A 72,089-nucleotide genomic window follows, 5' to 3' on the forward strand; every position below is an offset into this window, starting at 1 on the left:
TGCCTTCTTTTGTGACTATTTGAGTTTATTATAGGTAAATCTCAACTATCTGATCAATACTATTTACTGATTTTTAATGATCTAACTGATCTAAATTTCAGGTATAAGAAATTTTTAAAAATTCTTAAAAAATCTAATAGGGGAAGACAACACACAAAAGGAAGCAAGAAAGCAAGGTAGAACATACACCAGTGGGAAGCTGGCTGGGGGCAGCATCTTGTTCTGTGGAGATGAAATCAGGCTATTGGAAGTTCCATTTCTCCCTTTGGGAAGGAGTTTAATACTCTACAATCCACACTTCCAATCACCGGCCAGAAGAGACAGAGGGAGATGGAGAGGTATTAAGTATCCAAGACTTCAGTTAGCAGCATGATGATGAGAGCTTGAGTTAGCAGTTGGGTGGCTGAGTGGATAAAGCTTTAGGCCTGGAGTCAGAAAGACATCTTCCTGGGTTCAAATCTGGCCTCAGACACTAATTTGCTGTGTGACCCTGGGAAAGTTACTGAATCCTGTATGCTTCAGTTTCCCCATCTGTAAAATGAGCTGGAGAAAAAAAAAATGGCACTCTAGTGTCTTTGCCAAGAAAATCTCAAATGGGGACATGAAGTTTTCAGAGTAACACTGAAATGACTGAACAACAACAATAACAATGAGATTAAAAATGATGAGCTTATCCTAGGAGGGGTATCATGTTTAGTGGGGTTGAAACCATGCAAAGATAGACATAAATCAAAGTAATATAAAATGAAGTAAAGAGAGACAGGGAGACAATAAGCTTAGTGACTAAAATAATATAAAGGGAATACATCAGCAATAACAACAACTATAAAATAATCTAAAATGAATGTAGCAAAATTATAATAACAACCTTGGACCTAGTGAAGAGATATGAAAAGACACTTCTCCCCTCCTTAGGAAGGGAGAGGTCCTTGGCTATGCAACATTCCCTACGAGATTTGGTTTTCTTGAATTACTTTGTCTCATCTCTCTCCCTACTCGAGGCCTTCTATATTATGCCTCATAAAACTCTTCTTTTCATCCTGGAAACTCACTCCAGCCCTGGGATTAACACTTTGGATATACCGCTTGCCTCTGTCTATTCCACCTCTGATACATTATTTCTTTTCTCAGCCTCCACTTAAGGAAAAAAAAAACAGGCCAGCTAAATCTTCAATTTTCTCCAGACTGTATTCCAAAATTCCTATATCATATCCCTCTTTTCCCTGGTACCTTTGCTTCTTTACCACCACCCCCTTTCAACTTTCTTCTTATGTGTTTCACATTATACATTTTTTTAAAAAGCAAAATAAAACACACACACACACACACAAACTAAAACCAGAACCCCACAGATTTTGCAAAGAGAGCACCAACTATAACTGCTTAAATGTGGAACAGTTTGTATTTGGTGCAAATATCAATGGCCTCTTGCCTCCATAAAATCTAGTTTGGTGGCCCTTATAGTTCACAACATAAAGCCCACATAAGCTTAAATTGGATTGTTTTCTCTTCCTTTATGTGCTTATATTCATAGTGTTTAGCATAGTCCTTGACACATAGTAAGTACTTGATAAATACTTGTTGACTTGACCTGACATGACTTGGAGAGATATTAGGGAAAGTCCAGCAAATGTAAAAAAGCAAAAGTTGTTAAAAATCTATTTAAAATAAAAATTTCTCAGGAAGACATGAGTTCAAATCTGACCTCAGACACATAACACTTACTTAGCTGTGTGACCCTGGGCAAGTCGCTTAACCCCAATTGCCTCACCAAAAAAAAGAACATAAAATAAAAATTTCCTTCTAGCTATAGTTCCCTCAATTTTTATATGACTTATTTTATGTTTGTGGTATATTTATCACCATAGTTATACTTGTTTTCTTCATATAGTTGAGAAAAGGTTAGAATCAATGTTCTCTGCCTTTTGGGGCAGAGAAAGTGAAGAATGAGTCAATATAACTGGAGAAGGATACTGGGGGGTACCTCAGCCAAACCCTCATACACAAACCTGTGAGATTCCTTGTGTAGAGAGTCCCTAGAGTTAAAGGGTAAATTTGGGCTGTGGAGAGTGAATGGAAATGTAATAATTTCAGTTTTCCAACATTATTCCATAATGTTTTTACTTTGTGAGCTCCTTCTGTCTTTTTAATAATTCTGCCTTAATTATTACAGATTGAATTCATCTTTCCTTATTTTGAGTTTGCTATGTTTAGATGTCCAGCAGAAAATAAGTACTAAAAAAATTAAGAAATCCACCATCTTGAGGGTAGAGCAACCCCTTAGTCTTTCATTATTTGGAGGTCTTTCTAGTTAATTTTCTTTATATATCTTATAAATATCCAACTCTCCTCCACCAGTACAATGCAAGCTATTTGAGATCACACAGTGTTTTGTTTCTATTTTGTTTCCTCCACGTTTAGCATAGGACTTTATACGTTATCAAATCTTAATAAATGTTTGTTATGGGTTATGAAAAATGATCTATTTGACTAGTTTAGTTCAATTGATTCAACAGTTACTCGATTAACATAGCATTCCTTAATTTAGTTGGCTGGTTTATCCCATAATATAAATCTGGGTCCAATTATGGCAAAAGATTAAATATAAGAAGCTTCAAGCAAGGTTTGTGAGTTTCTTTTTTTTTCTTTTTTCTTTTTTTATTTTATTTTTCAACATTCACTTCCACAAGATTTTGAGTTCTAAATTTTCTCCTCATCCTACCCCTCCCCCCACCCAAGACAGTATGCATTCTGAATACCACTTCCCCTAATCTACCCTACCTTCTAATAGTCACCCCTTCTCTTATCCCTTTCCCCTTCAATTCCTGTAGGGCAGGATAAATTTCTAAACTCCATTGCCTGTATATCTTATTTCTTTTTTTTTTCAGCCAAAGACAAGGTTTATTAAAACTTAGTCATATTGGGCAGACTCTTAAGGAGTCTGAACATTAGTGAGCTAGTGGGCAGTGGCTAGATTTTAAGAATCTAAGCATCTTAATGGAGACAAGATGGACTTCATATACAGAAACACTGTGGGAAGGATCTAGGAATGGCCAAGTAGTTTGGGGTGACTGGAGGAGGGGGTCTAAGGAAGATCTGAATGGGAGTGGTCAATAAACTGAGGTGAACAGGACTCCTGAGACCTGGACAATGTAGCCTAGCTAGGATTAAGTGTGGGAAATGGCCAGGGGCCATAGGGAGAGCTAGGCTAGGTTAAGGATAGCTGAATTGGGACATTGGTGTAGCCAGGAAGAAAGGCCAGTTGATGGGATTATAGCCTCAGGCAAATGACAGAGATTTGGCCAGGTAGGAAAGTCCAGGGTTTTTTCCTTTTTGAGATTTAGCTCCCATCCTCATCATTCCTCCTCAAAAAATGGAAACCAGATTCTTTTGGTGTAAGTGGCAAAGGTCTTGGCTTCTGAAACTGCTTCCTGCTGTCAAGGGGCATAGAGTTGTCCCTGCCTCGAGGGAGTCCCAAAGAGGAGGTTGACTGGAACCAAGCACAGGCTGCATCCAAGGAACAATGGGAGAACATTGGCTAGTACCCACTATTTGCTACCAACCATAGGTGAATGGCCTGTAGTCTGGAAGACACAAAGACTGCAGGGCCTAGATATAAAGCAAGAACTAGATTTAGGGCCCAAATATGAGAGTATAAAATATCCTTAGCTCTGTTTGGATTCAGATAATTCAGTTTTCCAACCATGCAATGTCAAATCCATCTCATAGCCAGATTCAGGAATAGCCAAGTGGGTAACATTCCCTTTCAAAGCAATATAATGGGGAAACTGAGCCAGGAATCTCCCATCTTAGACTGAGGCTAAAATTGTTGTCTCAGCTTTTCCTGATGCTGACTTCCCACTAGTATCACATTCTCTGAGTAGCTTGTGGCATTTCTCTCAAGATGGTGGATTATTGATTATTGATGGATTATGATCCATCAGACAACTCAAAATAAAATCCTATGAGCTTTTACCTCAAAAAGCAAGTTTCACCAATCACAGTTTAGGAAAATATTTTCCAGGATTTACATCTCAAACTTAAATTTGTCCTGGTGTAAAAAGCCAATCATTAGAAATTTCTATACACTTACAAATTCTTAACAACACAAAACCCAAACAAACTTTGTGGCAAATTTACACATTAAAACAATAACCATAAATAGCCAAATTATTTTAGTGGTAACCAAATTATGAAAAGTTGGTTGACATAACTAATACAAAAAGTTCACCAATTTGAAACTTGAAACAAACCCATTACCAATCAGGTAACTTCAATTTTGTTAAATGCATTTCCAAATTATTTTACACAGAGAATCGATATCTCATCATTAACAGTTAAAACTACAAATTTAAAAGAGTGTGCCTGCCTAAGTTCAGAAGCTAGCTTCATTACCTAGAGCAGGTTGTGCTGAACTGGGTGATGCTTGCAGGCAAAGGTTGCTCTAGGGCCAAAGGCCATTGGGGGGGGAGGGGCATGGTGTAGCTGCTGTTCCTCCCTCTCCTTCCTTTCCCAGGTGGGGGAGGGTAAAATCAAAGGTGAGGGGTAAAGAGTAAAACTCTCTTCTCCTATGAGAGGAATTAACAGATACCCTCTTGAGTTAGGGGAAGGGGGTGGGAGAAAGGAGTGACCAGGGTGGTAAAGAGGAGTTTCAAAACTCCTTAATGATCAATCACAAAGCCTCCAGAATCTGCCAAAATATTTTTAGCTGTTCTAACTTTTCCTTGTAACCTCCATAAAGGAGAATTCAGGACTATAGAGAAAAGGGAGTAAGTAAACCTCAGGGAACCAAAAAGCAACTGAAGTTTTCCCCAATTCTTTAGCGCCAAGAGAACTGACATAATTGGGCATAAACTTCCAGATAGGGCATCCATCCTTGTCCTCTATTCTGTGGAAATTGTACCCAGGTCCATGGTCTCAAAGTGACTCAGTAGACTAAGAGCCTGAGAGAGTCAGGCGGAGTGTGAGACAGTCTTATAACTGTCTGCCCAAAGAGCACCTCTAAGCCTTGGTGCTTGGAGAGCAACTCCAACTGCAGAGCAAGAAAGGAGAGGCAGGGGAGGGCTTACATACCTTCTAGTCTTGGCTGGAGAAGAACTTGGGCTTGTGCAATTTCCCTCTATGGGCCACCAAAATGATGAGGTTTAGGGGTGCTGGGACCCCAATATCACAACATGCTGATCCTGCCCAAAAGAATTCAACACAAGCCTTCCTTCAGTCAAAGACATGGTTTATTAGAACATAGTCATATTGGACCGACTCTTAAGGAGTCTGAATATTAGTGAGCTAGTGGCTAAATTATAAGAATCCAAGCAGTGGCTAGATTTTAAGAATCTTAGCCCTGTATGTTGCATTTCCCAGTTGCATGTGAAGACAATTTTTAACATTCATTTTTAAAATTTTGGGTTCCATATTCTCCCCTTTCCTCCCTCCCCACCTACCCTCATTGAGAAGGCAAGCAACTCAATACAGCTTATACTTATGTAGTCATGCACACTTCCATAGTAGTCACATTGTGAAAAACTAACTATATTTCTCTTCATCCTATGCCGCTCCCTGATTACTTTATTCTCTCTTTTGACCCTATTTCTCCTCAGAAGTGTTTGCTTCTGATTGCCCCCTCCCCCAATAGGCCCTCCCTTCTATCACTCCCCCCCCTTCTCTTATCCTCTTCCCCCCCCCCATTTTCCTGTAGGGTAAGATAGATTTCCATACCCAATTGAACGTATATGTTATTCCCTCCTTAAGCCAAATCTGATGAGAGTAAGACTCACTCATTCCCTCTCACCTTCCCCACTTCCTCTCCACTGTAAAAATTTTTTCTTGTCTGTTTTATGTGAGATAATTTACCCCATTTACCACTCCCTTTCTCCTCCCAATATATTCCTTTCTCACTCTTTAATTTTATTTTTTACATCTCACCCCATCATCTTCAACTCACCCTGTGTCCTCTATCTATCTATCTATATCCATCCATCTGTCTATCTATCTATCTATACACATATTTTTACCCTAATACAGAGAAAGGTCTTATTAGTAACTAATATCATCTTTCCATGTAGGAATGTAAAAAGTTCAACTTTCATAAGTCCCTTAGGATTGTTCTTTCCTGTTTATCTTTTCATGCTTCTCTTCAGTCTTGTATTGGAAACTCAAATTTTCTATTCAGCTTTGTTTTTTTTTTTTTTCAGCAAGAATGCTTGAAAGTCCTCTATTTCACTGAATGTCTATTTTTTGTCCTAGAAGGCTTATACTCAGTTTTGCTGGGTAGGTGATTCTTGGTTGTAATCCTATCTCCTTTCACCTCCAGAATATTATATTCCAAGTCCTGTGGTCCCTTAATATAGAAGCTGTAAATTTTGTGTTATCCTGATTGTGTTTCCACAATACTTGAATTGTTTCTTTCTGGCTGCTTTCAATATTTTCTCCTTGACCTAGGAACTCTGGAATTTGGTTATAATATTCCTAGGAGTTTTCCTTTGGGGATCTCTTTCAAGAGGTGATTGGTGGATTCTTTCATTACCATTTTACCCTCTGGCACTAGATTATCAGGGCAGTTTTCCTTAATAATTTCTTGAAAGATTATGTCTAGGCTCTTTTTTTTGATCATGGCTTTCAGATAGTCCAATAATTTTTAAATTATCTCTCCTGGATCTGTTTTCCAGGGCACTTGTTTTTTTCCAATGAGATGTTTCACATTGTCTTCTATTTTTTTTTCATCCTTTTGGTTTTGGTTTACAATGTCTTGACTTTTCATGAAATCATTAGCTTCTATTTTCTCCATTCTGATTTTTAAGGAAGTATTTCCTTCAGTGAGTTTTTAGACTTCCTTTTCCATTTGGCCAATTCTGCTTTTGATGGCATTCTTCTCCTCATTGGCTTTATGGACCTCTTTTGCAATTTGAGTTAGGTTTTTTTAAAGGTGCTATTTTCATTAGTATTTTTTGGGTCTCCTTTAGCAAGCTATATACTAGTTTTTCATGACTTGCTTGCATCACTCTCATTTCTCTTCCTAGTTTTTCCTCTACTTCTCTTACTTGCTTCTCAAAATCCTTTTTGAGCTCTTCCATGGCCTGGGACCAATTCATATTTTTCTTGGAGGCTTTGGATGTAGGAGCTTTGACTTTGTTGTCTTCTTCTGGTTGTATGTTTTGATCTTCTTTGCCACTAAAGTAAGTTTCTATGGTCTGACTCTTTTTGTGCTTTTTGCTCATGATCCCAGCCAATTACTTGACTTTTAAATTCATTTTTAAAGTAGGGTTCTGCTTTCAGTGTGGAGAATGTTGTGGAGCTATTTTCAGAGATACTTCTAAGGACCTGTAAATTTTCAGTTCTTCCAAGGTGGTACTATCAAAGGCAAGGTGTTTACTCTGTTCCTGGCCTGGACTCTGGTCTATGAGTAACCAGAAGCACTGTTTTCTACCTTGGTACTGTGAGGAGGATTTCCTCTCCACTAATACCATAAGTTCTACCACACCAGTGCTCCCCCTTGTCCCAGGACTGCCACCCAGCACTGTGACCCAGATCCAAGTACAGGCAAAGCAAGAGAATCCTGCCACAGCCCCAGCATAAATATCCCTGCAATCCTCCTCTGATCAGCCACTTGATTCCCCATCAGTTTGTGGGCCAATAGCTCTGGAAGCAGCTGCTGCCCTGGGGCTACAGAGGGACGGGGGCTGGGACCAAGCTTCTCTCTCTCCATAATCACAGACCTTTCCTATTGACCTTCTAAGTTAATTTTGGTGTTTGTAGGTTGAGAAACTACCATAGCTGCCCAGGGTTCAGTCCCCTAAGGCCTGTTCCAGGTTAACTGAGGCCTGGTCTTTGTGTGCATGGTCCACGCTGAACCGTGCTCCTCTCACAGCCTTGTGCAACAGAGCTTTTCAATCAACCATCCAGGTTGTCTTTGGCTGGAAATTTGTTTCACTGTATCTTTTTGAGGGTTCTGCTTCTTTTTTTTAACAGGTATCTGGAGGGGTTTAGGAGGGAGAGCTCAAGCCAGTCACTGCTTTTACTCCACCATCTTAGCTCCACCCTTTGTCCCTGATTTGTGAGTTTCTTAAGGATAAGGGTTGGATAGTGAGGAAGAGAAGATCAAGTCATTTTTCTCACCCATCTACCTGTCTTTGTCTTTCTTTCCTTATTTCTCTTTTCTACTTTCTTTCAATCTTGGATAGCAACTCAGCTCCATGATAATGGTGACTAAGCAGGTTTGACCAAGTTCAAAATAAGCATGTCTATTTCAAGCATTATTTCCAAGCTGTGACATTATCAAAACTACAAACAGATATTGGCATAGTGAATCTGATTGCAATAACTGCAGCAACTACTTTAGCTTTTTCCCTTGACTGGATCATGACAAAGAGATGCCCTGACTGAAGTAAAGATTTTCAATTTAGTAGAAAGTAAGTTAAAACAGTTAAAAAGATGACTACCAAAAAATCAATGATAAAAAACCTTTTAATCAATTTACTAGGTATTTGTTTTAATAAATTGAATATAGAGGAGTAATAGTTCATATGAACAAAACATTCTAAATGTTAGCACATTTTCCTCACAACAATCTTCAAGGTAATGCCAGAATTATTAGACTCACTCTAGAAATGAGAATATAAATTTCAAGAGAGGTAAAATACCTTGACTATGGTCAATAACTAATGTTCTGAGAGCCTGAATTTGCATCTAATTCTCTTCTGATATAGAACTTAGTGGTCTTCTTACTGTGCTACATCACTTTTCATTAATATTCGAACCTCTACTTTTACATATGGAAAACTGCAGTTTAAAGGTATAAATCGTTTTGTTGTTGTTGTTTTTGTCCAGACCAGTGATTTAATCAATGGAGAACTTGGCGTAGAATCTCTATCTATAGACGCAGATAAGTATCTAATTCATCTAGAATTAAAAATTTAAGAGTGGTGCCTTGGTGGCTTCCAGAGTTTAAAGGATTAGCTCATCACCAAACAAGTATATGCTTGAGATGTGACTTGAATCTGGACCTTATTTACTCCAGCTGACCCTCAGTCCACTATGTCATGCCACACTTCAAACAAGTATTATGAAAGAAAAATGTATTTTGTTTTCTATCATTATTGATGTATTTTAGTTTATATCTGTAGTCCCTGAGCCTATGGGACAGTGCTAGTTTGCAAGCTTGGTCTAAAGTATTTATATATGATGTAATTAGATGTAAATTATAAATAATGGTGCTAAACTAAACATTGAAGATATACCAATCATAACACATTATTTTATATTTTAGAAAATATTTTTGGCTTAAGTAGCACTTCAGTACCTTGCATCATGGTTATTGATACCATTGTTCTACTAAGAAACAATGATTGTTAAATAATTCTTGTTATAGAATACCTGAAGAGTGATTGTATTTTGTGTTTTATATTACAATATGTTTCATTGAACATCTATATATCTGTGCATGAAATAAAGATATCTATTAATTTTATGATCTTTACCTGCCACAATGCTCGGTTCTGGGAATAAAAAAGAGAATAAAATGGAATAGTCTGTTCTCTGAAGGAGCTTACATTATATCAGAGGATACAACACGTACCTTAGTAAATACAAATTAGTTTTTTTGGTGAGGGGAGAGAATATTAGCCAATAAGGGTATTAGGAATGGTTTCATATCTATAAGGATACTTGACCTAGTCTTTGAAAGAAAGATAGAGATGAGGGAGAAGCACATTTTAAGCCCATGCAAAGACCCAGAGATGAGAGCTGGAGTGTCAATTTGTGAGCCATACCTAGTTGGAGAAGGTGGCTAAATTATTGAGTACATGAATGAAAAAAATGCAAAATAACACTGGAAACATAGGTTAAAGCCAATTTACAAAGGACTTTAAATGATTTATTATTTCTAAAGTACTTAGCACAGTGCCAAAAACAGAAGTTGCTTAATACACTTCAATATATCCACTTCCCTATCTCCCCCAAAAAGGGAAGGTTATACATGGTAACATAATATATTTCATTTAGATATGAATATACACCAAATGATTCATTCTGTGCTAATACATAAACCCCATCCATCCTAAAGTGAAGATGATTCTCCTTTAAAGTAACTCTTGCATTTAAGTAACTGTATGTCAAACCACAGATAGAAATATCACATCATCAGCTTTTGCAATATATACTATGAAAGCAATGGCAAAGCTTTGGTAAAACTATGCTTAGCTTTTCTTTCCTTTTTTCTTTATTTTGTGTATTTATTTAGTATTTTATTTTCCCCAGTTACACATAAAAACAATTTTTAATACTTGCTCTTAAAACTTTGAGTTCCAAATTCTCTCCCCTCCTCCCTATCCCTACCCCCATTCATCAAGAAGGCAAGCAATTCAATATAAATTATACATATACAGTTATGCAAAACATTTTCATATTAGCCTTGTTGTGAAAGAAAACATGCACAAATAAAATCTCAAGAAAAATAAAATTAAAAAAAAGTATGTTTCAATCTGTATTCAGACACTGTCAGGTCTTTCTCTGGAGATGTATAGCATTTTTCATCATAAGTCCTCCAAAGTTGTCTTACACAGTTGTATTGCTGAGAATAGCTAAGTCATTCACAGCTGATCAGCTTGCAAAATTGTTGTCACTTTGTACATGGTAGATTTCACTTTGCATCAGTTCATGCAAGTCTTTTCAGGTTTTTCTGAGAGCACCCAGTTCAACGATTCTCCAACTGATGAGCATTCCCTCAATTTCTAATTATTTACCCCCAGAAAAGAGCTGCTATAAATATTTTTGTACATAGAGTTCCTTTTCCTTTTTTGTTTTTATCTTTAGGGATACAGACCTAGTAGTGGTATTACTAGTTCAGAGGATCTGCATGGTTTTATACCTTTTGGGCATAGTTCCAAATTGCTCTACAGAATGGTTGAATCAGTTCACAACTTCACCAACAGTTCATTAATGTCTCATTTTTACTGCATCCTCTCCAACATTTGTCATTGGCCTTTTATGTCCTATTAGACTATCTAATAGGTATGAAGTAGTACCTGAGAATTGTTTTAATTTCCATTTCTCCAATCAATAGTGAATTAGAACATTCATTTCATATTGCTATAGATAGTGTTGATTACTTAATCTGAAAACTGATTGTATCTCCTGATAATTTATCAATTGGGGAATGACTCTTATTTTTATAAATTTGACTTAGTTCTCTATGTGTTTGAGAAATGAGGTGTTTATTAGAGAAACTTGCTTCAATTTTTTTCACAGTTACTATTTCTAACTGTATTTCCCTCTAGCCCGTTACCACCACACCCATTTATTCTATTCTCTCTCTCCTTTTATCCTGTCCCTCGCCAAAGGTGTTTTGCTTCTGATCATCCCTTCCCCCAATCTGCCCTCCCTTCTATCAACCCCTCTGTTCTCTTGCCCCTTTCCCCTCTTACTTTCCTGTAAGGTAAGATAGATTTCTATACTCAATTGTGTGTGCATGTTATTCTTTCTTTGAGCAAATTCTGATGAGAGTAATGTTCACTCATTTCCCCTCCATCTTTCCTCCATCTTTCCTTCTACTGCAAAAAGCTTTTTCTTGCCTCTTTATGTGAAATAATTTACCCTATTCTGCCTCTTCCTTTCCTTTCTCCAAGTGCATTCCTCTCTCACCCCTTAATTTTATTTTTTTAGATATCATCCCTTCATATTCAACTCACATCTATGCCCTCTGTCCATATATACTCCTTCTAATTACACTAATATTGAGAAAGGTCTTATGTGTTACAAATGTTGTCTTCCCATGTAAGAATATAAATATTTTATTCTTATTATGTCCTTTGTGATTTCCCTTTCCTGTTTACCTTTTTATGCTTCACTTGAGTCTTAGATTTAAAGTCAAATTTTCTACTTAGCTCTGATCTTTTCATTAAGAATGCTTGAAAGTCCTCTATTTCATTTAATGCCCATTTCCCCCCTGAAGGATTATACTCAGTTTTGTGGGGTAGGTGGTTCTTGATTGTAATCCTAGCTCCTTTGCCCTCCAGAATATCATATTCCAAGGCCTTTGATACCTTTATGTAGAAGCTACTAAATCTTGTGTTATCTTGAATGTGGCTCCACTACACACAAATCGTTTCTTTCTGACCACTTGCCATATTTCCTCCTTTACTGGGAAATCTGGAATTTTACTATAGTATTCCTGGAGGTTTTAATTTTGGGATCTCTTTCAGGAGGTGATCAGTGGATTCTTTTAATTTTTATTTTACCCTCTGGTTCTATGCTTAGCTGTTCAATGGGCAAAGGAAAAATTGTCATTATTTGTTTTTTGCTATTCTCTCCCTTCTGTGGCTTCTTTTCAGGCTGTATTCTTTTGTGTTTTATACATCAATTCATCAATGATGAGTTTGAGTTTTGTGTGTGTGTGTGTGTGTTTAATAGCCTTATATCTTACTGTGCAACATACACTTTCTTAGGGGAAGCTTTTACCTGGGAGTTTGTAGAGACTATCCCTCTATTGCTACAGTACCAGACCCAACAAGATGATGAGCAGAGGGCAGAAGCAGCCTTGTACCCTTTTTAAAAAAATAACTCCAATGGTTCTTATAAAGTCATTTGTGGCCCAACCTCTACTTACCCCAAACTTGGCTGGTTCCTGTCTTATAGGAAGGAGTATATACTTATCCTGGTATAAAGTATTCAAGAGTTAGAAGATCTGTGTTGTATGTAAATACCTTGAGTCTATTTTCCTTACTTTTAAAATAAGGGGACTAAACTACATGATCTATAAGGTCTCTTCTAGTTTTAAACATATACATAGGATCCATTGACACCAAGAAAGATTTGCTCTCAATTTCCTGGAGTCCACAGTGACTGACTGCTGCGTTACTAAATGTTTCACAGAGAGACTCAATAGCACAAAGGATCTTTAACGGATTTTTCACTTTACTTAGTACCTAAAACATATAGTTATTGTTTAAAGAGCATAATTTTAACATTGTTGCAATGAATGTATTACTGAACTTAATAAAGCTTTATTGGTTGATTGTTTATTGAAGAAGCAAAGATATATAACAAAATCCCTTGCTTAGGAGTTTGGATGATTAGCATTATGGTTTGTTCATTATATGTAAACACACTTTTTAGTCCCTTGGGATCCTTAAAGGATAGTTTTAAAACATCACATTGCCCCTTCGGTTCACCAGGTGTTGTTACTCAGTGCTGAGCTAGTTATTCATCAGACACCTGTTTTCAGTTCACCTAAGGCATTTCTTGTTCACTCATTGGAACTAACCCATGACATTATTTAACAGTCATAGAAATGAGAGCAGTGGTGCAAGCTATATTTTGAAGGAAAAAAAATGAAAGATAAGTCATTAGTTTCCTGTGGTTACCCAGTATTACATCAAAAAAGCTAAGTTCCATGGTTCACACAGCAGTGAAAAAAATATGACTTTTGCAGTGTTCTTGTTAAAATATGATTTTACTCATAAGATCATTGGTTACTTTAAAGACTTATCTCCAGTGATGTCACTATATTCTTGTAGAATACTCTTGGCCCTTTGAGATGGTTAAGATGAGAGGTACATTGCAGGCATAAAATGCTATTACATCATTATATCTTTTTTATTAAAACTAATTATAAATGATCCTTGTGACCTCTGTTATTCTCTGTTTGAAAATAAAAAAATATTCCCCCTTTACAGATAGCATATGATTATATAAAAGTGGACTGACATGGTGCTTCTAAAATGGAAGATGTTAAAATAAACTCTAAAATGAAGGAGCCTTTTAAAAGAGGGTTAACAATACTTGCTCCTAACAAAGACTCACTAAAGAAAGACTGATCTATCTATCTATCTATCTATCTATCTATCTATCTATCTATCTATCTATCTATCTATCTATCTATCTATCTATCTATCTGTCTGTCTGTCTGTATATCTATCTATCTATTTATCTATCTATGTGAATATGTACATATGAAAATATATGTATGTGCATATATGTGTGTTCTTTGCATATATATGTATATTTATATGTGTACATATAAAAATCAACACCCACACCCACACACATACACACACACATACACACACATATCAACCAATCAATCAATAAGCAAATATTTATTCAAGAGCCCATAACTTTCCAGTCAAAAAACTTGGCACTCTGGATACAAATATAGTGAATGAAATAATATCTGCTAATAAGAAGCTTACATTATAGTGGGGAGACAACAAATACATGCATAAGTATATACAAAACAGATATAACTGCAAAGTAATTTCAGAGGGAGGGCATTATCTATGTTCAATGTAAACATCCATAGGGTTTTGACTTTCATTAGAATTACAATTCATTAGAATAAAATGGAAATAGTAGAATTCAATTTTCTCTAGGGCAAGGATTATTGTTATTTGTAGTCATAGCTGCAACACCTAGTGCAGAGTCTGGTACATAATAGGTACTTAATAAATGTTTGAGCTGAATTCAATTAAAAAAAACTAAATATTCTCATTTTGACTTGAACTGTTTCTACTCATGTTAGACAAAATTTGGATATACTGACAAATAGGCTCCCCCACCCCCTTATCACTTCCTTCTCCCTTAATACAGTTGAATAATTATGAATAATTGTTTGTTCAGTTAATGGAAACATCTAGTCTGACAATCCCATATTAGTGCAACATGAGAAATAACATTATCCTAGTGAAAGTTATGGTACACTTTATTGAAATTCATATAACAAGATGATATTTTAATATTAATATAATATATTCATGCTTTAAAATAGATAAAGTAGAAGACAGATAGATAAAAAGACCATTTCTTTTTCCAAAATATTAAGAGGCAAAAAGAGATGTCTGGATAGATAACAGTTATTTCCTCTTTATATGAATATAGTTTAATCATTAAACTTTTTAATTAATTAATTTAATTAAACTTTTTAAAACATTAAACTTTAATAGCAAATGGCTAGTTAATAAAGCTTTAGCATAAGAGCTCACATCCCCTTTAAATTAATTTCTATTTTTAAATTTAAATTTTAAATATTTTCCCTGTCACATAGAACAATGGAAAAGCATATGTTGGACATGAATAGGTTACAACACATCACACACTAGGAATTATTCAAGAGAAGTGATATAAAAAGAGTTATCAAGAAAGGAATTATTTGAAAAATATTATAATTTGGTCATCTGACAATAGTGAGAGATAATCTACATACCAAAATGATATTCTTGTAATTAAAGGAAGGCTCTGAGCATATTTTGTAATGAACTTATGGGAAAATATGGAAAAAATAATACAGGACTGACTGGCATAGATATGTTGTGATCTTCATCATTGGGTGAAATACACACTGAGCAACCTGTAAAATAGATTACAGAACCACATTTTTTTTTCCAGTTTTAAAGGACATCAATGGCCAGATAGCCCAAAAGCAAAAACAAAAGCACTATTAACTATATTAACTATAAAATGTGGTCATACTAACTTTGTTTGAAGACTTTCAAGAAGAGGAGCCCACAATCACTTGTGGCAGTCCACTTTCCTTTTAGGTAATGATAATTATTAGAAAATATTATTTATATCAAGCTTAAATGTCCTTCTTTGAAAAAGTCCACCCATTCCTTCTACCTCTGATATTGGGACCAAACAGATCATATTTAATCCTTCTTCATGAAACTTTTTGAATACATGAGTCACATGTTCAATCTTTTCTTCTCCAGTTTCTCCAACAGATCCTCAAATGACAATATTTAAATACATTCAGACTTGATCTGTCTTCCTACTAATTATAATCCATATATCCAAAGTTCATAGCACAAATAAAAATAAATAAAAAATAAAACAAATAAAAGGAATAAAAAAGTCTGAGACCCAAAGAGGTTAAGTGACTAGCTCCTCATCGTAGATAGTAAGTGTCAGAGGTGGGAATTATAACCATGTTCAGAAGCAATGTTTCATGAATTTTATTCATACATCAGTACCTGATTATTTTATTCATCAAGCAAATTCCTTATTCCATAATATTTCTGAGTTAATCTTTCTATTTTTTCTTGTTTTCTTTTTACCCATTATAAACATTTCTGTGAATCTAGCACCTACCATTTCAATATATATTAATGTTACATACTCATGTCTAATTGCATCCCAAGGTAAAAATACACTAACTCAGCAAGTACAAGTGTTAATATAACAATTTATTTTATTCCTAAAATTTTATTCTGTGTAGTCAGCATTTAAAAATCAAAGTGAGTAAATAAGATTTTCTGAATGATTCTTTTTTCATTTGTTACCCCAAGTAAATAAAGACAAATGATCTGGGGAACAAGCCACCAACTTTCTGTGCCACATAGAACCATTGACAGCCAGCAAACTTTCCCAGGCAGCATTAGTCCAGTACTAGGTTCTTTTAAATTCTCATGAAATCCAATTTTTCATGAACCAACACTGATGGACTGCCTTTATTTTTAGATCCTGCTCTGTAACAAGTCATGAATGTTAGAAGTGTACCCATCTAATATTTGGGTACTTTCAGGTTTGATTGAGATTACTCTTGACACAGGTCAGATGGTACCTGTGACATAACTCATGCTGCCCAAGCAGTTGCTGTCATTCTTGCCCCTATGCTGTAAAGAAACATGAATCCATTTGGACCATGCTATATTATGATGGTAATCATTTCTAATGTAGTAAAATTTCAAGATGTTGCAGAAATATATGCATCATTCAACTCTGGTAATACATCTTCTTTCCATGGAGCAAACAGTGCCCTATTTAACAAAAATGGTCCCATTCATCTTGATTGGCCTCAACTTTATACATCACATGACTACTATACTGATTTGCTATCAGGAAGCAGCAGAACATGGAGAAATGTAGTTTGAAAATGACCCTCCTTCCTCTAAAAAAAAATGGGTGCTCACAATCAAAAAAAGGACCAGATTTCATGGCCTGCTTTTTGCATTTAAATACCTCAATATAATCTATTGATTTATGCATGTGCATATGTGTATGAACTGAAGATGTTTAAAAAAAATAGCCTTTACAAACAGAATGCATAATTTAACAAAAGGTAGGTGAACTGTATCTCCTAAATTATTTTGGGGGCAATACCATTTTGAGCTTAGTCTCCCATTTGAACTTTAGTAGGTTTACCATATGACATGTTTCTTGACTCTTTTATGAAGGGGGAAATACTCCCCTTTCTCTTTCTGAGACTTAGTATTGTGTTTTGGGGGAAAAAGCAAAATCTGAATTTTTAATCAGTGGTCTGGGGTTTATATCATAGCTTTGACATTTATAACCTATGTTACCTATGGTAATTCACTTAACACATTGGGCCTCAGTTTCCCCATTTAGAAAATATGAGAATTGAACTTCTGGTCAACACAGATTCTTAATCAGAAGCAGGCAGTCTAACCTTCACACTTCTAGAGCAGCAAAAACTAAAAAGGAACACTAACTCAAATAATGATGAAAATACTTAATGAGCAACTAAAGTGGTTTCTTCTATACCATACTTGCACAAAAAGTCAGAAGATTGCTGGAAATTAAGAAAAAAGTGCCAGCCATAAAGACTAGCATTGATGCTCAGACAATCAAGCCTCTATCAGTTTATGAGAAACTGGTGGAGGAAAGGAGAGAGAATAAGCATTTATTAAGCACCTATTATGTGCCAGGAACTACACTAAGTGCTTTATGTATATTATCTTATTTGAGACAGGTATCCTGCAAAGTTCTGTATCCAAAAGTAATAATAAAAGAGTGTTCTGTCAAGAAAATGCTTGGATTCAAGAAAGTCACAGAGTAGACTTCAGAAACAATGGGAAGCAGGAGTATAAATGCCCAGTGTTACATACTTGTGGTAGTAACAGCACACAGAGTGGAACACCTCAGGCCTATGCATTCCATGGTCTCTAGCACTCTGAGGATCACAGACTCTACTATACATAGCAAATATAGTAAATAAAATAGACGATATAAAATACTTAATAAATTGATATAAAATAAGCAATGTATACTTAATATAAATACACCTAAGAAAAATATAATTAACATAAAACACACTGTGTATACTACATATGGCTTTTATATAGTTATTTGAATTGTCTGTCCCAACAGATTGTGATCTCCTGGATGAGAGGGACTGTCTTTTACCTTTCTTTATATCCACAGTACCTAGCACAATGCTTGGCTCATAGTGGGTACTTAAAAAATATTTATTGTCTACAACTATGGAAAATCCAGTACTCTGAACTTCAACAAGCCAGAAGAAACTAACCCAAAAAGGTTAAGAAACCCAGGTGAATCAGATGAAAACCAAACACAGCTGACCTTCTCACTGAAGTAGAGTCTGGCTCTGTCACAGTACTCCAATTTAAGAACTAAAGCTGGAAAGATGAGTAAACAACAAAAGGATACAGATAACTACAAGGAATTATGATAGAATCATAGGTTCTCCAAAATCCAATGTAAAAAGAAAAATTCACTGCATAACAATTGTTAATAGAGACTCAAAATAAAAAAAATGAAATACATTTTCCATAAGGACTACATGAATATAATGAAATATTATTATTTCATAGAATTGAAGAAAAACTGACTGGAAACAAATCAAATTCAACAGTTCTACAAACTCATATCAAAAAATGACCAACCACATCATCAGAGAAACTATATTGTTTTTTGTTTGTCCTTCATGCTTGAAGAGTACCAAACTGGTGTCACTATGTTGGGGTGAAGGCACAGGGTGTCCAATTGTGGATGATCAGGTTAATATGAGCTTGGAAAGCTTGATCACAAGTCAGGCACAAATAGTCCATCTGAACATTTAGAGTGAAGATGTCTCTAAATTGTAGCTTCTCACATTTCTTTTGAGTTACTGCAATTTCATTTTGGTCATAGAGCACACCTTCTTTGATGTTGGTATGCCATGTTGGGCAGTCCTGTGTTTTCCATGCCTCACAATCAATTGCAAAGTTTTTCAGAGAGATATTGAGTGTCCTTGTATTTTTTTTTCTGACCTCCATGTAAGTGCCAGCCTCATGTGAGTTCTCTATAAAATAGTCATTTAGGCAATTGTGTGTTTGGCATTCAAAAAATATGGTTAGGGCATTGGAGTTATGCTTTCTGCAATAGGCCTTGAATGCCTGGAAGTCCAGCTCAGCAAAGGACCTCAGTAGCCAGTATCTTATCTTGCCAGGCGATCCTCAGAATCTTCTAAGTTGTATTATCCTTCACATTCAAAGAGGACTAAAATAACATCACTATGTTTTGGGTCACTGTGTCTGACTGTGGCTGATCAAACCAATATGAACTTGGAAGGCTCTACAAAAGGCCAGGCACAAATATGCCATATGAGCATTTGGAATGGAAACATCTAAATTTGGACATCTCACATTTCTTTTGAGCTACTGCGATTCTGTTTTGCTCATAGAGCACAATCCCTTTGTTGATGCAGGTATTTCATGGTGGATGGTCCTGTGCCAGTGTCTCCCATGTCTCATACTTGATCCCAAAGTTCTTCAGAGATACATTGAGAGGGTCCTTGTATCTCTTCTTCTGACCTCTGTGTGAATGTTTGCCTTGTGTGAGCGCTCTGTAAAATAATGTTTTAGGCAATCATATGTTGGCATTTAATCAACATGGGCAGACCATTGGAGTTGCCCTCTTTACAGTAGGGTTTAAATCCTTGGCTGATCAACTTGAGAAAGTACCACATTATCTGGCACCCTATATTGCCAGGTGATCTTCAGAATCTGCCTAAGACAATTCAAATGGAAGCAATTTAATTTCTTGGTGTAGCACTAGTATATTGTCCAGGTTTCACAAGTATACAACAATGAGGTCAGCACAATGGCTCTGTTTGGTGGACAACCTCATACCTCTTCTCTCTCACATATTCTTTTGGAAACTTCGAAATGTTGAGCTAGCTCTGGCAATATGTGCATCAACCTCATCATCTATGTGTATATTTCTAGAAGTATACTGTCAAGGTCAGCAAACTTATCCATAGCATTCAAAATTCCTCTATTTGCTGTGACAAATGGCTCCACATATGGATGGTGAAGAACCTCTGTTTTCTTAATGTTAATTTTTAGTCCAAAATTAGCACAAATGGCAATCAATCCATACTCTGTTGTATCTGGGCCTCAGAGGCTGCATTCAGTGTACAATAATCTGTGATGAAAAAAGTTGTGCACCAACTCTCCCTCCACTTTAGTCTTGGCTTATAGCTTTTCAAGTTAAATAATTTTCCATCACTGCAGTAACTGACATTGATGCCATTTTTGTCTTCATTGAAGTTGTCTGACAACATTGCTGAAAACATGCTTTTTGCTTCACTGTTACCAACAGTATTTTGGTTCAGCTTTCCCTCCAACTAACTGACAAACTGTTCACATATGCAGAAGAGCTCTAATCTATTGATGTTGAGTCTTCTGATAGTCATCTTGCCTTGTTGCCAATGCTTTTGTTGAATGAGAACTCTTAGCTTGAAGAGGATAAGTCTGTGATTGGTCTAACACCCTGAGTCAAACACTGCCTTTGTCACTCTCACATTCTGTCTCTTCTCCATACAATGACACAGTCCATTAAATGACAATATTTGCTGTAAGAGTGTACTCATTCAGCTTTATTGCATTTTGATAAACATTAGACCATATTGATGAATGGAAGGTCATTAGAAACCCTAGTCTTCAATAGTAAGTCATTTTTCTGTTACTATTTCCTACACCATTCCTCTCAAGGATTGCCTGCCATGTCTGATAGTCTGTACCTACTCTGGCATTAAAGTCATTCAGAAATACATGGTAATTCTCCTGCAGTACATCAATAATGAAAGTCCCTAGGTCTTGATAAAAATTTTCTTTGACCTCATCAGGGTTCATCATGTTGGGAACATATGTACTGATGATGGTGGTGTGGTACTTTCCTACAAGTGGCAATGACATTGTCACATGCCTGCTGTTCAGTCCTTTTGGGAGACATATTAGATTGTTAACTAGGTGAGTTTGATTGCAAAATCTACACCAGCTTCATGGCACTCACTATCACTGTTGCCACTCTAGAAAAACATGTATTTAGCTCCAACTTCAGTACATTGGCCTTCATTTGCCAATCTTTTTTTTTCATTCAGGGCTACTATTTAAATATGATACCTGCTAAGTTCTCTTGCAACAAGAGCTGTTTGTCTTTCAAGTCTACTGGATTTCTTGTTTTTCACAAGCACGCACATATTCCATGTACTAATGATGAGTGGAATTATCTTCACAAAAGTTTTTTTTTTTTTGTAAATGTTTTTGTATTTTTCACCACAGGGTGGGATGCTTGCCTTTTGTGGCAAACAGACCAGGGCTAGGTTAGGTGAAGCAGACAATTTTAGGGCACCTTTTCTAGCCCTTTCCTTATTCCAGGAAGTGAGCAACATCCTTAAGAAGGTTACTCAGAAAACCAGGGGGCTGCCAAATCCCACTGCTGCTTCAGTCCAGTGAGAAAACAATCTTATGACCTGGACTGTCTGCTTACAGGGTTGTGACTACAGCCCTCAGTGTATCTGCCCCTGTTGCTTCATTACTACCTCATTGCCACGGGACTTCAAGGTAGCAAAATAGTAAGATAGTAAAGGAATAAAAAATAAAATAGTTGAAAAATAAAATGATGCAATTGTGAATTTATTGAATTGTAAAATAATGAAGTAATAAAATGGTATAGGTGATGCTGTTTGACTCTTACATTAAATTGGATTCAAGTAAGGCACAGTTGCATGAAGTTGTCAGTTTCACTCTCTCTTCCAGAGTCTCTGACCCCGACAAATGTCAAGATGATGGATCAAGATGTAGTGGATGACTTTGGTGTCTTCACTGTCTAATCAAGTTTTAAACACTCCATAGATCCTGCTTCTGCAATCTTCATGACTTATTGAAACAAAATGTTCACATCTATCTGTTCCATCAAGAAAGTCTTCACGTAGTTGGTGTAGAAATCCTCCTAATTCACCAATAGGTTTGAGGTTCATCAGTTACCCTCAACCTGGATTAGCCATGTCTGCCAAGATGCTTTACCAAGGTGTGGCCTCATTTGTATACTACAGCTTCTTAGAGACACATGTGAGAGCTGGGTGGCAACTGAACACCAAAGCCAGATACACATCCTTAAAAAGGGCTTGGCAGCTCTCGTACCAGAGGTACTAGACATCCCTCGAATACCTCATGCACCCTGAAACTATGATGTGAACATATTTTATCAATCTCTTGAGAGAGGAGAGATAAAATCAAGATGTGGTGACATATATTTTTGAACATGATCATGAGGTGGATTTGTTTTCCTTGGCTTGAATTATTTGTTATAAATTTTATTTTTTTTTGTTTTTAATTTTGCTGCTTTTAATTGATGAGTATTGCAAGGATGTGGAGAGGTAGAGACAGTGATGCCAAAGAAAATAAAAACAAAAGTAAGGTTAATTGAGTCATTTAAAAATATATTTTTCCTCTCTTCATCCTATTAATTATGAACACTGATATTGAAGCACTAAGACTCATACCACTGACTTAACATGTTTCTAATATAAAACACTTGGAAATTATACTATTTAGCCTGAAAAAAAAAGTATGCCAATGCCCCTAAGAAAACAGTGGCCATATGTTGTAGGACTGAAATAGGATTAATAATTGTCTCAATAATGACTCTACTTAAATAAATACTACATACGTTAGTGCTATTTTTACCTGCAGGTACTCTCATGGAGAAGAAGCTAACTGATGGAGACATGAATTTGGGTGGATGGTAGATACAAGTAATTATTATTCACATAAAATTTTACATATTTTGGAACCCAATATAGCATGGCTTTATTATGAGAATCTGTACATTTCACAGGTCATAGATAAACAAAAGTCATACATTACAGATTTTTTCAGAAGAATAGATATGCAGGGCAGCTAGGTAGTGCAGTAGATAGAGCACCGGCCCTGAAGTCAGGAGGACCTGAGTTCAAATCCAGCCTCAGACCAACACTTGACACTTACTAGCTGTGTGACCCTGGACAAGTCACTTTACCCCAATTGCCTAAAGAAAAACAAACAAATAAACAAACAAAAAATAGATATGCCAGACCTCTGGGCAACACACAGACAGACTGATATTTAATTTCACTCTTAGGAAGAGGAACACATGATTCATTCTCACTTTGCATCAAGGGATTATACACACACACACACACACACACACACACACACACACACACGGTTGGCTGTAGGCTGAATTGTTAAGAATTCATTGTTAAGAAGACAGTGCATATCTTCAGCACTTCTTTTCTCATTTTGACAATTTCCCCCATATTCTCAGCACTACCTGAAAACCATGAGTTCCTCTGGTTAGAACTCCACATGGAACAGGCACCACTTGGTCAGAGTCACAGTTTGGTCAACAATGTGAGACTAAAAATGACTGGAAGGTAAAGACTAGACAACCCACTAAACTCCCTGATGATGGAAAGTGTTTGCAGTGGCTAGTAAGAGGAAGGATAGCAGAATGGTACACTGAGGAAAAAAAAATACTTTGAATGTGGTTTTGTCTAAAATGAAGCTTTCAAAGTGCCCCTCATTTTATCCCTCCCAATATGGGTTATGCCCAAGGAGAATATATTTTGTACCTGCTGTGATTCCTAGAAAATTCCAGATTAATCTAAAATAAAAAATCACATAAAATAGAAAGTAAGAAGTACATGCTAAGAATTGTTTTGTATATGGTAGCTGATGTGATTATGATATTTCATCAGGAAAGTGATAAAAACAGAAATATTAAAATAAATTTCTATATTGCTTCATGGTTTAAGAAGTACTTTCCCTCTAAAACTCTAGGTTAGGAAATTTGCATAAATATTATAACTCTTACCATATATTTAAGGAATGAAACCTCAGACAGGTTAAGTCATTACCCTTGGTAATTCATGGCAAGTGTTGGTGACTAGATTTGAATCAGAATCCAGGTATAGTGCCCATTCCACTAACCTTGTAATTGAAAATATAAGTAATGCAAGATAAATGTTCATCTTAGAGTAAGTTGTCAAATACTATGACAAATGTGATCAGAAGGGTCACATTCTGCCTGGAATCAGAAAAAAGAAGAACAGAAGAAAAATAAATGGTCACTGTCTCTCTAGCACCATCAGGGAAAGGGTATTGTAATTTCCCCCAATAATAATCATTAACTCATATGTTCTGGTACTGAAATTGTTGAATTAAACTAGTCTAGCTTGATAATGCCATTGGTTATGTTCATCTACTCTTTTTTTTTAATTTTCACTCAGTGCTTAATCCAAATTTCAATGTTTCTATTATAACATGGCTATTAGATCTTGCACTGATACAGATCATTCCTTCTCATTATGTAATAATCTTGTCAATTATTTTTCCCATGAATACTCCAAAGAGAATTCACTCAACATGTTCAATGACTTCTTCTGGTTCTTTTAACATTAATTAAAAATACTAAATTGCCTGAACCCTGATTCAAGCACCCTATTTCAACATAACCACATAGCAATAAGATTAGCTTTTACAAAAGAATATATACTTCAAAGCAAGAACGAACATGCAAATATTTCCACCAAAAGTTGAGGGGTATATTTTCCCCACTGTATTCCCTTTGTCTATGGGGAAAGAAAAGTGTTATGATTCAGTTCCTATATAGCAGAGTTTCACCAAATTCCAAATTCAGAGGAACCTCCCCCTCTCAGTTTGCTCCTTGTAATCAGCTTCTCAGGGTTTCCCCTTCTGGGCTGACAGCAAACATCTGTCCTGAAATCCAAGCTCCAACGTCCCTATGGCCTGGGTCCTGTTGGACCTATGTATAAATGAAAACAAATGAAACAAGATCAAAACCTCAAGTCAGTTTCTCACAGAATCTAATGGGAAGGAAAATTGGCCCTTCCCATATCCTGCCTACTAAATAATGCATAATATGTGGGAGAATGAGATCTTCACCCTTGTGTGCCATCTGAGAAAGTTATTGTTCTTCCACAATGGAAATTTAAATATGCAACTAGTTTCATCCATGCAGGTAATGGAAAGCGGATGCTCCTACCCAATTGAGAGGGGAAAATCTACCAGAAGCAGCTCCCTGGCATCTGCCACATGTGTCTCCATCTTAGGTGAATTGGACAAGCATTAAATTTATGTTATGCCTTGAAATTTTGTTGAAGCACCACCTTTTACATTTTACATATATATATATATATGCATGTATATATGTATATGAGCATGTGTGCATATGTATGCACACACACACATATGCATGTGTACATTCTGTGTATGTGTATATATCTATATACATATATATGCACAGTATATACATATATACACAGACATGTGCAGTCATGTATATATGCACATCATGTATAAATTAACATAAATTACAAATAAAATTAAAATTATAAATATGTGTTTATCTTCACAAGTATATAAATATATGTATATGTGTGCATTTCTATGTGTACTTGTTGTTGTCTCCAAAAGAATATAAGCTTCTTGAGGGCAGAGGTTTTTTGTTTTTTTTCAATTTTGTTCCCTGTATCTAGCACAGTGACTGGAGTATAACATCATTCAAAAGGTCCTTATTTTTCCATCTATAGCATTTGTGTGACAAGTGTGAAGCCATTTAAACTATCTGAACCTCAATTTTCTTGATTTTAAAATGAGGAGCCTGAAACAATATTCATTCTATATCTGCATTTCTGTGATTCTAAGGTACTAATTTGATTCTCTGAGTAAATTTTCCTATCAAACATGCTTAGTAATTAAGTCTCTCATTGTCATTTGATTGGAATGGACATTCTGATTAATCAATCAGTCTCATGTTTACTTGTTTATCATGTTTACTTGTAAGTCATCCACAGAAGGAAGATTCCTGTAACGACCTTATTAAATCAGGTTCCTGAACATATAACCCTAAGGATTAGACTCTAGGCATGTGATAACCCTACTAATTTGCAAATGCCCCCGTGAGTCTCTGTTAGAAAAAGGCCAAGTGGCTCCTTTTAATTATTAATTACAACAGATGTTGTATTGGACTTTTCATAATGTCTCATATGGTCACAAAGAGGAATCGTTTTGTTTTTTTTTTTGCCCCAAGGCAAGAGTTTTATAAATGTGATCTAAATATCTACTTAGGGGAGAGAAAGACTGGAAAGAGTTTGGCAACTCTATTTCCCATGTGTAGTTCTGGGTCATAGTTCTAGGGAAGAGAGGAGTATTTGCTATTAGTCACAAGGGAGAAGGGGCCTTGGTTGTAGTTCCAGAGAGCATTAGAGCTTGTAGTCGCAAGAGATAAAGGCCCAAGTCACAGTTCCAGAGCAGAGAGGAGCATCAGCCCTTGCTGCTTCAGGGGCATGGGAGCAGGGACCCTTCTTGGGTAAAGACCAGAGTGAAGACCAGTAGAACAATGATAACACCTCTCCCAGCATATTATCATCTTAGAAGCACCAAAACTTCCAGATATCCAGATCTAGCTCTGAAAATAGCAAATTTTTTAAAAAACCCTTAAGTTTCAAACAATGCCTAACAACCCCCAAGTTAACAGAGCCCAACTTTAACATAAAGTTCGAAGTCAAGAAAAAGACTGAAAAAAATGAGCAAACAACAGAAAAAAAACCTGACCATAAAAAGTTACTGTAGTAGTAGGAAAGAACAAAACACAGACTTAGATGATAACAAGATGAAAACTGTTACAAGTATCTCTCAAAGAGAAATGCAATTTGTACACAAATTCAATAAGAATTGTTGGAAGAGTTAAATAAAATGATAAGAGTGGTAGAAGAAAAAATTGGGGAAAGAAATGAGAGTAATGCAAGAAAAGTATGAAAAGAGAACTAGCAGTTTGGTAACAGTCACAAAAATACTAGGAAAAAAACACATTAAAAAACAAAGTGATGTAAAGGTAAAAGAGGCACAAAAATTCATTGAAGAAAAATATCCCTCAAAAAGCAGAATTTGCCAAATGGAAAAAAAAAGAATAAAAAATAACTGAAGAAAAAACTCCCTAAGAAATATAATTTGTGTGAGGGCAGAGTCAAGATGGTAGAGTAAAAGCAATGACTTGCTTGAGCTCTCCTCCAAACCCCTCCAAATACCTGAACAAATAGCTCTAAACAAATTCTAAAGCAGCAGAACCCACTGAAAGATAGAGTGAAACAAATTTCCAGCCCCTGACAACCTGGATGGTTGATCAGAAAGGTTTATCGCCTCGGCTGGGAAAGGAGCACAGTTTGGAGTGGGTGTGCAGGCTTGAGTAAACCTAGAGCAGGCCTCAGAGGACTGAAACATGGGGAACTGTGGTGGTTTCCAGACTTCTCAACCCACAAACACCAAAGACAACTTAGAAGGTCAGTAGGAAATGTCTGTGCCGCAGTGAGAGAGAGAAGTGCAGGTGGACATAGCCTCAGTCCCCCATCTCCAGGAGTCAAACTACCCAATCCTACCCATAGAGTTTCAGTGTTGTTGATTCCAGCCCAACAACAGGTAAGTTGTCAGAACCCTACAACCTCCAACTGCCAGCATTGAAGGCCCCAGAATACAAAGCCAGTGACCAGGCCCTAAGGTCCCAACACAAGAAGCTTGGTTCTGTGTCCTCTGCTCCCCAACAGAAAAGCTCAATCTCTTTAAAGTCCAGGAAATAAGTAAATACCATGAGCAAAAAGAAGCATGCCATAGATTCATATTATGAAAACAGTGAGGATCAAGGCAGAAATTCTGAAGAGGACATTGTCAACAGACCCACATCTGGAACCAGAAAAGAGAATATGAATACACCTGAAGCACAAAAAGCCTTCATAGAAGAGCTCAAGAAGGATCTTAAAAGTCAAATGAGAGAGGTAGAAGAAAAAATAAGAGGTATGCAAGAGAGAGTCAATAGCATGGAAAAAGTAGGACAAAAAATAACAGTAGAAAACAAGTCCCTAAAAAATATGATTGGTCAATTGGGAAAAAAAAATACACTGAAGAAAACAAGCCCATAAAAAATACAATTAGCCAGGGGCAGCTAGGTGGTGCAGTGGACAGAGCACCGGCCCTGAAGTCAGGAGGATCTGAGTTCAAATACCCTCAGACCAAACACTTGACACTTACTAGCTGTGTGACCCTGGGCAAGTCACTTAATCCCAATTGCCTAAAAAGAAACAAAAAAAAACAAAAACAAATAAAGTTAGCTCTTTAAAAAAAAATTACAATTAGCCAAATGGAGAATGAGATACAAAATCTAATAGAAGAAAACAATTTGTTAAATATTAGAATTAAATTAGAACTGGGGCTTTCCTTTCCTGGCCTTGACTCTGCTGAGGTCGGACTTGCTGTGCCTGCCGCTGCTCTCGCCATTTCTGCAGTGCTAGGCCGCGACCACTGTACCAGACGGAGTAGAGGCCAGACCACCAAAATGCGCTACATGGCAGCCTACCTCCTGGCTGTCCTCGGTGATAACGATTCCCCCAACTCCAAGGACCTGAAGAAGATCTTGGACAGTGTGAGCATCCAGACGGAAGAGGAGCAGCTGAAGAAGGTCATCGGTGAGCTGAGTGGCAAGAACATAGAAGATGTGATTGCCCAGGGGAGCAGTAAGCTGGCCTCTACGCCCGCCGGGGGAGCTGTCGCTGTTGCTGCCAGTGGTGGCTCTGCTGCCCCGGCTGCTGGTAGCACTGCCCCTGCTGCCATAGTGGAGAAAAAGGAAGAAAAGAAAGAAGAGTCTGAGGAGTACAATGATGACATGGGCTTTGGTCTCTTTGACTGAGCACCCCCCTGATCTTAGAGCCAATAAACCTTTTATTTAAGAAAAAAAAAATAAAATAAATTAGAATTGGGCAAATGGAAGATAATGACTATGAGAGAGCAAAAATCAGTCAAACAGAAAAAAAAGAATGAAAAAATAGATGAAATGTAAGATACCTCATTGGTAAAACAACTGACCTGGAAAATCAATCCAGGAGAGACAATTTAAAAGTTATTGCTCGACCTGAAAATCACAATAAAAAAAGAGCCTGAGGGGAGCTAGGTGGTACAGTTGATAGAGCACCGGCCCTAAAGTCAGGAGGACCTGAGTTCAAATCCAGCCTTAGACCATACACTTGACACTTACTAGCTATGTGACCCTGGGCAAGTCACTTAACCCCAATTGCCTAAATAATAAAAAAAAAAAGCCTGGACAGTATCTTTCAGGAAATTATAAGGAAAACTGCCCTGAGGTCCTAGAACCAGAGGGTAAAAATAGCAATAGAAAGAATCTACCTATCACCCCCTGAAAGAGATCCCAAATTGAAAATTCCAAGGAATATAGTAGCTAAAATCCAAAATTACCAGGTATAAGAGAAAATACTGCAAACAGCCAGAAAGAAACAATTTAAATATCATGGAACCACAGTCAGGATTACACAGGACCTTGCAGCTTCTATATTAAAAGACCATAGTGTGTGAAATATAATAGGTATGAGAGACCTCTGGAGAAAATTGAATGGGGATAGAAAGGAATGTACTTTTTTCTTGGCGGTACGTGGCACATACACAAAAACTGACCATGTACTAGGGCATAAAAACTTCACAATCCAATGCAGAAAAGCAGAAATATTAAATACATCCTTTTCAGATCATGAGGCGATAAAAAATTTATGTAATAAAGGGCCATTGAAAGATAGACTAAAAAATAATGGGAAACTAAATAATCTAACCCTAAAAAATGATTAGGTCAAACAATAAAACATGGAAACAATAACTTCATTCAAGAGAATGATAATAATGAGACAACATACCCAAACTTATGGGATGCAGCAAAAGTAGTTCTTAGGGGAAGTTTTATATCTCTAAATGCTTACATGAATAAAACACAAAAAGAGGAGATCAACGAACTGGGCATACAACTAAAAAAAACTAGGAAAAGAACATCTTAAAAATCCTCAATTAAACACCAAATTAGAAATATTGAAAGTCAAAGGAAAAATTAATAAAATTGAAATTAAGAAAACTATTGAACTAATGAATAAAACTAAGAGCTGGTTTTATGAAAAAACCAATGAAATAGACAAACCTTTGGTTAATTTAATTTAAAAAAAAGAAAGAAGAAAACCAAATTACCAGAATCAAAAATGAAAAGGGTGATTCTACCACCAAAGAAGAGGAAATTAAAACAATAATTAGGAACTATTTTGCCCAACTGTATGCCAATAAATTTGACAATCTTAGTGAAATGGATAAATATTTACAAAAACATAAATTACCCATATTATCAGAAGAAGAAGTAAAATACTTAAATAACCCCATCTCAGAAAAAGAAATTTAACAAGTCATTGATGAACTCCCTAGGAAAAAATTTCCAGGGCAAGATAGATTTACAAATGAATTCTATCAAACATTTAAGGAACAATTAATTCCAATACTATATAGACTATTTGGGAAAATATGTGAAGAAGGATTCTTACCAAATGCTTTTTATGATACAAATATGGTGCTGATACCTAAATCAGGGAGAGTCAAAACAGAAGAAGAAAATTATAGGCTGGGATTCTTATAATCTAGCCACTGCTCAGATTCCTAAAATATAGCCACTGCTTAGATTCTTATAATATAGCCAATAAGCCAATAGCTTACTAATGTTCAGACTCCTTAAGAATCTGCCCAATACAATGGATGTTCTAATAAACTTTGTCTTTGCCTGAGAGAAGGCTTGGGTCAAATTCTTTTGAGCAGGACCCGCATGTTGTGATTTGGGGATTCCAGGACCCCTGAACCCCTAAACCACATCATTTTAGTGGCCCATACAGGGAAACTGCCTAACCCCAAGTTCTTCTCTAGCCAAGACTGGAAGGTATGTAAGCCTTCCCCCCCCACCACCTCCTTTCTTACTCTGCAGTCAGGGTTGCTCTCCAAGCCTTAAGGCTTGGAAGTGCTTTTTGGGCAGACAGTTATGAGGCTGCCTTGAACTCAGCCTGCTGCTCTCAGGTTCTTGGTTCACTGGGTCAGTTCAAGGCCATGGACCTGGGTACACCTTCTGCAGCATAGAGGACAAGGACAGACTCCCTATCTGGAAGTATATGCTCAATTATGTTAATTTCCTCAGCGCGAGGGAATTGGGGAAAACTGCAGTTGCTTTTGGGTCCCCTGCGGCTTATTCCCTTCCCTCTGCACCTCTGAATCCTCCTTCATGAGGTTACAGGGAAAGTTAGAACAGCCAGAAATATCTTGGCATATTCTGAAGGTTTTGTGATTAATCATTAAGGAGTTTTGAAACACCTGTACAACCTGGTCACTCCCTTCCCTTGAGTCAAAAGGGTATATGTTAACTCCTCTCACAGAAGAGAGTTTCACCCTTTACCCCTAACCTTTGATTTCACCCTTCCACACCTGGGAAAGGAAGGAGGGAGGAGGGGCAGCAGCTACACCACGGGCCCCCTAGAAATGGCCTTGGGACCTAGGGCAACCTTTGCCTGGAAGCATCACCAAGGTTCAGCACATCCTGCTCAAGGTAATGAAGCTAGCCTCCAAACTTGGGTAATCATGCTCTTTTAAATTTATTGTTTTAAGTATTAATGATGAGATGTTGATTCTCTGTGTAAAATAATTTGGAAGTGCATTTTACAAAACTGAAGTCACCTGATTGGTAATGGGTTTGTTTCAAGTTTCAAATTGGTGAACTTTCTGTTATCAGTTACATCAAGCAACTTTTCATAATTTGGTTACCACTAAAATAATTTAGCTATTGTTGGTTATTGTTTTAATGGGTAAACTAGCCAAAAAGTTTGTTTGGATTATGTATGGCTTGCTGAGAATTTGCAAGTGTATAGAAATCTCTAATGATTGACTTTTTACACCAGGACAAATTCAAGTTTGAGATGTAAATCCTGGAAAAGTTTTTCTAAGCTGTGATTAGTGAAACTTGTTGTTTGAGATAAAAGCTTGTGGGATTTATTTTGAGTTGTTTGATGGATCATAATAATCCACTGATAATCAATAATCTACCATCTGAGAGTAATGCCACAAGCTACTCAGAGAATGTGATACTGGTGGGAAGTCAGCATTGGGAAAAACTCAGAGGACAATTTTAGCCTCAGTCTAAGAATGGGAGCCTCCTGGCTCAGTTTCCTCATTATGTTCCTTTAAGAGGGAATGTTACCCACCTGGCTATTCCTGAGTCTGGCTATGAGGTGGATTTGATACTGCATGATGGAAAAACTGAATTATCCCAGTTTTATATCTGAGCCCTGCAGTCTTTTCTGTCAAATTTGTGCCTTCCAGACTACAGGCCATTCACCTACAGTTGGTAGCAAACATCAGGTACCAGCCAATGTCCCCCCATCGTTCCCTGAATGCAGCCTGTGCTTGGTTCCAGTCAACCTCCTCTTTGGGACCCCCTTGAGACAGGGACAGTTCTATGCCCCTTGCCAGCAGGAAGCAGTTTAAGGAGCCAATACCTTTGCCCCTTACCCCAAAAGAATTTGGGTTCCTCTTTGTTTGAGGGGGGAATGATGAGGATGGGATTTAGACCCCAGAAAGGAAAAACCCTGGACTTTCCCACATGGTCAAATCTCTGGAGTTCGCCTGAGGCTATAATCCCATCAACTGGCCTTTCATTATGGCTACACCCAATCTCCCAATTCTATTACCCTTAACCCAGCCTAGCCCTCCCTATGGATCCTGGCCATTTCTCACACTTAATCCTAGCTAGGTTCTATTGTCTAGGTCCCAAGAGTTCTGTTCACCCCAGTTTACTGGCCACTCCCATCCAGATCTCCTTAGACCCCTCCTCGTCACCCCAAACTACCTTGCCACTCCTAGATCCCTCCCACAGTCTTTCTGTATCTAAGGTCCATCTTGTCTCCATTAAGATGGTGGGATTCTTATAATCTAGCAACTACTGGGATTCTTATAATCTAGCCACTGCTCAGATTCCTAAAATCTAGCCACTGCTTCAATTTTTATAATCTAGCCAATAAACTAATAGCTTATTAATGTTCAGACTCCTTAAGAGTCTGACCAATATGATGGACATTCTAATGAACTTTGTCTTTGGCTGAGAAAAACAAAAGAAAATTATAGACCAATTTCCTTAATGAATATAAATGCAAAATAAATAAATAAATAAAGTATTAGCAAATAGATTACAGCAACTTATAATGCACTATGACCAGGTAAGATTTATACCACGAATGAAGTGCTGGTTCAGTATTAGGAAAACTAGCAGCATACTTGACCATATCAACAACAAAACTAACACAAACCACATGATCATCTCAATAGATGCAAAAAAAGCTTTTGACAAAATACAACACCCATTCCTATTAAAAACACTAGAGAGCACAGGAATAAATGGAGTGTTTCTTAAAATAATAAATAGCATCTACCTAAAATCTTCAGCAAGCATCATATATAATGGGGAAAAAACTAAAAGCATTTTGAATAAGGTTGGGGGTGAAACAAGGATGTCCATTATCATCACTGATGTTCAATATCATACTGGAAACATAAGCTTTAGCAGTAAGAGAAGAAAAAGAAATTGAAGGCACTAGAATAGGCAAAGAAGAAACAAAGCAATCACTCTTTGCAGATATGATGATACACTTGGAGAATTCTAGAGAATCAAATAAAAAATACTTGAATTAATAAACAACTTTAGCAAAGTTGCAGGCTATAAAATAAACCCACACAAATCATTGGCATTTCTATATATCACCCAACAAAGCCCAATAGCAGGACACAAAAAGAGAAATTCCATTCAAAGTCACTGTAGACATTACAAAATATTTAGAAGTCTACCTACTGAAATGAACCCAGGAACTTTATGAACACAATTACAAAACACTTTTCACACAAATAAAGACAGATATAAATAATTGGAAATCCAACACCAGTTGCTCAGGGGTAGGCCGAGCTAATATAATCATAATGCCAATTCTACCTAAGCTAATTTACTTATTCAGTGCCATACAAATCAAACTGCCAAAAAATTATTTTATAGAGTTAGGAAAAATTATAAAAAGATTCATTTGGAAGAACAAAAGGGTCAGAATATCAAGGGAACTAATGAAAAAAGATGCAGGGGAAGGTGGCCTAGCCATTCCAGATATTAAATTGTATTATAAAGCAGCAATCATCAAAACTGCTTGGTACTGGCTAAGAAATAGAGTGATGGATCAGTGGAATAGGTTAAGTAGGCAAGACACAGTAGTCAATGACTATAGTAATCTATTATTTGATAAACCCAAAAACCCCAGCTTCTGGGATAAGAACTCACTATTTGACAAAAACTGCTTGGAAAACTACAAAAGAGTATGACAGAAACTAGACATAGACCAAAATCTCACACCATATATCAAAATAAAGTCAAAATGGGTTCATGATTTAGATATAAAGGCTGATACCATAAGCAAACTGGGAGAGCAAGGAATAGTTTACTTATCAGATCTATGGAGAACAAAAGAATATATGACCAAACAGGAGACAGAGAACATTATGAAATACAAAATGGATAAGTTTGCTTACATTAAATTAAGTCTTTTGTACAAACAAAGCCAATGCAACCAAGATTACAAGGAAGGTAGAGAAAGAAGTTTTACAACCAGTCTTTCTGATGAGGGCCTCATTTTTAAAGTATGTAGAGAATTAGTCAAATTTATAAGAAGACAAGTCATTCCCCAATTGATAAATTGTCAAAGGATATGAACAGGCAGTTCTCAGATGAAGAAATTAAAGCCATCTATAGTCATATGAAAAAATACTCTAAATCATTATTAATTAGAGAAATGCAAATCAAAACTACTCTGAGGTACCACATCTCACCTATCTGATTGGCCAACATGACACAAAAGGAAACTAATAAATGTTGTGCAAGATGTGGGAAAATTGGAACACTGATGCATTGTTGGTGGAGTTGTGAAATGATCCAACCATTTTGGAGAGCAATTTGGAACTATGCCCAAAGGGCTATAAAAGTGTGCATACCCTTTGACCCAGCAATAGCACTTTTAGAGCTGTATCCCAAAGAGATCATACAAATTGGAAAAGGACCCACATGAACAAAAATATTTATAGCAGCTCTTTTGAGGTGGCAATGAATTGGAAATTGAAGTGATGACCATCAACTGGGGAATAGCTGAATAAGTTGTGGTATATGAATGTAATGGAATACTATTGTGCTATAAGAAATGATGAACAGGCAGACTCCAGAAAACCCTGGAAAGGCTTGTATGGACTGATGCTGAGTGAAGTGAGCAGAACCAGGAGAATTTTGCACACAGTAACAGCCACATTTTGTGATGACTAATATCAAGGATCTAAGACATCTCCAAAGTCCTCATGATAGAAAATGCTATCCACATCCAAAGAAAGAAGTATGGAATTTGAATGCACATCAAAGCCTACTATTTGCTATATATTTGTTTTCTTCTGTTGTGTTTTGTTTCCTCTTTCTGGTAGTTCCTCCTATTGGTTCTAATTCTTACTTACAACATCACTAATGTGAAAATATATTTAATAGGAATATATATGTATAGCCTATATCAGATTGTGCTTTGTCTTGGGGAGATAGGTGGGGAATGAGGGAGAGAAAAATTTAAAACTTGAAAGCTTAAGGAAGTGAATGTTGATAATTCAAAATAAATTAATTAAAAATTAAAAATTAAAAAAAAGAAATATAATTTGCCAAATGGTAAAACAGATTTAAAAAAAACTCATTGAAGGAAATAATTCCTTAAAAATTCAGATTGGGAAAATGGAAGCTAATTCCTCCATGAGACATCAAGAAATAATAAAATAAAGTCAAAAAAATTAACATAAAATAGAAGAAAACGTGAAATATCTCATTGGAAAAACATTTGACTTGAAAATGTATCTGTGAGAGATGATTTAAGATTTATTGGACCATATGAAAGCCATTATTTTAAAAAGACACTATTTAATTTCTTGCATTTCAGGGTATTAAAAAGGATAACTTTCTCCAATATCTTATATTCAGAGGATGAATTAAAAATTGAAAGGATCCACCATCACTTCCTAAAAGAGATCTCAAAATGAAGACTCCCAGGAATATTTTAAGCTAAATTACAGAGTTCCCAGATGAAGGAGAAAATATCACAAGTATCCAGGAAGAAAACTCTCAGAAGTCGTAGAACCACAGTCAGGATCACACAAGATTTATCAGCTTCTTCTCTAAAGGAGCAGAGGACTTGCAATATGATATTCTGGAAGGCAAAGGAGTTAGGATTATAACAAGGGATAACCTATTCAGGAAAACAGTATAATCCTTCACAGGAAAAATGAATTTTAATGAAATAGAGGACTTTCAAGCATTCTTCATAAAAAGACCAGAGATCAATAAGAAGTTTGATTTCCAAATACAAGTTTCAAAGGAAGCATAAAAAAGTAAACATGCAAGAGAAATCATAAGAGGCTCAATAAAATTAACTGTTCATATCCCACATAGGAAGATGGTAGATATAACTCCTGAGATCTTTATCATTAACAGAGTGGTTAAAGGAATTTCACATAAACAGAGGGCAAAGGCATGAATGGGTAGTGTAGGAATGATCACACACACAAACACAAAGTAAAAGGTGAGAGAGAGATGCACTGGGAGAGGAAGAATAGGGAACATTATCTCACACAAAAGAAATGCACAGAGAAGAGCTTTTACAAGGCAGGAAAATTAGGGGTAGTGTTCTCATTTTCATCAGAATTTGTATGAATTGGGAAAAATATAAATATATACTCTGTTGGGTAGAGAAATTGATCTTTCATAACAAGGAATTAGGAGGGGAAAGGGATAAAAGAATGGGAGGGGGTGATAAAAGCAGGCAGTCACCAGAAGTAAAACACACTTTTGAAGAAGGACAGGGTAAAAATATAGAATGATAAAAAGAAGAAAATAAGACAGAGGGAAATACACTGTTAATAATGAAACTATAAAAGTACATGTAATGAGCTCACCCACAAAACAGAAACAGATAGCAGAATGGATTAGAAACCAGAATCCACAAAACGTTGTTTGCAAGAGACACAGTTGAAATAGAAAAACAAAATTAAAATAAAGGGCTATAGTATAATCTATTATGCTTCAGCAGAAGCAAAAAAGGCAAGGATAACAATAATAATGTTAGAAAAAGAAAAAGTGGAAAAGACCCAATTAATGGAGATAATCAGGGAAGCTACATTTTGCTAAAAGTTACCATAAAAAATGAATATAAAATAATGTTTATAGCAAGTTTCTCTCATAAAAGCCTCATTTCTGAAATATATATAAAACACAGTCAAATTTATAAAAATAAGAGCCATTTCCCAATTGATAAATGGTCAAAGGATATGAATAGGTTGTTTTCAGATAAAGAAATCAAAGCTAACCATAGTCATATGAAAAAAATGCTCTAAATCACTATTGTTTATAGAAATGTAAATTAAAACAACTCTAAGGAACCACCTCACACCTATCAGAAATGATAAATGCTGGAGTGGATGATGAGAAATACATCCACCAATAAGCTGATAGTGGAAAAGTGACCTCGTCCAACCATTCTGGAGAACAATTTGGAACTAAGCCTCAAGGACTATAAAATTGTGCATGACCTTGGATCCCATAATAGCAGTACTATGTATGTACCCTAAAAAAAATCAAAGAAAAAAGGACCTATTTGTACAAAAATATTTATAATAACTCTTTTATGGTGGCAAAGAATTAGAAATTGAAAGAATGCTTATCAGTTGGGAAATGGCTGAACAAGTTGTGGCATATGATTGTGATGGCATACTCTTATGCTGTAACAAGTGATGAGCCGGATAGTTTCTTCCTGGGAAGACTTATACGAATTGATGCAGAGTGAAATGAGCAGGGCCAAGAGATCATTCTATATAATAACAGCAATGTTGTAAGGTTGATCAACCATGAAAGACCAGGCTATTCTGATAGGTACAGTGATGGAAGACAGTTCCAAAGGAAATATGATGAAAATTGCTCTCCACTTCCAGAGAGAAAAGTGATAAACTCAGATGCAAACTAAGTATACTTTTTCATTTCATTTTCTTCTTTTATTGTGTCAAGACTATGAAAATATAGAAATCTTTTCCCACAATTTAGCATGTATAATTGTTATCATATTACTTGTTTCTTCAATGGGTAGAACATGGGTTGGAGGAAGGGACAAACTTTGGAATTCAAAATTTAAAAAAAAAGAATTTTAAAAATAAACAAATAATTTATTTTTTAAAAGAACATATGTTTTTCTCTTCTCTAATGCTGCCACCACACTGGTATAGGTTTGGACTATATTGCACCTGAACTATATTGCAATAGATTTTTGGTCAGTCACTCTGCCTCATGACTATCCTGAATCAAGTATATCCTCCACTCAACTACAAAACTGATCTTCCTGAAATACAGGTTTGACCATGTTATGGCTCTGTTTAATAAACTCCAGCATATCTCGGTTACCTCCAAGGTCAAATATAAAAGCCTTTGCTTGGCTTTTAAAGTCCTTCATAAGCTGGTCCATTTACAACTTTCCAGTTTTCTTGTTCTTTACTTCCCTCCACATACTCTACAATCTAGTGACACTAGCTTCCTAACTTTTTCCTGTTTTCCTAGGTTTAGAAATATGTGGTGTTTCATTATTTTCTTAAAAATGTTTCTAATAATTGTTTTTACTGCATGTTTTCCCACCAGTGAATTGAACTAGTTGGTTGATTCAGTTAAACAATTAAACTGCCTATTATGTAGACTTACTCTCAGAAACATATTGTGTTAATAATTTTGTGTATCGCAATTTCAACTTTTTTTCTAACATTTTCACTTTTGAAAAAAATACTGTTCCCTGAGCCTTCATCTAATTTGTTTTGCACTCTTGATAAAGGTACTAGTGTTAATCAACATGTTTTCAAACATTTTGCTATCACGAGCAAATCTAGTTACGTAGGACTTTTCATCCTTCCAAAATTAGCTGAGTTTGCCTTTTTTTCCCTTTTTGTTTATTTTACTCCATAGATAAGACACAGCTAGCACAGCATCAGTGACTTATGGGAGTGTTTTTGAAGAGACATGTATTAAATTACAATCTACAAATAAGTATATTCAGCAAGTTTTCCCCAAACAGTCTAAGTCCCCTTTACACTGGAGAAAATGCCAGATTTTTTCTGATCCCCTCCCCCTCAGGCAGCTGTAGAGATGGTTATAGGAACTCTTTCAACTAAAATGAATTAGTTACAATCTTTTTTTTTCAAAATAAGTTTAATCCATGGAGAAATATGAATACTTCAATCTTACCAAGGTTATCCAGATCAGTGGATACTGCTGTATACATGTTAGTTAAGCAATGAGAAAAAAATCTGGAGACTGTTCTGATTTATACATACTCATTTCCTAAATGTCCCATATATATTAGGTAGGGAAATAAATGAAACAATCATTTAGGTTCATTCCTCCCTTTGTATTCTAATTTCTCTTCCTCTTTCCAGCTCATTATATCTCCTTCACATATTGCTAAAGTGATACTTAGCAAAGTGGGGGAGAGGAAATATTAATAGACCCAAGGTTAAATTAAAACTTTTTATAACCCTATATTCTACAAGGACAGCTGTTGTCAGTATAATGTTAGGCCTGACTTGCAGGACAATTTTTGCTCTTAAGCTTCATAGCAAATGTATTTCCCTAATTATTTTGTTTCATGTGTTTGAAAATCATATAAAGGTAAGGTATAGTAAAATACCATTGTCATTATTCACCTGACAGAAAGTCAACATAATCCTATGACAATGACTGTAAAAAATTAGGAAAAGTCATGACTCCTCCAAGACCTAGAATGGAAAATCAAATCCATTTTGTGACAGTGGCTAGTATAGAGGCTTAAAAATTCAAACAATGCAACTCATGAAGCACTGAACCATGTATTTCAGTTCAAGGTAAGGCTCCCCTTGTTTGGTTAGGTCTATGGCATTATTTTTCATATCTATCTATCATCTATCTATTTCTATCTTTTTTTTTTTTTGCTTTCCACTATCATTAATGCAGTCATATAGCTTTGTCAACAGTACTTTTTGATACACTCCTCTGTCTTGGTCTTTCCTGAAAAGAATCATGGGGAATTGTGTCTAAGTACAAAAGAAGCAGATAGATATTAGCAAAAAAAAAAATGGCTTTCTTTTTCTTAACTTTGAGGATAGTACAAGGAGAATGGAATTTGCCTGTATAATACTTTTGTTTTCCTGGTTATTCAGATTTAAAGCCTATAAAGAATAATGCTCCCAAAGCATTGTGCCATTGTCACCTCCTGAAGGTACCTAGAAGATCTTGTAAGGTAAAAAGCACTACTCTGGGCAATTGTAAGATAATTTATCCTGTTACCAACTCACTAGTACAAAATCACAGGTAAGCTACTCTTGTAGCCCTCAGGACAAAGACAAGCTCTTCTCCTTTCCCCCACTCATAGGTTCTAATGGATTCCACTTTTTATGATCCATGGCATAATTGGAAAAGTCCTATGTTTAAATCAACACAGGAAAAAAAATTAGCTCATAAGTTCCAATAGGAACAATTTGTACATTTATTGTTTTTTTTTTCTGTATTGCTATCCAAAAGGTAGCTCTCTAGCAACTTATAAGCCTAAAAGTTGCATATAAGGGATACATTTTCATCTACAGAGGAAACTCCTTTGTGTTAAGTTCCTTAATGATGAATCATAGGTCTGTTGCAAATGAAAAATAAAAACACTGGGATGATATTTGCATATGTGTGTTTATATGTATATATGTATGTATAATACCTATTTTAGTATCAATCTCAGTAGCAACAGCAAACAGCACTCCCCCATCAAAATAAAACAAAGTAAAGCAAAACTTCGCCCTAATCTTTGAGTTTCCAGAAATAAACTAAGAAGTTGTAGGAGTTGTAGAGATATTTCGTTATAATATAACTATGGAAATTATCAGAAATCTTGCTATATAAGATATTTCAGCTAAACTCTGAGATTTAATGAAAATGACAAACATGGGATAAAAATGTGAAAAGGAATAGGATGAAGAAGTAGAATTTCTATCATGAATTTGTAATCAGAAGAGTTAGGTTTAGGTCCTGTACCTGACATTAACTTCCTTTTAGGACTTTGAAAGTCACCTAACCTCAGTTCTCTAGTCTGAAGAAGAATTAATTGAATGTGATGACTACTATTGTCCTTCCTAGCTCTAGATGAATCTGTGACTTAACTTCTCATCAGTTCTCCTTAGGGGTCAGTTACATTGTAGGGAAGGTCAGAAGACTTCTGTTTTAATCTTGATTCTGGGCTGAACCTTCTGTCATTTGAGTCCATATACTTTGTCCTTAGTGTTTTTTCTTATAAAATGAGGAGACTAGTTCAATTTATGAATAAAATCCTTTCATAGGATCTAAACCTATTAACAACATTCTAATACAATGAATTTACTTTCTGAGGCACTTGTAATGTTACTTTTCCGTATGCTATTTTAAAAATTGTAACCTATATAATCATAAGATTTTTTCAAATGTTATCTTCAAAATAAACCTGTGAGTAAAATCCTGTATGAATTATTTCAGTGAGAAACTGCTGAGAAAAGATAAGATGCTGAGAAATTAAGTAATCTATCTGTGATCATATATACATATTTATCATGTGAGGCAAAATTTCAATTTGGGTTAACTGATTCTGAACCCTGGTGTTTCTATTCTAAGTCATTTTTCAATAATCTTGGTTTTGAAATTTCCCAAAGCCAAAGAATATGTGAATACTACCTCTGTAACAAAAATCTGAAAAAAATTTGCACTAACATAATAAACATAGCACACTGTTAAAGATCCACATTCTCATTGAACACACACATTTTCACATTTGAATTTCATATCTACTGGTTTTTCTTGAAGTGAACTCTTTCCACTGTGAAAACTATACTGGTTTTAAAACTGAACATAACTTAACATTGGATATTGAGCATGGCCTTACCAGTGTCATGCCAGGAAATTGAATTGCTTATATTTGAATTGTTTTAGGATGATTCTGAAGATCACCCAGCAAAATAAGATACTGGACATTGAAGTCCTTTCCTGAGCTGTGTTGCCAAACATTGAAATTCTACCACTGAGAGCAGAACTCCAAAGCACTGGTCACATTGTTTGAATACCAAACACATTTGCCTAAAGATTATTTATGGAGAATTCACACAAGAAAAACACTCACACAGACATCAAAAGTGATACAAGGATACTTTTGAAGTATCTCTGAAGAATTTTGAAATTGATTTCGACATCTCTACTCCAAATGTTCAAATGGACTATTTGTGCCTGACCTGTGTTAAAGACTTCTGAACTCATATTGGTTTCATCAATCACAGTTGAATACTCTGCACCTTGATTCTGACATAGTGATGTCATTTTGGTCTTCTTAAAGCACAACAGACAACAGCCAATCAATCTTCTTTTCAGACCAAATATACTGGCTCACAGAACAATGGTTGAATGAGGAACAATCCAGCAGCAAGGTAATAAACACAGATTTACAAAGAGTTCCACAAAAGTATTTTTGAATAACTTACATGTTTTTAGGACAGTGATGAATAGTTCTGAGAATTCAAAAGAAATAATATTTCAAAGTCCCTGTCCCAGAATCTTGGTTTGATCTACATAACTTCATATTTTAATTTTATATATTTTTTTTATTTTACCATGCTACTTTCACTCATAAACTTTCTGGACCTTGCCAGAGGCCTTTCTATAGCATATAGATGAAAGTGGGACCCACCTTAATGTTAGAGGGTAGCAATACCTCTTTAGTAAACCCAAGCTAAGAGATGGTACCTAAACTACAAAAATCTCCTATGAGAATAAGGGCCTAAAAGGAAGATGGTACTCACTGAAGAGGAAGGACTGTATTGTTCTATGTTATATTGAGTCCTTTACATACATTTGCCATGGGGTAGGATGAAGGTTCTTCTGTACCTAAAAGGTAATGCTGTCTTGGGTGCTTGCTTAGGAGACTGGTAATCATTTACCATTTTTCCTAAAAGAAACTCTGGGTAAAACAAAGTGAGCTAAAGATATAGGATGTGTGAGGAGGTGGAGGCTGCTCCTAAGATTGAACTCAGTTGTATATGTCCAGAGACTGGGTATTGAGTCATACATCACACTAATTTGCAAAAACTGTCAATTATATCACTAATGTTAATTATGTTCCATAAAGTTGCTAAGAACACAGAATTATCCAACATTGAATCATAACTAGGCTAGGAAATATATGGTTAAGTTCACATGTATTTCTGATCACTTTTTACATTAGCACTTCCCTAAGCAACCTCACCTACAGATCATCAAATCTCCTCCATTTTAAACAGTGAAATTACCAACAAAAAGCACAAAAGTGAGAGAAAGAACATGGCACTAAATAGATGCTGAAAAGGAAACATTTACAATATGAGAGTTGAAATAAGAATGCAGAGCATGACCTTATTTCACCTCAGTTTATGGGTTGGGCAACTCAAATTTTTCACCACTCTGTACATGCCCTTAAAAAACCACAAAGTGCTTTCACTGTTTAAAATACCCCTCAAGTATAGAACTCAAGTGCTGTCTAGTATTCTTAAGCACAAGAAGGCTGTGATAGCCCTTATGAAGAAATTATGTGTCTTAAATAAGCTTTGTTCAGGCATGATTTATAGGGATGTTGACTGTGAGTTCAAGGAGCATAGACTTTTCATAAATTGTATCCCTTTCTTATTTAGAATATTGTGAAATTTCCAGTTTTTTTAGGTTTCATTTTAGAGCTTTTTTCCTTTCATATTTGATATCCCAAAGTTATACAATTTTATAAATCTGTACCACTGTTAAATAAAGAATTCCATCTAGTAGAAACAATAGCTACTGCAATTCTGTGCATATCTTTCCTTCTTAATCTGGGAAAACTTTGAAGATAAAGGTGGAAATTGCTACTTTCAAGTTAATTACATTCCTGCTCATGCAATTCCCTAGAACCACATAAATTGCAAGAAGCTGTCAAAGAGTAAGTTTTATTTTTATTTATTGATTTATCATACATACATACATTTATATGTATATAAATTATGCAACCATACACCTTTCATCTTAATAGACTCTATTATAAAGTCATGGAGTTTAAATAGTCTATTATTACTCATTTTCTTTTCCATATTAACTTACTGTTAACCTGGTATTATGATATCTCCTTAACTGAGATGAACCATTCATCATCATCATCATCATCATCATCGTCGTCATCATTCTACCTCCCAAAACTTAAGATTAAGTCTATGTTTTTCATCCAGAAGTAGTAAAGGACTTGTGGTAATGCATGCATAATATCTGACCAGTCTCACCAAGCTTTATTCATAATAACAATGTTGTTGGCCTTGTTATTAAAAAAAAACCACTTTATAACCTTACTAGTACCATCCTCTGGACAAATGAACTGAATAAGAAATTACTTCTTACCATGGTACACAATGGAAAGAATCTTGGAATTGAGGTCAGAGGATCTAGGTTGAAACCAAAATTCTGGTCCTTTCTACTGTGTGACTTTAGGCAATTGCCTTAATATCTCTAAGGCTCAATTTTTCATTTAAAAACAAAAAACAAACCCCATAAGATCACAATTGAATTGATCTGATGATCCTATGACTAGTGATAGCACTTTGTGCATACTATCACACTAGTTATTTGAATTAATTCTCTGAATTTATGCCCAGAGTGTTTAGAATTACACTAATATTCCCAAACTTACTTTATGTAACAGAAATTCATGGATGATGATCAACTCTGAAGAATGCCATTCTTTATAAATTAGGGAAGAAAAGATAACAGGTGTTAAAAGAGTATAAAGGGCTTCATTGTCAAGAAAGATAGAAAGAAAACTCATAAGAAAATAATTTATTGTTTATTTAACTGATCTTCAGGTCATAAACATTTCATCTTTGCTATTAAAACATTCACCTATCAGTACAGACAGAAGGATTGCATACCTGAATTATTGACAATAAATAGCATTTTCTTGCAATAGTGCTAATTAATTCTTGAGTTTATTAAACCATCTCATAACTAACGCAAAGCTGACACTATGAGTGGAAGTCATTGATTTTTCCCCATCTTTTCAGGAGAGTTGGGCTTTCTTTACAAAACTCAAGAATCTTCCTTTTGTTGACACTTATTCAATATAATTCAGAGATTAGACAGTCAATATAGATGATTTAAATTCTTGAGACTTTTCTTTACCCTTCATTTATTTGGATGGATTTCTATATAAACCCAATTTTACCAAAAATTACTCAATAACTTTATTGGGTGGTAAGGAGAATTGAGATTTACAAAGTGGTAACATCATCATTTGAAACAATTAGTGCTATATTGCAAACCTATCCACAAAATACATTGAGAGATATAGAACCTTTCTATAGTTATATTATACATTTATATTTGTTTCAACTTTAAACATATCCAAGACAATACTTATTTATTAATACCAATAATGATGAACAATTTTTATTACTAGTATATTACCTTGTTAAATAATCAATTCATTTTGTTGTTGAATCATTTCAGTCATGCCTATCTCCCTATGGCCCATTTGGGATTTTCTTGCCAAAGATAGTGAAATAGTTTGCCAATTCCTTCTCCAGCTCATTTTACAGATGAAGAGCTAATGTAAACAAGGTTAAGTGACTTATCAGGGTCATACATCTAGCAAGTGTCTAAGACTGGAATTGAACTTGGGTCCTCCTGATTCTGGGACAGACTCTCTAGCCATCATGCTGCCTGGACACCTGCTCTATTTGTTAGGGGGTAAAAAGAATGTTCTGATATACAGGGAAATATTTTGGTAATGTAAAGAAGAAATCTTCACAAATATGTTAATTAACAATTGCTTACATTTCAATCATATTATACAGACTTTTGTTTTTGTGTTTTGGATTGATATTTTATTTCAAAGATGTTATATAATAAAAATGAGGCATTAAAAAAAGCCCTGAGAAGATGGCAGAATAAACAGTAAATCACTAACTCTCCAAACAACCATAAAATAGTGCACCCAAACAAATCCTGGAACAGTAGAATCAGCAAAAAGATGGGGTGAAACAATATTTTAGCCAAAGAAACTTGAAAGATCTGCAAGAAAGGTCTGTCTCACTTGAGTAAAAGGGGAGTGCAGTTCAGGACAGGAAGCATCCCAGCAATCTAGCAGCAAGCCCCATCTCAAAGAAAGGAAAAAGGCCGAAAAAAAGAGTAAAAAACAACAAAATAAAGAATCTGATCTGTCAACCTGGGCAGAAGTAGTCCCTAACCCGTGGGTAGCTGAAGCCAAACTAAGCAGGCCAGAGACAGGAGAGTCAGAAATCAAAAAGAAATTTAATTTCAAAGTGAGGGAAAGTCTTGCAAGCAAGGATATGTATGTCAGAGCCCTGTCCCTAGTAAAGAGTGGCAGGGGGGCTGCTTTGGTGTGGGGAGATCTCAATACTTATACTTATGGCTACGCACTGAACTGTAGTCCTGACAATGTGGGGTAACAGCAACAATGTGACAAGTTTGATTCATATCAGCACTTCATGACCAGAAACAATTCTGAGGTTTTCTTGTGTCTAAGATCATCCAGAGGTGAGCACAAAGGGTTGTTATTATGCCAAGCTCAGGGCACAGCCTGCTTACTGGGCCTTAGCTCTGGAAAATATGGTGTTTCTAATATCTTGACATTTCCCCCTCTTGGCCAAAAAGAGGGGGTCTAAAAGAATCCCTACCCTTAATGGCCAATAAAGGAGAGGCAAGTATAAGCCAATATGCCATAAGAAAACCATTGCATCAAGATGAGATGTTACTCAGGTGGTTAGTTCCTTGAGGAGAACTATTAGGGAAATTTGTCCCAGGTATCATTGCTAGCCATTGTTTGCTTGCAAGCAGAAAAGACAGGGGGGCAAGAATGAAGGGGGAGAAAATGCCAACACACACTTGAATCAGGGCCTTAGTGGTTGGGCACATGACAAAAGGCAAGAGGGAAAACAACAACAGCAATAAGATAGTATACATAATACTCATCTGGGATCTTGGGACAGCTATCTCATCTGGATGTTGACTACTTCTGGGTCTAGACTAGATTAACCTTGAGGTCTCTGGAGGGTTTTGCCATTCACTCAGAAGCAGGGGTTTTCTTCAGATGATCCAGGAGTCCACACCCACAAATTTGGCAGCTCTGGGAGTAGTCAGAAGAACATAGCAGGGGCCCTTAGAGAAAACTCCTTGCATCAATCTTTGATCTGAGTTTCAGATCAACATAACATACAAGTCTCTAAACAACACAAACAGATGACCCAGTTTCCTAACCACATAGGGCTAGATTCAAATAATGCATGTTTTTACGCCCCCACAATTCTCATAATTGAATAATGACATTAAGTCAGATACAGATCAAACTACTTAAAGGTCTTACAATGGAATAGTTTTGAGAAGGGATATTCACATCACCAAGATAACCAAGAAAATTTAAACAAACATCTTGAAACAAAAGACAAAAGCAATATAAAGGTTATCACCAATATTAATTAACATCAAGTCTCCTTGAATCCTAGCAACTTATTCTCAATATCCATTTAACCAGCACATTTTGAATCTTAAATGTCTTATGTACTTATCTGACCCCTAGATGGCTTTTCTTGAACAATAGGCTTTATTCTCAGGACATCTCTAAAAGAGGTTCTGCTTCTCTGGTTCCAGATTTAGAAGTTCCTAGATAATTTTGTTAGTAACAGTTTAGTCCAATCACTTAAATTTGTTTCTCTAATACTGAAACTTCAGAAAATTTCAGTTTATATGCCATTTGTTGTTTCTATTCTTACCTAAATCCTGTATCTCATATAAGAATCTTTTTTTTTAAATTATGAGTTACTTTTCTATCTCTTAGCCAGAACCAGATAGTTTTGATAATTACTTGTTGCCAGCAACTAAGAGTCACACCTGACGGGAGAGTGTGAACGGAAGAAACATGGGCCAGGTGGGTCAGCGAAGACGGAACTGTTTATTCATCTGAGGGTCACAGCATATATAGGAAAGAGTTCGGAGCTTCAAAGGATCCCTTGTGTGGGAAAACTATGCATATTCTGTAACTGTTACTGATAACTTTCAAGGTTCAGAGCTCGGTAAAAATATGCTTTCAGGACATACATCAAAGGAGCATACAATAAAAGTATCAAGAAAAGGATTACATACATTTTAAACAAATGGTTACAAGATGGAGATTAACAAGATGGAGATTACAAGATGGATGATTAACAGTCAATTAACAGGCCTTGACAATCATTCTCAGGGCTGTCTCAGGTTCTTATCTCAAAGTATGTGACTAGTCCTCCCTAATTTGCCACATGTTATCCCTCATGGCAGACTTTTATTGTGTCATGGTCAGGCAGTTTCAGGAGCCCCTTAATGAATAGGAGAGTGGTGAGCCAACATCCTATTAAGTGAGCCCTTGAAGGTAAGAACAGGTAGGAGTTAAATTCCAACCTGAGTTCTTTAACCCTTTTCTGGACTGATCAGAGCTGGCCCTCTACAATTACTACGTTACAATATAGTTTAAGATCTGATATTGTTAAATATTCTTCCTGGGGCAACTAGGTGGTGTAGTGAATAGAGTACGGGCCCTGGAGTCAGTAGGACCTGAATTCAAATCTGGCTTCAGACACTTGACACTTATTAGTCATGTGAACTTGGACAAGTCACTTAACCCTATTGCCTAACCAAAAAAAATAACATAAAACTCCTTCCTTTACAGGTTTTTATTAGTTCCTTTGTTATGCTTCACTTTTTATTCTTCATTTTTATTTATTTATTTTTCATGGATTTTTTTATTAATTTATTTTGATTTATCAACAATCACTTCCATATGCTTTTGAGTCTAAAATTTTTCTCCCTCTTCCTCCCCACCACCCTCCCCAACATGGCACACAATCTGATATAGGCTATGCATATACATTCCTATTAAACATATTTTCACATTAGTGATGTTGTAAGTAAGAATTAGAACCAATAGGAGGAACCACCAGAAAGAGGAAACAAAACTCAACAGAAGAAAAAAAATAGCAAATAGTATGCTTTAAGCTGCATTCAAACTGCATAGTTCTTTCTTTGGATGTGGATAACATTTTCTGTCATGAGGCCTTTGGAGATGTCTTAAATCTTTGTATTGCTGGGAATGGTTAAGTCTATCAATATTAGTTATCGCACAACCTGGCGGTAATTGTGTACAACATTCTCTTGGTTCTGCTCACTTCACTCAGCATCAGACAATACAAGTCTTTCCAGGTTTTTCTGAAGTCAACCTGTTAATCATTTCTTACAGCACAATAGTATTCCATTACATTCATATACCACAACTTGTTCAGTCATTCCCCAATTGATGGACATCCCCTCAATTTCCAATGTTTTGCCACCACAGAAAGAGCTGTTATAAATATTTTTGTACATGTGGGTCCTTTTCCCATTTGTATGATCTCTTTGGGATATAGCCCTAGTAGAAGTGCTACTGCTGGGTCAAAAAGTATGCACATTTTTATAGCCCTTTGGGCATAATTCCAAATTGCTCTCCAAAATGGTTGAATCATTTCACAACTCCACCAACAATGCATTAGTGTTCCAATTTTCCCACATCCTTTCCAACATTTATCCTTTTCTTGTTTTGTCATCTTGGCCAATCTGATAGGTGTGATGTGGTACCTTAGAGTTGTTTTTATTATATTTTTATTATATTGGCCCTCTCTACCCAAGAATAATTTAAATTTCTTCAATTATTTAAATCTCTATAGTTATTGGGTTTGTTTTGACAGATGTACTACCAGGTATTTTATATTGTCTAGAGTTATTTAAAATGAGGAATCTCTTACTATTTCTTCTTGTAGGCTTTTGTTTGTGATATATCTAAAATTATTAATTGTTTCAGCTTTTTAGTTTTTTGTGATTTTCCAAGTATATCATCATATTGTCTACTAAAGACAGTTTTATTACCTCATTCCCTATTTTGATTCATTCTATTTCTTTTTTTCTCTTATTGATATTGTTAGGATTTCCAATACAATACTGAATAATGTTAATGACACTAGAAATCCTTGTTTCACACCTGATCTTACAAGGAAGGCTTGTGGCTTATCCTCAGTACAAATGGGGTTTCAGATAAACTTTTTTTAATCAATTTGAGGAAAAAGCCCATTTATACCTATATTTTCAAATGTTTTAATAGAAATGCATGTTGTACTTTTTCAAAACTTTTTTTCTGCGTGATTGATATAATCATATGATGTGTTATTATTTTTGATATGATGAATTATGTTAATAGTTTTCCTTATGTTAAACCATCCCTCCATTCCTGATAAAAATCCCATTTTGTCATAATGTATAACCTTTGTAAAATTATTGTAATATTTTAGCTAGTATTTTATTTAGGATTTTTGTATCCATATAAACTAATGAAATTGGTCTATAATTTTCTTTTCTCTGTTTTTACGATGCCTGGTTTTAGGTATTAGTACTGTATTTGTCTCATAAAAGGAGTTTAGTAAGATCCATTCTTTGCCTATTATTCCAAAAAATTTTCTAATATCATTATCAATACAATTTTATATGTAAAATTCTTAATCTAATTTTGAAAAGTTATAATAGATAAATTTGGCAGCCAATTATATACATGTACATACACCCTAGAGAAAATGGACTAATCCCGTTGCTTTTCTCAAAAATTACTATTTCATTTAATTAGAAATATTTTATATTACATCTTTATCTTATGTCTTTGTCCAATCATTTCCCTCTTAAGAAGACATCATTCCTATATTATAAGTTGAAAACAAATATAAACTAAAATTGCAAGATGTTCATACTTGCATCCTATTATAGTAACTCAGTGGTGTTCCAGTAACAACCTATGATTTAATAGATTTAGTATTATACTTACAAAACTTCTTGATTTCAGAAATTTGCTATCAAAGGAAAAAGAAGGATATAGTTATAACAATGTCATGTATCATAACAGGAAGAAAAACTCCTTTAGCTCTGTTTGATTCCTGATATGAGTCATATCTGATAGCCTGTGGTCACAGGGTGGTAAAAACAAGGCTCAAAATTAACCAAGTGAGGAAATTTCCTTTTCAGAAAGGAAATAGAAAAATGGTACAAATAGAATCAGGAGGATCTTACCTAGGCCATGGCAAGGTCCTTCTGAAAACTTTTTCCCAGACACAGACATCCACCTTTAGCAGTTCCCATATTGCAGCACATGCCATTTTCTATTATTGGCTTCATGGCAATTTAGACAACTATCCCTTCATTGCAGTCCAAGGAATTTTTACCTTAATAGCAAAATATCACTAACCACAACTTAGGACTTGAATATCTTTCCTAATGTTTCCCTCAAAGTTAATATTTCATTAATCTTTTACTGATAAATTAAAACTACCCATATTCTAGAGCTTCAGACACACAGAAAATACTTGGTAATTGACTCATCTTTAACTTGTTGAAGCTACATCTTTAAATCATCTGATACATTTCATAATAGCCAAGAATTTTCAAATGAAAATTAATTATTATAGTAAATTTATTATAGTAAACATTTTATCTGCTTTTAAACAAAATATGCCTCATTAATTATTAATAATTTTCAAATCCTTTTAAAAACCCAATTTATGTGTAATAGCATTGAGATTAAAAAATTGTTTTGTCTAACAACATTTATGTTACAATGGTCTCTTAAATTCCACAATATAATAAAATTTAGAAATAAAATAATAACACAAACAATACCATGTATTTAAAACATGAAACAAAACTTCTGATGACATCAATTGCATTTCCAAATTATCACATATAAAAATCATTGATCTTATTACCTTTGACATTTTTAAACCACATTGGAGTTATCAAGTATAGAAAAATTACATTCAATTAAAGAAATAATGACAATGTAGTGGTTAGCATATACCAGTCACTGTGTTAAGCACTTTACAATCATTAAATCATATTTATCTTCACAACACTGAAAGGAAGGTACTGTTATTATTTTTCCCTTTACAGTTCAGAAAACTGGGGCAAACAGAGGTAAGATAACTTGCCTAAGATCACACAACTAATAAATTTCTGCAATTGGAACAGAGAATGGTGGGCTCACCAAGGGCAGAGGCTGACTGCCCACTTCCACCTCATACTGCAATGCTAGGCACTGTCAGGGGCAATAGAACTTTCCCAGCAACAGCTGGACAGGGCCTGCTGAAGGCTGGGCCTACAGTGGAGACATGGTAGAGGGCACTGGCTACAGAATGGAAATCTCAGAGGCTTGGGCAGTTAGTGCCAGGTCCTTCCCATTGGTGTTAGATCCTGGTGGCAAGACAAAGTAGATGCTGGCCATGGGGCTTGACATCCTGACAGCTGTAGCTTTGGAGACAGGGACTGCTGGAGCTAGGGTCACTTGCAGTTGCTTGGGCAGGGTGGGCAGGATATACTGCACCTAAGTAATGCCCCCAGGCTTGTCTAGATGAGCAGGCCGCAGAATGCCCAAGGGCACACAGCCATTGGGACCACTGCCAGTGAGGGGTCCCACTATATCTACTGCCTTACCCCATACCAGGTGGGTCCTGAGCAATGGGACTACACTGCTGGAGGGGCAGAATATAATTCAAGTTTCCCTATATTTTTCCAGCTTTTTTTCAATGCCAGTATTTGGGAATCTTATCTGAGATGAGAGGGGTTAACAGAGAGAGGGAGATGGTCTCTGAACTTGGGGTGGGGGTGTCAGGAGATCTTTGGTTTAAACAAAAATTTCTCTTTTCATAGCCAAAGAGGGGTTAATGATAGATTGCTAGAAGGTGCAAACCATTTAGCCATATTTTTTTTTTCTGTCTTCACTATGAGATTACTGGCTGCTGTAAAACTAGCTGCCTTCGTTGCCTTAAAACATTTGGCTATTAATGGCTATTAATCTTGCCATTTTCTTTCAAAACTTTAATAAAATTTAATTCTTATTTTTCCTTAAAACACATTATACAGATTGGTACTCCAGAATTTACTAAGATATTTCAGAAGGCAATGAGTTCCTGGAATTACCAAAAGTCTCAGGAGTTATCTCCTGCAATCTTAAAATGATAAATCTTCAAACTTCTAAATGATTAATCTCCAAATTTCCAGAATCTGCTAAGATGCTTTAGAGGTTCTACAAACTTTGATTATATGACTTTTTCCTCCTGCAATTCCAACATAACCAAAGTTGAAATGACAGGGGGAAAAGTGTCTTGGAGGATTTTTTCTCCTCTTTCTCTTTTCTTATGACAATATCCCATGGAAAGCCTAAAGTGGGAGTTAGTCCTGTTTACTGGGACAATTGTTTCAACTATGTAAGTTCATTAATCTTTCCCAATGTTCTAAATTTTCTGGCTACAGTCCTTAGAAGTTCTTCTGTCAGGCTGCATTTTAAATCTTTCAAGGTAACAGAATCTAGCTCACAACACAAACATGACACAAACATTTAACCTTTTACATAGACACAAACACATAAAAAATAACAAGACAATTACAAACAGAACCAGTTCAACTGAGTCGTGTAGTTAGTTGCTGAGGTGTGTAGTTAGGCATGGAATTGCAAATTTAGAGAGAGACATAGAGAGGTCAATTAACAGAGGTGTGCAGTTAAGAAAAGGTAGCCATACCAGAGAGATCCAGGATGAACTGGGTCATGGAAGGGGCCCTAGAGTTTTCCTCACAAGAAGGGCTAGCTCAAACAAGGCATGAGCCCAGGATTGGAGGTAGGAAAGGATGGTAGACTCACCAGAAAAGAAGACAGGGGGACTGGACTCCAGAGAAATTTCCAAAGGTGCCTTGTCTGATCCCACTAGTACTGGAAACACCATTTGGCCCAGCTCCATCCAATCCCACTTCTAACACAAATTTAAATGTCACTTGGAGTGGAACTGGTATCTAATCTGTGGATGGCCAGAGACAAACAAAGCAGACCAGAGACAAATCAGTCAGGAATAAAATAGAAATTTAATTTCAAAGCAAGGAAAATGGCTTGCAAGCAAGGGTACATGTGCCAGAGCCCCAGCCCCAGTGAGGAGGATCTTAGGCACTGTGGGGAATGTCAATACATATACCTATGGCTCACACTTAACTGTAGCCCTGACAATGAGGGCTAACAGCAACAATCAGAAAAGTTTGATTCATAGCAGTGGTTCATAATCAGAAACAATTCTGGGATTTTGTTATGGCTGAGATCATTCAGAGAGTGAGAGCAAAATATTGCTGTAATGTCAAGATCAGCACACTGCCTGTTTCCTGGTCCATAGCTCTGGAAAACAGGATGTTTCTTAATATCATGACAAACCATAGAAAGTTATTAAGGTGACAGGGAAGACCAAGACACAATCTCAGAATAGGACAACAATGGGAAGTGATCTCAAGCCCAGAAAGAACTCATGGAAGAGCTCGAAAAGGAGCTTAAAAATCATATAAGAGAGGGAGAAGAAAAATTGGGAAAAGAAAAGAGAGTGATGCAAGAGAATTATGAGAAAAAGTCAATTGCTTTTAAAAAAAAGAAAACAATTGCTTAAGAAGTAGAATTGGCTAAATGGAAAAGACAGTATAAAAGCTAACTGGGGAAAATAACTTCTTAAAAGTTAGAATTGGGGAAGTGGAAACCAATTCCTGGAGTATGAGACATGAAGAACTAGTGAAACAAATTCAAAAGAATGAAAAAAAAGAAGAAAATGGAAAATACCTCATTGGAAAAACAACTGACCTACAAAATAGATCAGTGAAACACAATGTCAGAATCATTGCACAATCTGAAGGCCATAATGAGGAAGGGAGAGGTGGAATGGGGAAATTATTTAATGTAGAGAGTCGTAAAAGACCTATTACAGTGTAGGGGAAGATGGGACGGTAGACAATGGTCATCATGTGAACCTTACTTTCATCAATATTGACTCAAAGTGGGAATAATATACACAATTAGTTGAATATTTAAATCTTTATTTTATAGGATAGGAAAGTAGGAAGGGAGGAGATTAAGTAAAGGGAAGGGAAGGGGCAGACTAACAGAAAAGAAGGCAGATCAAGGGAGATGGTAAACAGACAAAAACACTGTTGAAGAAGGAAAGGTTGAATGGAGAGAGAGGACAAAGAGGAGGAAAAATAGGATGCCGGGAAATACATGATTAATAATCATAATTTTGAATGTGAATGGGATGAACTCTCCCATAAAATGTAAATAGATAATAGAGTGGGTCCAAAACCAGAATCCTACAACATGTTTAGAAGAAACACACTGGAAGCAGAGAGACACACACAGAGTAAAGATAAAGGGCTGGAACAAAATTTATTATGCTTCAGCTGAATGAAAAAAAAAAAAGCAGAAGTAGCAGTCCTGATCACAGAGAAAGCAAAAATAGACCTAATTAAAAGAGATAAGAAAAGAAACTGCATCTTGCTAAAAGGCATGATAGACAATGAAGTAATATTAATGCTAAACATATATGCACCAAGTGCAATAGCATCTAAATTCTTAAAGGAGAAGTTAATAGAGGTACAGGTTCATGACCAAACAAGAGATGGAGAGCATTACAAAATGTAAAATAGATTATTTTGATTATATTAAATTAAATGGATTTAGCACAAACAAAACCAAATGTAACCAAGATTAGAAGGAAAGTTGAAAGCTGGGAAACAATCTTTATAGCTAGTGTCTCTGATAAAGGCCTCATTTCTCAAATATCTAGAGAAGTGGATATTTGAGAAATTTATAAGAATACAAACCATTTAATTTATAAGAATACAAACCATTCTCCAATTGATAAATGGTGAAAGGATATGAACAGGCAGTTTTCAGTAAAGAAATCAAAGCTATCTATAGGCATATAGGGAAGGGCTCTAAATCACATTTGATTAGAGAAATGCAAATTAAAAGAACTCTGAGGTATCATCTTATACCTATCAGATTGGCTAATATGATATGACAAAAAAAAGGAAAGTGACAAATGTTGGAGAGGATGTGGGAAAATTGGGACACTAATGCACTGTTGGTGGGTTGTGAACTGATCCAACCATTCTGGAGAGCAACTTGGCACTATGCCCAAAGAGTAACCAAATTCTGCATATTCTTTGATCCAGAAATACCATTACAATGTCTTTTTTCCCCAAAGAGATAATAAAAAGGGGGAAAAGATCTACATGGATTATGAATATAATGGGTACTCTTGTGCAAGAAGAAATAATGAACAGGCAGATATCAGAAACACCTGCAAAGACTTGTATGAAGTGATGCAAAGTGAAATGAATAGAACCAGGAAAGCATTGTACATAGTATCCGCAACCCTGTGAGATGATCAACTATGAATGACTCACATCTTCTTAGCAACACAATGATCTAAGAAAAATAAAAAAAAGGACTCATGAAGTAAAATGATCTCCACATCCAGTTAAAGAACTGATGGACTCTGAATGAAGATCAATACATACTTTTTTCACTTTATTCTTTTTGTGTTTTTTTTCCCCTTTAGATCTGTTTTTTCACAACAGTTACCAATATGGAAATATGTTTTACATGGTAGCACATACATAACCTATATCAAATTACTTATTATTTTAGGGAGAGGAGAGAGGAAGAAGGGATAAAAATTTGGAATTCAAAATCATGTAAAGATGAATGCTAAAAATTGTCTTGACATGTAATTGGGAAAAAATAAATACTATTTTATAAGAAGCTCTGACTATATGAACACTGCTCTGAAAAGGCTGCTAGTTGCCATGGCAACTCTAAAATTACTTAATTTTTGAGACTTTGTTAGTTAACAAAGTTGATTTTGAGTTGGTAGTCTATACACATCCCTTTGTATTAAATGCTGTTTGAGTTAGTGCAGATGATGTAAAGGTTAGTACTTATGTTGAGCTAAGGATTATAATTACAAAGATACCATGCAAACAATAAGAGAGGAAAGGTGGATAGAAGAGGGGAATGAAGAAGAGAGGAGGGGATTTACAATGAAAAAGAGGTAAAAGGAGAGGAGACAATGGATAGGGAGAAAGAAAGAGAGAAAGGGTGGGGAGATGCAAATAAATTGATATAGAGATAGAGAGACATTCAGGTAGATAGATAGAGAGACAGAGAGGGAGAATTTAATATAAATCTAGATCAATTTGAGTCAATCTGGATGACAGATTTTAAAACATGAGTTTTAATCCTGCTTCAGAAACTTGATAGCTCTGTGACCCAGGGCAAGTAACTTCACTTCTCTTAGACTGTTTCCTTATCTGTAAAATTAGGATAATAATAACATCTAACTCACTTAAAATAAGTATAAAAGAAAAGATACTAAAATTAGCTCAGGAATAGATAAATTGGAAACAATATCATCTACATCACAGGGTCATTATGAACATAAGGTGAGATGAACCACATAAGGCTCTTTTTAAAGCTTAAAGTGATGTATAAGTCCTATTTTTGTTGTCATTGTTATTCATTATGCCACTAATTTAATCTTTATATCTCCATTTTATAGATTCACAAATGGAGGCTGTAAATGTTTCAGAGCCTTGACCAATATCTTATAACATTTAAGTGCCAGGGTCAGGTTTTGAGCCCCAAGTTTCTCCCATGCCAATTTCAGTACTCTGCCTCTGTTTTTCTTGTCATTTAAATGAAGCAGTCTTAAGTAAACCGTTGTTGAATTGAATTGGGTAATTGATGCTTATTTTTCCCCTTCTCCCACATACATTATTGTTGAAATGATGACTGTAACTATATGATTCAAAAAAGTTACTTTAAACATCTGATGAATCAAAAGATTTAAATAATTGTTTTAGCAAATTGACATGTTCCTGTGGGAAAAAAGTTATTTTCAGTACCTTCTCATCTCTTTTCTCAAAGGACAAGTATTACAACTATGTCATTACCACCCAACTGAAGTTGATTTAAATGGTGTCTTTTTTTTCAATTGTCACTTCCCTTAATAATTGATAGAAGAAAGACTCCTATTAGCATCTGCACATACTGGATGATTAAGTCAATGACATTGGCTTCTGTCCCAACCAACAGGTGTATCTCAGGTTGATCATTTCTGCCACTGAGAAAGGGAAGTATTATATGAAGTGGTCTTTTCCTGGATTTTCTAAATATATGTGAAATTATATAATACTTTCAATAACATAGTGGATAAATCCTTGTTCTATGTAGTACCAAGCTCCTACCCAATATAAATTGATACATATTAAAGGACAAAACACAAAGTGGCAAAAATTATTGCATAAGAATTGTCTCATACATGAAAAGAAAAATTTTAATGTAAGAAATCAAATAGATTCACACATATTTGTGAAACAGGAACATTCTATGAATTTCTAAACGGTAATCCATAAGTAATTTTATGCTTTAAGGAGAAAGATTCAGGATTTAGGGAGGAGAGAGTCAGGGATGGAAGGATCAGGTTTCTGAGAAGAGAAAGTAAAGCCACAGAATTTAGTTGACAAGTAAGTGGTTTAAAATATGTACTCTGCTGCTGTAAAATCATTTAAAAATATGATTTCTAGTGTTCTTTATCTCTGAAGCATGTTTGGTTGAGATAATTTCTAAAGTTTATTTGAGATCTCAGTCTAAATCCAGGTGGCACAGTGAATAGAAAGTGCTGAAATTAAGGGTATTTGGAGCAAAAAAGGGGTTTGGTTTTTGCTGAGGGTTGGTGAGGTGTTTCTTTGCTTTATACAGGCCTTGGATATCAAAAGCAATGTGGAAGAACAGTTGAACAGTCGATTTCTTGAGCCAAATTTAATTGTTCTTATTTTTATAACCAGTCATTGGCTTCTTATTTGAATGAAGGCTTTTGGAGGAGAACCAAGATGAAAAGTTCCAAGCGGAAAAAGAAACTCCATTTCAGCTGGATTTGACTCTGACCTTATTGTGGAGGAAGGGCTTGGCAGCCCTGTGCCCTTCAGCAGAAACAAAAAGAAACAAAACAAAACAAAACAAAAAAAACAAAACAAAAACTACAAAAGGCTGTCATCCTTTTGTAAAGCCTATCCCACCCCCAGGCAACTTGTGTGTACAATCAGCTTCTACTGGATTCAAGAAAGTATTTTGCATGTCCTCCTCCCAATTCTATTTTATTTAAAGATGGTTTAAATCAAGATGCCTCCAGCAATAGAGACAGACATGTATACATTTGCAAGGGATTAAAAAAAAAGTACAGTTTGAGAGAAAATGCAATATTTTTTGAAGGGTTGAGGAAGGACAAAGGGCAAAATCTTTGAGTTATTGCAGATACAATTTTCTGATTAAAAAGGCAGTTTAATTCTTTCTGTTTTTATTGTATTAACAGGTAAGATAGCCAAAATTACTTAAAATAAAAGTAAATGTTATGATCTAAAAAAATAAAAAATAAAAAACATTGCAAGCAACTAGGGGGAAAATTATAATATGGTCTTCTCTGGGTGGGGGTGGGGGAGAGAAAGGAGAAACATACAGCCAAGAAAAATACTTATTCCAAAAAATGAGCATGATACTTTTAGGAAAACTGAATTTCAAATAAAATAGAGGATTTTTAAAGGATTTGTGATTAAAAGATTAAAAGACAATATATTGGAAGGACTTTGATATACAATCACAAGACAAGACAAGCCTCAAATATATTACCTTGAGAAATTGGAAAGGGGCTAATTGATGATGAAGTGCTGACATTCTTCAATAAGAAGAATATAAAAGTGTCCGTTTAGAATACCACTACTTTCAAGTGTCATAAAGAAAGTAAAGAAATAAAATACAGGGAATTAGAGGTATAGCAGGTGCATAATAAGAGATTTTTAATTTAATTGGTTTAATTCTATTTTTTAGTTTGTTTTAATTTTAATAGAACATAAAGGAAGAAAAAAAAGAACCCATTGATTAAGAAATGAGTGAGAAGGGAAAGGAACTTCCTATTTCTCATGATTGTGTTGTATCCATAATCAGAATTTTGAAACATGGAGAAAAGTGTTTGTTCCATGAAACTGTAATCTGCACTAAGGAAAAAAAACCGATTTGAACACACAGATTAAAAAAGTGTAGAGGTATGTGTTAAATTCAACAGGAAAACTAATGTGAAAAGAAATTGGGGAGCTCAGTATTTAAGTCAGAGGATCATTTTGGAGAAGAAAAAAAAGCAAACTCAGAGGGAAATCAGAATTAGGAAATTCAATGGGAAAAAATGAGGTGCAAGAAACTGATCAGGGTCTAGTTTACATAAAGAAAGGAAGGACAGGGAAGTAAAATTACTCGTCTTCAGTAATCGCATATTAGAATCAATTACATTCTTTTTTTTTCTCTCCCCATGCATTTTTATCTTTTAAAGAGTGGATGGGGCAGAGGAGCAAAGCAGGGAAAATTTATGAGGAGAGGATAAATCACAATCAACATTTCTGAGCATGCATGTGAATAGGATAAATACATAAATTGGAGGAGAGTGAAAAAATGGATTTCAAAGCAAAATCCAGACATCTTATTTACAACAAATATATTTAAAACATTGATTCACACAAAGTTAAACATTACATATTATAAAATATGTAGTGCTTCAGAAAATTTAAAAAGAAAAAGGTAATGATAGCAATTCTGAATTCTGACAAAGAAAAAATTAAATATGCATAGTAAAAAAAAAAGAATTACAGTTACCACTGTGTCCCTTTCATACTTAGATAAACCTAAACAAACAAACAAACAAACCTAAATAAGAAACCAGTTATTAACTTAAATAGAATTGCATAAAAGTTAGATATGTGTGGTGACATATGATAATTGAATGACAGTAAATGACTGCATATCTATATCTATATATCTACCTAAGTAGCTAGCTATTTTAGCTGATATAGTTCCTTTAAAAAAAAGGAATAAATGCTCTTTAAAATGCAGAAAAGAAGAATCTGTATTATCCTCCTCACAAAAAAAGTATGATCAACAACTGACACTTGAAGAGATTCAAACTAACTTATTTTTTTTAATTAACATAACACTACAGAATAGATAGGTAAAAAAATTGTAGAAACAAAAGGTCATCAAAGAAATAACAGAAATTAAATTACATAATAGACTTTTGGGATTCAGCAAAGACAGTAATAGGGAAAATTTTATATTTTTAAATAGTCATCAACAAAAGAAAGAATAGATCAATTAATTATGTCTGCTACTTAAAAATTATGCAAATAAGAAAATTTAAAAATAAACAACAAAAAATAGAAAGTCAGAACAATCAAAGAAGAGATAAATTGAAAACAAAAATGACCAGTGATTTCTTTAGTAAAACTAGGATCTATTTTCTTTTTAAAAGACAAAAACTGTGGCAGCTAGGTAGCACAGTGGATAGAGCACTGGCACTAAAGTCAGGAGGACCTGGGTTCAAAACTGGCCTCAGACTAAACACTTGACACTAGCTGCATGACCCTGGGCAAGTCACTGAACCCCAATGGCCTTAAAAAAAAGACAAAAACTAATAAAAACACATAGCTAATTAAATACAAAAGAACATATACCAAATAGCAATATTCAAAAATGAAATAACAATTCCCAATAATGAATGATGAAATAAAAATATCTTCTAAGTTGTATGATAATAAAATTAATAACAAAAAGGAAATTGGTTAATATTTTAAATGTAACAATATTAAAAGAAATAGAGAATTTCATTGATCTGCTCTCAGAATAAAATCCCAATCAAGTAAAAAATATATTGCTAAAGACAAATTTTTAAAAATATCCATGTAGATTTACACATAAATTTCATTATTTTTTATCAAGTTTGAAGAAATTCACCAAGTTTCTTTAAAATAAAGTTAACTTCGAAGTTATATGATTTATTTACAAAAATGGAGAAAGAAATCTACCAAATTCCTTGTTATGAGAAAAATATTTCAGACATACAGCATTGCAGGAATATTGAAATAAAAATAAGATTTTTTTTAAAGGAGAAACTGGGGTCATTAACAGAACTTAAATATATCAAAGTCAATCTGCCATTTATCCACTTTCAAGTCTGGATTTGATTCATGGTCCATTTGAATTGACTGTCATTTTACACTCACAGATATATATATATACATGTATACGTAAAATGTCCACCCAATTATATATCATAGACATTACAAATAGTCTTATTCCGCCGATTTTTTCTATGTAGATGTGCATTCCAACCTACAAAGTAATTAATTTTATCCCAAACAGATGAATCATCAGAAAGACTGAGAAGCTAGCACTTTTCATGTATGATCTCATTTGATCCTCATAAATCCCCATGAGGCCATTAAGAATGAAATATACTGCCTCATTTCAGTGATGGGAACATCAAGACCCAGAGAGAAAGAGACAGAGAGAGACAGAGAGAAAAAATATTTTTTTCAAGGTCACAAATAAATAAACGTTGAATCTGAGATTCAAACAATTATTCTAACATTAAATTCTATATGTGCCCCACTACTTTAGAATGGCTTCTTGAGCAATATGGAAGATATCAATGATATCATCAATGAAGGAAAAATTCCATGATAGATGCTAACTGTATTAATTTTCTTATATTAATTGTTTTTTCTTAAAAATTAAAAATATTGGCAATTTCAATATAACTTTTCATGAAGACAGCCATAGTCAAATAATATGTTGGTTGACAATAAAAAATGTGAATTTTATTTTAATTTTTGTTTTTTTTGGAGGACATTTTAGCCAAACACACAAGTGAAATACTTACATTGACTTTCTAAAGTGAGATATAATATATATAAATATATTATATATTATATAATATATAATACTGAATGCTAATTTATTTTAAATGTTAGAATAAAATTAGCTCAACTCAAACAAAATAACATGATTCTCATTTTGAAAGCATATCCATGAAAACTGGAATCATTTGAATATTAATCCAGACCCTATAGAAAACTGGTATCAAAATTCACAAAGTAAGTCATGTTTTATGCTTAAAAGAATATACAATTAAATGAAATCTATATTCATTATCTATGAAACAAATATCATTGCAACCCAGTATTTCAAACAAAATCCAAACAAAATACCAATGATCTACATAATATGTTATTATTTTCCTAATAGATGGTTAATATTCCAATTTCAGAACCTGACAAATCTACCATAAAGATAAAAAAGTAAATTGTTTCCAAACAAGTGACTATTTAGGAGACAATAAACAGAAACACAAGCAAACAAAAAAGAAATTTAGATTCAATTGATATTGATTACTGAATGGAAATTTAAGAATATAATTATTTTCATGATCACATTTGATGAAAAAAAATGTTAGAACATAATAAAAAACTTGTAAATAAATATAGCAATGTTAAACCTATTCTTTACATGTCATAACACTAGTTCTGACAATAGCCAGTTGGACAGTAGTCACATAGCTTGCTAATACAAGGTCCAGAAGACCTTTGTCCTCACCTGGATCTCTTCTTATCATACAAATTATAAAACAGTACAAATTTTAATTAATAAATGAACTAAATGACTAAAAGATCCAGATCCAGTAGAGAATAAATGATATAATCCTACATAATGATTAGATCAAAGTACAGACCATATCGGTTGTTCAGTCATGTCTAACTCTTAGTGACACCATTTGGGATTTTCTTGGCAGAGATACCTTAGTGGTTTGCCGTTTCTTTCTTCAGCTTATTTTATAGAGTAGGAAACTGAGACAAACAAAGTTAAGTGACTTGCTCAAGGTCACACAGATAGTGAGTGTTGGAGACTGGATTTGAACTTACAAAGAAGAGCCTTCCTGACTCCAAGTTTGACACCAACTAACTGCCTCTAGACTCCAACAAATATCTGACTCAATCACATATATACCAAGAGAGAATATTTTAAAGCCCCTGAAAGACAAATGATAAAATAATCTAAAGTCAGTGATACAGTTTTTAAATGTATTCAAGAGAATAAAATTAGATATCAATCTTAAATTTATGGTCTTCTGTTAAGGAAAACATTATAGGAAAATGGTATACACAGGCTATCAGTCTTTATTTTACAAATAAGAATACTTAGGTCCATAGCAAAAGAAAGAGCTGAATAAACAACTTTACCAAAGTTGCAGGATATAAAATAAGCCCATATAAATCATTGACATTTCTATATATTACCACAAAACTCAACAGCAAGAGATAGAAAGAGAAATTCCATTTAAATTTACTGCAAACATTATAAAATATTTAGGAGTCTAACTCCCAAAACAAACCCAGGAACTATATGAATACAATTAGAAAACACTTCACACAAATAAAGTCAGATCTAAATAATTGGGAAAATATCAGTTGCTCCTGGGTAGACCAAACTAATGACAATTCTACCTAGGTTAATTTACTTATTCAGTGCTGTACAAATAAAACTGCCAAAAATTATTTTATGGAGCTAGAAAAAATAATAACAAGATTCATTTGAAAGTACAAAAGGTCCAGAATATCAAGGGAACTAATGAAAAGAAATGCTAAGGAAGGTGGCCTAGGCATACCAGGTCTTAAAATTGTACTATAAAGCAGCAATCATCAAAAGACTTAGTACTGGCTGAGTAATAGAGTGGTGGATCAGTGGAACAGGTTAGGTATGCATGACAGAGTAGTCAATCTAATCTACTATAGTAAGCTACCATAGTAATCTACTATTTGATAAACCCAAAGACTGCAGCTTCTAGGATAAGAACTCACTATTTGACAGAAACTGATGGGAAAACTGGAAAAGAGTATGGTATAAACTAGGCATAGACCAAAATCTTACACAATATATTAAAATAAAGTCAAAATGGGTATACAATTTAGATATAAAGGCTGATAGTATAAGCAAACTAGAAGAGCAAGGAATAGTTTACCTGTCAGATTTATGGAGAACAGAAGAATTTATGATCAGACAAGAGACAGAGAACATTATGAAATGCAGAATGGATAATTTTGATTATATTAAATTGAAAAGGTTTTGCACAAAGTCAATGCAAACAAGATTAGGAGGGAAGCAGAAAACTGGGAAAGAGGTTTTATAACCAGCATTTCTGATTAGGGCCTCATTTCTTTCTTTTTTCCCCCAAAATATTTATTATTTATTTATTTTCATAGTCTTTTCTTTTTAAATTTTGAGTTCCAAATTCTATTCCTCCTTCGTACTCTGCCCCACTCACTGAGAAGGCAAAGAAACATCATTTAGACACGTGAAATCATGCAAAACACATTACCATATTAAGCATATTTTTAAAAAAGAAAGAAAAATAAAGAGAAAATTATACTTCAATTTGCACCCAGAGTTCATGAGTTCTCTCTCTGGACATAAATAACATTTTTTTTCATCATGAGTCCTTTGGAATTATCTTGAATCATTGTTTCAATCAGAGTAGCCAAGTCTTTCACAGCTGATCATCATTATAACATTGCTACTACTGTGCAAATTAACCTCCCAGTTCTTCTTACTTCATTTTGCATCAGTTTATATAGTTTTGGCCATGTTATTCTGAAACCACTCTTTTTGTCATTTTTTTAAACATTAACTTATTTATTTTTAGTTTTCAACATTCACTTCCACTAGATTTTGAATTCCAAAATTTTCTCCCCATCTCATCCCTCCCTCCACCCCAAGATGGCATGCATTCTGAATACCCCTTCTGCTAATCTACCCTCCCTTCTATCACCATCTCTGCCTTCTCTTATTGCCATTTCCCTTCTATTTTCCTGTAGGGCAAGATGGATTTCTATTCTCCATTGCCTTGATATCTTATTTCCCAGGTGCATGTGAAAACAATTTTTAACATTTGTTTTTAAAACTTTGGGCTCCAAATTCTCTGCCTTCCTCCGTCCCCACCCACCCTCATTGAAAAGGCAAGCAACTTGATACAATCTATACATGTGTAGTTATGCAAAACACTTCCATAGTAGTCATGTTGTAAAAAAGTAACTACATTTCCCTTCATCCTATCTTGCCCCCCATTTATTCTATTCTCTCTTTTAACCCTGTCCCTCCTCAGAAGTTTGCTTCTGATCACTCCCTCCCCCAATCTGCCCTCTACTCTATTATCCCCCCTGCTCTCTTATCCCCTTCCTCCCCTATTTTCCTGTACGGTAAGATAGATTTCTATACCTAATTGAGTGTGTATGGTATTCCCTCCTTAATCCAAATCCAATAAGAATAAGATTCACTCATTCCCTCTCACCTTCCCCCTCTTCCCCTCCATGATAAAAGTTTTTTCTTGTCTGTTTTATGTGAGATAATTTATTCCATTCTATCTCTCCCTTTCTCCTTTTACCAGTATAATCCTCTCTCACCCCTTAATTTTATTTTTAGATGTAATCCCTTTATATTCAGCTCACACTGTGCTCTCTATTTATCTATCAATCTATATATAATTTTTTCCCTCTAACTAACCTAATACTGACAGAGGTCTCATGAGTTACAAATATCATCTTTCCATGTAGGAATGTAAACAGTTCAACCTTAATAGGTCCCTTATGATTTCTCTTTCCTGTTTATCTTTTCATATTTCTCTTGAGTCTGGTATTTGAAAGTCTACTTTTCTATTCAACTCTGGTCTTTTCATCAAGACTGCTTGAAAGTCCTCTATTTCACTGAATGTTCATTTTTTACCCTGAAGGATAACATGCAGATTTGCTAGGTAGGTGATTCTTGGTTATAATCCTATCTCCTTTAACCTCTGGAATATTATATTCCAAACCCTCAGGTCCCTTAAGGTAGAAGCTGCTAGATCTTGTGTTATTCTGCTTGATTGTGTTTCCATAATACTTGAATTGTTTCTTTCTGACTCCTTGCAGTATTTTCTCATTGACCTGGGAACTCTAAAACTTAGCTACAATATTCCTAGGAGTTTTCCTTTGGGAATCTCTTTCAGGAGGTGATCGTTGGATTCTTTCTATTCCTATTTCACCCTCTGGTTCTAGGATATCAGGGCAGTTTCACAATTTCTTGATTTCTCATAAAGTCACTGACTTCCATTTGCTCCATTCTAATTTTTAAGGAAGTATTTTCTTCAGTGAGTTTTTGGACTTCCTTTTCCATTTGTCCAATTCTGCTTTTTAAGGTATTCTCCTCATTGGCTTTTTGGACCTCTTTTGCATTAGGCTATTTCTTTTTTTTTTGGTTTTTGCTAGGCAATGGGGTTAAGTGACTTGCACAGGGTCACACAGCTAGTAAGTGTTATGTGTCTGAGGCTGGATTTGAACTCAGGTCCTCCTGACTCCAGGGTCGGTGCTTTATCCACTGTGCCACCTAGCTGTCCCTAGGCTATTTTTAAGATGTTATTTTCTTCAGTGTTTTTGGGGGCCTCCTTTAGCAAGCTTTTGACTTGTTTTGCATGATTTTCTTCCATCACTCTTATTGCTCTTCTCAGTTTTTCCTCTACTTCTCTTAATTGCTTCTCAAACTTCTTTTTAAGCTCTTCCATAAACTGGGACTGATTCATATTTTTCTTGGAGGCTTTAGGTATAAGAAGCTTTAACTTTGTTTTCTTCTGGTTGTATGTTTTGATTTTCTTTGTCACCAAAGTAAGATTCTGTGGTCGGACTTTTTTTTTGTGCTGTTTGCTCATGATCCCAGTCAATTACTTGAGTTATAAACTCTTTACTAAGTTGGGGGTCTGCTTCCAGTATGGAGGGTTACTGTCCCAAGCTTTGGGGGTTTTGTGCATCTGTTTTCAGAGATATTTCTAGGGATCTGTAAATTTTCAGTTCTTCCAAAGTGGTAAGAACAAGGGTGAGGTGTTTACTCCTTTCCTGGCCTGGGCTCTTGTTTTGAGTGACCATAAGCACTCTTTGCTACCTTGGAACTGTGAGGAGGATTCCATCCACTGCCACCACAATCTTCACCACACCAGTACTCCTCCTCACCCCAGGACCACCACCCAGAACTGTGATCCAAGCTCAGGCAAAGCAAGAGAATCCTGTCTCAGCACCAGCAAAGAGATCCCTGCAAACTCCTTCTGATCAACCACTCTATTCCCCCTCAGTCTGTGGGCTGAGAGTTCCAGAAGCAGCCACCACCTGAGGATGCCCCAGGAGTGGGGCCAGACTGAGCTTCTCTCTCACCATGATCAGACAGAACTTTCCCACTGACCTTCTAAGTTGTCTTTGGTGTTTGTGGTTTGAGAAGTCTGGAAACTACTACAGCTTCTTGTGATTCAGTTCCCTGAGGCATGCTCCAGGTTTGCTGAGGCCTATTCTTTGTGTGTGTGGCCCATGTTGAACTGTGCCCCTCTCCCAGCCCTGCACAATAGCTCTTTCCAATTAACCATCCAGGTAGTTTTGGGCTTGAAATTTTTTTCACTCTGTCTTCTTGTGGGTTCTACTGCTCTAGAACTTGTTCAGAGACATTTTTACAGGTATTTGGAGGAATTTGAGGGAGAGCTCAAGCAAGTCACTGTTTTTACTCCATCATCTTGGCTTTGCCCCCTTTCACCTCATTTCTAAAATATATGGAGAAGTCAAATTTAGAAGAATACAAGTCAATCCCCAATTGATAAATGGTCAAAGGATATGAACGGGCAATTTTCAGATGAAGAAATTAGTCATATGAAAAAATGCTCTAAATCAATACTGATTAGAGAAATGCAAATCAAAAGAATTCTGAGATGCCACATCACACCTATCAGATTGGTCAACATGACAAAACAGGTAAATGATAAATTTTGGAGAAGATATGGGAAAATAGGAACACTAATGCATTGTTGGTGGAGTTGTGAAATGATCCAACCATTTTGGAGAGCAATTTGGAACTATGCCCAAAGGCCTATAAAAATGTACATACCCTTTGACCCAGCGAAAGCACTTCTAGGGTTGTGTCACAAAGAGATCATAAAAATGAGAAAAGGAGCCACATGTACAAAAATATTTACAGTAGCTCTTTCTGTGGTGGCAAAGAATTGGAAATTGAGAGGATGCCTATCAATTGAGGAATGGCTGAACAAGTTGTGGTATATGAATGTAATGGAATACTATTGTGCTATAAAAATGATGAGCAAGTGGATGGACTGATGCTGAATGAAGTGAGCATAACCAGGAGAACTTTGTGCAAAGTAACAACCACATTGTGTGATTACTACCTTTGATAGACTTAGCTCTTCCCAGCAATGTAAGGATCTAAGATGTCTCCAAAAGCCTTATGATGGAAAATACTATCCACATTCAGAGAAACAACTATGGAGTTTGAATGCAGATCGAAGCATAGTATTTCTTCTTTTTTTTTCTGTTTTATTTTGTTTCTTCTCTCTTGTAGTTCCTCCTATTGGTTCTAATTCTTCTTTCCAACATGACTAATGTGAAAATATGTTAGTTGGAATGTACACGCACAGGCTACGTCAGATTGCATGCTGTCTTGGGGAGGGAGGCTGGGAGGGAGGGAGAGAAAATTTAAAACTCAAAGGCTTATGGAAGTGATTGTTGAAAACTAAAAATTAATTAATTGATTGATTGAAAAAGAAAAAAGATGATCAGAGCTAGACTACAAAAGCAAATTCCTAACTTAAAGTCTAGTGTCTTTTCCACTGTATCACACTGTCTCTGAATAAGAAGATATTGGAGTTATTGTGCTGTGTTTGCACAACCTTAACACAAGTACAAGTAAAGAAAAACATTAAATTTAAATAAAAAAGGTTTTTTTTTAGTTGAGAGGAAAAATTTGGGGGGTGATGGTGGAAATATACTACAGATCTTATTTGATGAGAGTTTTTTTTTTCTGGATAAATTGAGTGGTACACTTAGCATCTTGTGGACAGACTTGGTAAAGTTTACACTAACAAAATAAGCAAAAAAGAATGATAACTTATTTCTGATATATCTGTATTTCAATTTCTGCCATTCATGTCACTTTAGCATAGTTGTTTTCTTATTTATTATTATTTCCTATTTATTATTATTCTTTTCTTTGTAAAGAATCCAAGAGACAAGGGCTTATTGTTTCCCTTTTGTAAATCAAAATTGTAAGTAGGTATACTAGCATAAAAAGAGTATTAAAATGGTAAACTAGTTTTATTGGTTTTATACACACATCATTCAAAGGTAGCAAAACCAATATTTCAGGACATTGGTTTGAAAAAGTACATTTGCTCAGATTTTCTGTTTTCTATGATAAATTTCCTATGGACAGGGTTTACAATGGAAGTGCTGGTTTTGTAATACGTGAATTTTTATAAATGTTTGAGTTATTAATACTCTAAGTACCATTTTTATTCTTCCACTGCAGTTGAATTTTTCATGTTCTTTTTATCTTTCCCATCTTCAAAGTGGAAGAATTTTTAAGTTCTTTTGGATTCTTCTCTCTCCTTTAAGATCCAATAAGTTGTTTTAAATTGCTATATCTTCTTCTTTTGTTTCTCCTAAAATTTATTCCTCCTGAATTTTTTGCTTCTCCTTTCATCTAAAGCTTGACATTGTCTTTCTTTGAATACTTCAGTATTGTCCTTAATGGTCTAAGTTATTTAAACTTTCTCCTCACTTTAGACTTATAGGAGTATATTTAAAAATCCTTTTTGTTGGGAAAGGTATAGAGGTGATATCTATAGAGTACAAAACAAGGTAGTATAGTGGATAGATTGCTAGACCTGAAGTCAGCAAGAGCTGAATTCAAATTCTATCTTAAATACTAATGTCTAGTGTGAGTTTGGGAAAGTCACGTAGCCTCTCTCAAGATAAGATTGCTCATCTATAAAATGGAGATAATAAAAGCACCTATCTCTTGGTGTTGCTGGGAGGATAAGCTGACAGAGTATATATCCAATGTTTCACACACCTTAAACCACAGATTATTTAGGTCCCTTAGAATTCTGGAATGCCATGGGTTTTTTCATTTCTGTTTGTCTTAAATTATTTAATAAGCAACATTGCTTTCTCTTCTATATTACTTTAAAAACACAATTATACTATTCATTATTCTGACTATCAGAATCAAAGTTCTACAAAATGTCTTTTTGCTAAGAACAAATACTTCATCCTATAGTCACCTTTCCTAGTCACCTGAAGGTCAAAGGAGAGAAACATTGGATGTGAGTAGGAAAAAAAGCATCTTACAAGTAAGAAATTATGAAGGAGATCTACAGTAAAGGCTGTTATCAATGAAATGCATGAACATGAAGGGGTGGTCAAATGGCTACAGTGAGGCATAAGTAACAGAAGAGCAGTTCCTCCAGTGGGAACTGAGTGATGTTAAGAGAAAATAAGTAAGACCTGCAACAAGTTGTCTTGATGCCCCACTGGACATTCATAAATGCATACTTATATAAATCCAATTTGTAATTTTAGTAAAAGAGCAGTAACTTTTAGCTTTCCATAAATATGCCAGGGATATTTGTTTTTCATATTTCATACTTCCCAAAAGAAGTTTCATGCCCAGGACAGCAAAAGAAAAAAATCAGGATCTGAACTTATATTTACCTGATCCAAAGAATAGCATTCATCATCTAGCTGTCTCTGTACCACCTAACTGTATAGTCATACCTGAAAAAATTGAAAGGCACTGATGTAAGATTATACATTTAGATCTTGAAGGAATCTGATAGATTATTTAATTTAATTCCCTTATTTTATAGGTAAGAAAAAAGAGTTTCAGAAAGGCTGAGTGATTTGTTTAACATCACATGGTAAACATCAAAGAAGGGATATCAAATAGGTTGTGGAAATTAAATGCTTGGAAAGTCTTGATTTGTTAAATTAATTTCAATAGATGTTCATTAAGAATATACTATTTTAAAGTTTCTATTCAAAGAGTTCTAGACTTCAGAGAATAGTGATTGTGATGGAGGAGAGTAATGGAAAGTAACATTTTGGATGATTCTTTTGCTATGTGTCTAGAGCTTGGATTAGAGGAGTGGAGACACTGGAGTTGGGGAAAAAAATCAGAAGGATGCTGTGATCATCCATATAAGAGGTGATCATGGCAATAGCTAAGGTTTTATCTGTATGAATGGTGAGAAAGGAATGGATACAAGATATGATGTGGCTGAAGCATCAAAAAAACTTGGAAGCTGGCTGAAATCAAGGACTGGGGGAGAGGAGAGAGTTGAAGATGATTCCAAGGTTATGAAATGGAGAAAAGGAAAGAAGGAAATTTGAAACAGGGGAAT

The 72,089-nt window shown here is 35.2% G+C and overlaps 1 pseudogene; it reads left to right on the forward strand.

Moving 5' to 3' along the window:
* Positions 1-28,401: 28,401 nt before the first annotated feature.
* Positions 28,402-28,752, forward strand: LOC114036358 (annotated as a pseudogene).
* Positions 28,753-72,089: the final 43,337 nt, after the last annotated feature.

Source organism: Vombatus ursinus, unplaced genomic scaffold (assembly GCF_900497805.2).
Source record: "Vombatus ursinus unplaced genomic scaffold, bare-nosed wombat genome assembly UNPS02009835.1, whole genome shotgun sequence".
NCBI lineage: Eukaryota > Metazoa > Chordata > Mammalia > Diprotodontia > Vombatidae > Vombatus > Vombatus ursinus.